We start from the raw sequence: 51,262 nt of genomic DNA, 5'->3' as shown, positions 1-51,262 counted from the left end.
CAACAAAGCAACTCAGAAGCTATAATGTCTTTTATAATCCAGTCACTACATTTGCCTGTATTATTGGTGTGATAGACCACTGGTTTCACAGGTCAGCCTATGTGCAGGAAGTCACACCGTGATTGAATCTAGGGTGTGGGAACCATTGGAGGCCACCTTAAAGTCTGGCTGTTGTTGGGGCCTGGAACTGACCAGGTCTCCAGCCCGGGCTTATCTAGCTGTGTTCCAGACATGGACACTGTGCTATCTAGCTCGGGAACAATTACCCTTAGGTGCCTGAGGGCTATTTGCTTTAGCAGAAGGGAGAGAGAGAGAAAGACGGTATCTGAGGGAGTGAAGCAGTCTTAGTAACAGCGTTCCTGTCGGGACACCTTTCTCCCCTGATTATTATATAAATGCTTCCCTTGTTAACCAGATGTATATTTGTTGACCGATTCATTGAGGGATATAAAACCATGGAACCAGAAGAGATCACTCAGAATAAAGCACAGGGATCAAGACCAAACCCCCAGTTTGCCAACATTTAGAAGTCCGATAGAGGAGGAGGAAACAAAGTCTCTTCCCCTGGATCATCTGAGCCCCTTGCAAATCAGTCAAGGGGACATGCCACCTAGAACCCATGCTTCAGCGATGGTTTGGATATTTGACCCTCCAAACCATGTTGAAATTTGATTCTCAGTGTTGAAGGTCATGGGGTGGATTCCTCATGAATGGCTTGGTGGAGGCATCCTAACAATAATTTTGAGTCCTTCCACTATTAGTTCCTGTGAGAGCCAGTTGTTAAAAGGAGCCTGGCACCTCCCTGGTCTCTCATTGCCTCCTCCCTGCACTGCAGCTTCCCTTTGGCTTCTGCTGTGAGTGGAAGTGCCTTCCTAAAGCTCTCACTAGCAGCCAATACAAGGGCCACGTTTCTTATACAGCCTGTAGAACTGGAAGCCAAGTAAACCTTTTCTTACAAGTTACCCAGCCTCAGGGAATCATTTATAACCACACAAACAGAATAAGATGATGCAGTATATAGGACCCTGGCATTCCCTGTCCTCATGGCATCAAGCTCCCTTCCTCACGAGGACAGGCTGTGTCAGATTAGGGTGAGCCAAGTTGAATTTAATGCTTAGGAGACCACACGTGAACAAGGAGACCCTTTGTGCTAAGAGGTAAAGTCACAGGTTGTAAGAGAAAGGGTAGGCTGTGAAGAGGATGCAGGGACCGCCTCTCCTCAACCACCCCATTTCCTGGTACCAAACTCTGAGGGATGGAGAATTCAAAATTTGAACCTGGCCTTCCAGGTTGCCACAAAGACGTATTTGTCAAGGTAGGCTGCTGGAACATGTTTTGTTTAGCAGTTTGTTAGCTTCATTTATAACTTTTAATATTTAGGCATATAATTTATAGGTAGGCATTTGTACGATTGTTCTGGGCTCTATCTCTGTTAGGATGACCAAGACTCAATGCAAGGCCTGAGGTGGAAGAGACAGTGGTGCTACTTCCAGAAGCCAGAATATCTGAGACTCAACTCCAGTCCACAGAAACCCTTGCTGCTCTGGCAATTAAAATGTGCTAACATTAGATTACATCGTCACCAGGGGAACTGTGAGAATGCCCTAATGAAATCATGATCTAAACGTCCAGGCTTCTTTCAGATATGACTAACAAAGATCAAGCATTGAGGATGCTTTTCTATTTAATTAGGAATCTTAAGAGTCCTCATTTAATTAGGTAAGCATAAATATCAGGCCTTGCATTTAAAGCAGTGGTTCTCAACCTTCCTAATGCCGTGGCCCTTTAATACATTTCCTGTGGGTCATGACCCACAGGTTGAGAACCGCTGATTTAAGGCAATGTATAACGTAAGTGTTAAAATTCAGGAGTCCAGTGTTTATAAAAACCTTCATCTATGTTACAATACGCTAAGCCTGAGTTAATCACAGAGTCCCCTTTGTCTGCACCAGTGTGTAGAATAAGTCAGATTTACTTTCAAACATGTGTTCAGCTGTAAGCGATTGCCGTGGCCCTTGCTAACATTGCAAATTAAACGTAGGGGAACAATTGCCTCTGCCCAGAAACTTCACATCATGTATGAGCTCTTTGATCCAATCCCTACCACAGTTTAAAATATTTTTTATTGTGGAAATTTTCAAACATACAGAAACAGAAATTGTATGAGGAAACTCATGTATTCCTCAGCCAGTTCACTGATCATCAAATTTTCCTTTAATTTTTTTGTTTGGTGGTAATTCTGCGATCAGTTCAAATAGAACCCTGTTCTTGACTGAAAGCAGTGGGGCTTTGGCTTGGCATGGGATTGCTTTTATTTAATTTCTTCATTTTGTTCCCCTCTATCTTGCTACCTGAATGAGTTTCATCTTTCTTTTTTGTATCTTCCAGGATGTTGGGGACCTGCTCTCCCAATGGACATGTGCACATACAGAAGTGCACTCATCCCACTTAGTGGGTCTCACAGTATTCCTGTCTGGACCCCCTTCTCTCCTGATTATTGCATAAATGTTTCCATTGTTAACCAGAAAGGAAAATGCTTCTGAGAAGAAATTGGAAATGTGACATTAATTTAACATAGCCTTTTGGGGTTAGCACAAAATGACAGGACAGCAGGAAGCAGTTAAAAAGCTTCCCCTGACAAGAGAAGCTAAATGACTCTGAGCGCTGCTCCCAATCAGGCACGGTATTGACAAGAAACCAACTCTGATAATGACCTAGGAAGCACTGACTTCAGCCCGCACACCGGAATTTGTTTTTCTTCAAAGCCCAACAATGGGCTCATTTTATTTATTTAGTCTTTCAGGTGACTTGGTGACATTAACCTCCTTCCTACCCAACTCTGTCACTGGGACACGTGCCTTATGTCTCTCGATTCTCCCACCTGTTGTGGTCTTTCAGCTGTGAGGTATGAATGCCTTTCTGCAAGAGAAAGTTCCCCTTACCTGGCTGATGAATGTGGGGTGGGAAGCAGGAAGCAGTACAGGTGACCCAAGTTCAAGGGAGATACTTGCAGGTCAGAGCAGCATGGAGTGATGTATCGAGGCAGGAAGGGTAGAAAGGAAAAGGGCAATGGGGGGAAACAAGAAGACCTCTGGCTTCCCCTCCCCAGGTGAGGCTGACTTTGCCCAGTCTTAGAGGACACCATCTTCTGGATCCCAGGTGTGGAGGGGGGCTGCCGGGAGCAAAATTGGACTTTTTCTGGTGAAGAATACAGCCCAGTTGCCTTTTCTTAGCTCCGGCAAGGCCTAAGGGCAGAGCCCCGAGGAGTCAGGATGATCCTGCTTTCTCACCTCACCCCTCAACCCTGAATGGACAGTGGGCCTGGCCTGCACTCCAGTCTCTGTTTAGAGGCCCAGAAGTTGAAAAGTCTGCAAAGACAAGACTCAAGAAGTCATTCAAGGAACTCTGGCAAAAGGCTTGGAAAATCTACAAAGGCTCCTTACAGAGTTTGGGCAGCAGGCCAGGGAGAGCCTACTAGAGCCTCCACCCCTCCCCCTGGCAGCTTGTCACTGATCAGAATCCCTCCCTCCACCCAAGGAAACCAACTCCTTTCCTTCATCCTTCTCTCAAAGGCTTTCAGTCCTGGAGGAAAGGGCAGGGCATGCTCTTTCTCCTTTCTCTGCTCTCTGTTCTCTTTCTCATTCTCTTTCTCCCACTCTATTCCTTCCCCAATTTATTTTGCCTGCGACTCTGGCTTGGACATGATTTCTCCCCATCCACACTCATGTTAAAGTTTAATTGCCAGTGCGGCAGTGTTGGGAGGTGTTTGGGCAATGGGGGTGGATCCCTCACAAATAGATTAAAGCCACTGCGCAGGAGTGGGTGATTCTCTCTCAGGAATGGATCAGCTCCTGTGAGAGCAGATTGTTGTGAAGTGAGGCTCCTTCTAGGTGGTACTCCCTTGAACAAGCTGACTTGTCTCTCCCCTTCTCTGCCATGTCTTGATGCAGCATGTGGCCCTCACTAGACACCCAGCAGGTACTGGCACCAAGCTCTTGGACTTTCCAGTCACCAGAATTGTGAGATAAAGAAAACCCTTTTCTTTACAGATCACCCAACCCCAAGTATTCTGTTACAGCAACAGAAAATAGACTCAGTCCCCTGCATTATCCTGTTTCTAGTTGGTCACATCCATGAGTCATTTCTGGAGCTTTATTGAGTCAGAAGTCAAGGCAACCTGCACATGTGGAAGATTTGGCTTAACAGATCTAATAACTGCTTCACTGAACAGGTGGGTGTTGCTTAGTGACTACAGAAAAGAGTTCAGTCCATTTACCACCTGGACTCTGTCTCCACAAATGAAACATTAAGGAATGACAAGAAAGCCTACCACAGACATCAAAAAAATACCCCCAGGTGGAGTTGTCTTTCACATGTAGTAAGTTTATCCACTGAAATAAGTTACACTGCTAGAAATGGATGCAGCAACCTCTGCTTGGTTATGCTTTCTGAATTTACCAGGAGGAGGGTGGAAAGGAGATGAGAAGCTTTAACATTTCTAACTGGGAAGAGATCTGTGGTCAGCCACAGGCCCAGCCCCAGTTTTCTGGATGGGGTGAGTCACCGAGCCAATCTCTGGGAAGCCCCATGTCATGCATCTCTCATCCACACTGAATGTTACCACCAACCCAAACGGTACCTAGAGTCAAGGAATTTTTATTTAAGGTAACACTACTGGTGGTGAATATTTAAATATTTAAGCTATATTAGTTACATTAGAACACTTATTCTAACTATTTAAGCATTTCATTATTTAAGGAAAATAAGTACTCAAAGCCCAAACAAATGAAATGGCTCCAGTTGCCTCTCTCTCTATTGATTTCTGGTAAACTTATGTAGCAAATAGATTTGGGGAAGGAGTGTAGTGATTTAACAACTCTGCAAATGAGTTTTTGACTGATTACTAATGGTAACTAAGTATGATTTCTCTGCAAGTGCCATGGTCTGAATGTCTATGTCCTCTTGAAATTCATAACCTCCAGTGTAATGGCCTTAGGAAGTGGAGCATTTAGCTGTCAAGTGGTAATCAGGCCGTGAGAGCAGAGCCCTCAGGAACACCAGTGGGGCCTTTATAAAGAAGCCTGAGACACCGTCACTCTTTTCACCCAACAAGGACACATCAAGAAGGTGCTGACCATGAACCAGAGAGAGGCCCCTCATTCAGAGAGATTCCACTGAATCTGCTGGCACTTTGATCTTAGACTTCCAAGACTTTCTTCCACAATTGTAAGAAATAAATTCCTGTTTTTTATAAGCCACCCAGTTATTTTGTTATAACAGCCTGAATGAAAACAATAAGGAAACATTTCAGAAGTTAAAACATTCTGTACTGTGGAAGCGCAGTGAGAAAGCAGCGAGGGCTTCCCACCAGGGCCACTAGCACAGGAGTGGTGCTCCAGAGAGGAAGGGAACACAAGCAGGTTCAAGGGCATTGCCGTCCTTTCCCCAAGACCACAGAGCAAAGAGCTGCCTTGCAAATGCACATGGGAGATGACAAAGGGTACCAGGACATTGTGGTGTTGGAAAGGCCATATAAGAAACTTGTTCTGTTGAGGAGCGCTTGGGAATATATTCACAAAACGCAGAGCAGATAGCAGACGAAGTAAGTCCTTGCCACAGAGTCCACAACAGGACGAGTGATGTGTCCAAGCCATTGGCTGGTGGACTCACCCTAAGCTTTTCCCACCCGCTGACCTTCTCCAGGTTGAACAGTGTTGGTCAATTATATCCATATCAAGAAGTCAAGGAATGGGTGAGAAACTGTATGAAGTTTCTCACTAAGTTGAGAGCCCTTCCTTCCTCCTACAGCCAGTCCTCCCTCCAATTTCAAGTGTCAGCTGGGCTGTTTTTTTCCGAGTATATCTCTGTTTTTCCTTCCTGATCCTCTGAGAGTCCACCTTTCTGTACCTGGGAAAAGCTCCTGAACCCTCTAATGTCTCCTAGGGGTGCTGCTATGGATAATGATGCAGACAAACAGAGGAGAAACTCCCGTTCACCTCTCCCACCTTCTCTCGCTTTGCTTAAGCCTAGTTTCCCGACAGCAATGCTAACAAGGCAGTACATGGGAATGGTAGTGAGGCTGTCAGGACAAGACGAAAACACTGCATCTAAAGAGGCATCTACTAACTCCAGATGAAGGCTGCAGTTTGCACAGCTGGAGCTGAGGTGTGAGTGGGAGTCACTGGCTGAGTGAAGGCACAGCTCTGTCTAGAGATCTGGTGCCTAAGAAGGAGAGGACCTGCTAAATGGACATTTGGACAGCTGATGCTATGACTATGAAAAAGAGATCCTTCCTCCTCTCCTCTGTAAGACCTTCATTAAAATCTTCATGTTCACTAATGTTTTTTGCAAGTAGATTCTCTGTGAGTAACGTCAAGTTGCATTGAGTCTGTGGTCCAGTTTCAAAAGGAGCAGTGTTTCTTTGTTTTGTTTTTTAAGAGACAAGGTTTCCCTCTGTCATCCAGGCTGGAGTGCAATGGTGTGATCATAGCTTACTATGACCTCAAGCACCAGGACTTAAGAGATCCTCTCACCTCAGCCTCCCAAGTATCTGGCACTACAAATGTGTACCACCCCACCACACCTGGCTAATTTTTTAATATTTTGCAGAGATAGTGTATCATTGTGTAGCCCAGGCTGGTCTTGAACCCCTGACCTCAACCAATCCTCTTGCCTCCATCTCCTAAGAGGGCACCTGTCTGTGGCTACCTGCTAGGTAAAATGATGCCACTGACTGTGTGCACAGCCCAATAAGCCACCCTTCTCTGTAGCAACAGCTCTTGCCTTGCAACTTTGTAGCCCTTCTGAGTGAAGAAGTAGAGTCTAATTGCCCACCCCAAGTACCTGGCTGGCCTGTGACTTGCTTTGGCTAAGAGAATGCAGTAGAAGTAATGGTTTGTAAGTTCCCAGCCCAAGCTTCAGGAGACCATGCATGTTTCCTCCAGCTACACATGATGTTCTTGTGCCTCTACTGTTCACCATGACATGCACCCAGGCCAGTGTGCTGGAGGATGAGAGCCAATTGCAGCGAGGTCGCCCTAGCGGAAGGCAGTCACCCCACATACATGAGCAAGCCCAGTCAGGATCTATACAGCTGAGCAGACACCCTGTGGGCGTCCGTGTATTACTCTATGCTACTGAGTTCCATGCACCTTTGTTTTACACTATTCAGGCAACAGGAAGCTGACACTGCATTGTAAGCATGACATTCTGCTTGTCAGGTAAGGGGTGAGAAGTAAGGAAAAGAAGTAGAGGCTACATAGCCTTGTATATAGCTATAATTTAATTTAAAAAATAAAAAATAAAACCTGATCAATAATGAAAAATATTAAAAAATAATAAAAATAAAAAGAAGTTGGGGCTATAGAACAGGCTGGAGACCAGCAGGCAGGAATGTGAGCCTGAGCTTGGGGGCTGGGAGAGGAGGCCTGGCAGGCTGGCATGCCCCTGGAGAAAGTGGAATGAGTGGTCACAAAGACAGTCTCAAACACAGCAGGCTCTAAGACCAGTTTGTGGTGAGCTGACCTTAAGCAGGTGGCACCTCAAGTAGCCATGAGTTGGGACCAGCACACTACCAATTAGCCTTGAAATCAATCGAGGCAGTGGTACAGATGGAAAGTTGGGAGTACAGGGAAACTGATGGGCAGGACCAAAATAAGCAGAGATTAGGACGAAAGTTAGGGGGCCAGAGACTGGGCCTCCCATGCCCCAGGTTTATGTTATCAAGGATGCAGATGGTGGTTTTGTTCGGGGCCAAGCTGCAGGGTATGAGCACCAAATGGATCTCTGAGAGCGTGTGGTGCAGCAAGGAGCAGGGAGCTAAGGCTGCAAGTCCCTGTGGTACGAGAAAAGACCCCAAGATTTGTCACATCAGGGCTTCATAGTCTCTCACAGGCATCATCAGAATCCTGACTGCCCCCTCTCCAGCTGCAAATTATCAGAGGTGACTGGCCCCATCCCAGGCCTCCTAAGTGAGAATTTGGGGATAGGGGTTCATACAGGTTTATTTTGCAAAACAGAGAACTTGGTCCTGAAAAAGGGAACAAGAATTAACTTCTGTGATGCCAGGGCCCTAAGGAAGTGAGGCCCGGCAATGGCTCAATGTCTAGGTGAGGCGGTAGATGTGAACTGTGATGGTAAAGTGCCAGCGACCATGGGGACACCCGGAAAGTGTCACAGGCACACCTGTGTTTACTTAAGTAAAAAAAATTAGTCATTCAAATATTGCCTGTAACATCCATCACTCATAATAAAGATCAAACCTGCTTTCAACACATCACAAACAATTTCAATACTAACACTGATTTTAATCCCAAAATATTTGTAGTTTTTGGCCAGGGCTGGGTTTGAACCCACCACCTCCGGCATATGGGACCGGTGCCTTACTCCTTTGAGCCACAGGCACTGCCCAATCCCAAAATATTTGGAGAACGGGTTACATCCAAAATTGCCTATGGCTATCGGCCACAAAAAAGGAGCTTGTTTTGACCATACCACACCTCCATACAAAAGGGAGTTTTTTTAACCTGCAAAATAGTCCTCTCAAAAACTCCTTACATGAACAGATATGTAAGTTCAGCTTTTATGAGTAATCTTCTGAGGAATCCTACATAATTCTCTAGCACAAAAAGCATCTGATGTGCTAGAATCCACCTACATCTAAGTAAATCATTTCTATCTTTCATTAATATGACACAATTAAAGCATTTATTAGAAATTTGGTGTGAGAATTCTTCAACATTACAGCTCATTGTAGCTTTATGTTCTTCCTATTGGCCATAGCATTTTAAAACAGCAACAAAATTACTTCCTAATTGTCTGCATTGACAAATTGTTAAGTGTGTATAAACTCTAAGTAAGCAGGTTCTCATAAATGCGTAAATGAGGAAAGTGTATGTGTTTACTGTGTGGTCCTTAATGTTCGTTTCACAGAGTCAACACTTAACTGGAACTTTCTGTTGTGCTTTCAAAATATCTATTTATTTAATCATCATGATAATCCTGTGAGGAAGGCACTACCTTTACTGCCATCTTTCTTGAGGTAACTGAGGCTCAGAGAGGGTACCAAGGTCACCTGGTCTAAGCCCAGGTGGCTGTCCTGCTCCAGGGTGTGAGCTGTTAACCTCTACACCATGTCAAGCTCCACCACACCTAGGGCTCTTCCATCCACACTTCCAGGATCTTCATCCTTGTCCCTCTCCCATAGCCTGTGTGGTCCTTGACTGTGTGGCTCTGTCAGTCCTAACTGTTCCTCTTACCCCAGTCTGATCAAGTCTTAGAACTGTTGTCTCTTCCATGCCACGGCTTTGTTTTGTGATAAATGTCTAACAGCCGATGCACTGCCTCCTGGTCCTGCCAGATCCTTATCCTCCTCCAACCTGGCACACAGTGGCTGGCCTTATTCTTCCACCTGACATGCTTGCCTTTTTATCTCCAGTATTTCGCTTCTGAAATTCCCCTTACCTAACTGGCATTTGAAGTGCCTCCCACAATAATCTGCATCACCAATGTTCACCTAGATAATTCTAATGACACATCCTTCAAAACCCAGCTCAAGCATCATTCCTTCTGGGAAACTTGATTATTCCACCTGCCACTTACTTCCGCAAACCCCTTCCCCCTTTCCAGTGATCCTATAGTAGCCCCAGGCATTCCTCTACTACCCCTTAGCGCTACTGATTTATTCACACAGCCTCCTCATCTACACATCTCTCACTTACATCACCGCCACTCAGGGCAATCTGATAGTTCGACAGCAGCATAAGCAGGATACAGAAGCCTATTAGGTACAGTTTCCAGTCCCACCCAAGACAGAGTGGGGCCCAGCAATCTCCGATTCTTCTGTGTGCTGACAGCAGAGCAGCTCTGCACTGAACCAGAGCTCCCCAGCTCACACACCACCACACTCTTACTGGTCTCTGTCTCCCCAGCACCTCTGGGATGAAGCAAAAGATCAATAAATGATCAATGAATGAGAGAACGGTGGGTTGAGTCTTTGAATGGTTCATTAAACCTGTGTCTCTTCTGTGGAGCTAGATTACATAGGAAACACTATAAATACTCTCCATTAATGCCTCCAAATAGTCTTAGAATTTTTCTATAAGAGTGAAGATCTGTGACAGCTTTTAATTTTGAACTGGTTAAAGCTCAGTGCACTATTTCAACAGTACCATATAAAGGATGCTGAAATAATTCAAAGTTTAGAACGGTTTTAGATGAGCACAAAAATGAAAATTCTGTTACATGGAATGTCTCTCAGAAGTACATTTTTACATATTCTGCAGTGGCAGAAGGTGGTACCCTCTGCTTCAAGCTTTGAAAGAATTATCTGAGCTTCCTTAAATAGTCATTATCTTTCCACTATTTTTTGAACATAGTAGTTTAGGAAGAAAAATGCAAATTATATAGCCACAGTAAAGACTGTTACATATCAAAATATTATTTCATGCACTTTCCTGGTTTCTCACAAAACAGTCCTAAACCTTTATGCTGCTCACAGATTTACTCCAGAACTTCTTCAACATTAACAAGGCTACTAGTACAGCTTATTTTTTTTTTCAGGTGTAATTTCAGCCCTTTAAAAACCACTGATGTAAAAGAGCTACTCTATTAAATATATGGCTTGCCAATCACAAAAACAAAAAGTATGGCTTAATTTAGAAATTATTTTCAGTACCCTTGTCACATGAGGTGAAAAAGGATGTCATCCGTATAGTAACTTTTAACACATACCCACTCTGGTTGCTACCAACGACAGCTTTAGGAGAAATCGGTAAGTAAAGAGTAAATTAATGTTTAAGGACTAGAAGTCCAACAGGTGACTTTCATTATGTCCTACGTCTGGATTTGACAAAGTGAAGAGTTTTTTAACTACAGATCTTGAGGGTGGGGACTTTTTAGATGGCAGGGTATAAAACAGCACCTGCAAATAAAACTGCTGTCCATTGGACATTTAAGTAGTCAGGCAAATAGAAAACGATAAAAATAGTAAGAGCCTGTGTAAGTAAAATGACATCTTCTTCACCCCTTTCACCACCCCCCCCCAGAAAAGGTTTACAAGAGGCAAGTTGGGAAACTGCACCCAAACATTCAGAGACAAATTTGTACATACCAATACCTTACGCTGCCTGGTATGGGGCAGGGTCAGCTGTGGCCTTCATCTCCTCTTCACAAATATTTCCATCTCACCTTCCTGGATATTTCTTGGTTAAAAAACTTTCTGACCAGTGTTTACATCGGTCAAGGAAATAAATGAGGAAATTCTATTTCCCTAGCATTAGTTTTGTTAGAGTACATGTTCTGAAAAGTAGATGATAAATGAAGTATAAAGAAAACGGAGTAGTGGTCAGTGGATGCAAAGGGCTCTGAAAAGATGCCCTTTAATTAATGAGACTAATGAGAAAACCAGAAAGAGTGCACATCTTCTACGGAAGCACTTTGAAGGTGCTTACAACCCTGCTTTAACAAACGCTTAGATAACCACGGCTTTTAGGACCAATTGTTTGTTTTGCCCTCCAAGAATTAGACCATCTACTTCCTCAGGAATGCTTTCCTCCTTCCTGTTTTCTCCCAATGTTACGGCCATGGCTTTCACATGGCCTTGTCAAGTGGAAAGAAAGTGCACTTTGTACATCCTGAGTCCCAACAATGGAGGAGGATCATTCCCAATTGTCTTGGGATAATGAAAACAAACATGTGGATTCAGTTGAAGTAGCAAGAGAGAAGAGATAATGGCTTGGGCTTTCCTGGATTAAAGATTTCTGCAATTCAAGTTGTAACTGTAATTAAGCTGATAAGAATGGAGAGTTCCAGTTGTCTAAGTCTTTGGAATAATTCCAAAACTCTTTTGAGCAGGTAGGCTACAGAAATTGAACCCTGAGTAGCTGAAGTGGTTAAGCAAATATACACGGTTTCACAATAAACTGTGGTAGAAAAGCTTCAGAAAGCTGCAAAGAAAAAAAAAAAAGAGAGAGCATGTACATGTGTCTAACTATGTGTATGTGCATGTAAGTACCTGATATGGGGAAATACAATGGAAAATTAGTTAAGCACATAAAAATTGTATTCAAAATTCTCACATGGCATTTTTATTTTTATTCCTAGATGTAAACTACCATAACACGGGAAGCAGCAGCAGAGGCCACATCAAAAGCCAGATGTCATTCAGTATCAGCACCCTCCAGAAAAGGGCAATCCAGACATTTGAGCAACGTAGCTTTTGAACACTGGCCAGCCACAAATTCCAGAATGGGATATAAACGCATCATTCACTCCCTCTCATTAACTTAATAGTCGGACTTTGAAAAACATATTGATTCCATTTTTCTCTTACATTTGTCTCAAATTTTTACTTCTTCAGGGATCAAAGATGTCTGGATACTCAGCAAACAAATGCTCCTGTGAAACCATCTCTGCAAAATGCACTGGCATGGAAAGTGCTAGAGTGAATTATTTCAAAGGAAAGGCAAAAATGCTAAGGAAAACAAATCTATGAACTAGTTTTATTTTATTTGCATTTAACATGATTATACACATTCAGGTGTCTAACAAGATCTGCACTGTTACATTAAAAATACAGTACAATAACATTCAACATGAGGTACTTCATATTTATATATTTTTCCTTCATAAATAATGCTGTGAGCTACTAAACCCAAGCACACTGGCGCATAGGGAGCCACAGTGTCTTGAATTGACTGAGCTTATTTAAACACCTTAAAAAAGAAAAATGACAGTTCAGTGCAATTATGTAGAAATCAGACCATTTAATACTTAAATACTATTTTAATATATGCTTAAAGAATGTTACATAGAACTGCTAGCCCAGGTCCCCTTTATCCCCAGTATGAACAACGACAAAGACTGCCAGACACATTGGGAGAAGCATCTACAGTGTGTTCTGTTTAGTAAAGATGTGTTTATATACTAGAGCTGCCTGCCTCGTTAGAACAATTGTTTCTTGCTTTAAAAGCTGCAAAATTCAAAACTACAAAAATAAAGCAAGCACATTAGCCTTCATTCCACTTTGCTAAAAATGCAGAAAGGAGAATAGAGCTTTAAATGTAAAACTGCTTATTCTAAATATAGTTTTCAGCTTTTACCCTCAGCAGCAGGTACCAGCCAATCAGATGGTGGATATTTTTTTAAGTAATAATAATTAACATAAAATTAATTTCTTCCATACCTAGTGTACAAAATCTCACATGGCTCTCGCCAGCAGTTCCCAAGTCACATGGAGGCGGCTAGCTGTTAACAGGATAGCCTATGGTGAGTGTGAGTGAATGAACAAGCTCCCCCTCAAAACTCACACTCACCTCAACAATCTGATAGGATAAAATAAACACTAAATGAAGTCTTTTCTCCTCTGGCTTAAAAACAAGTGCCTTCTGATCAGGTCTACCAATTTGCATGGTAGTTATGAGTTACTAATTGTTTTGATGTAAATTTAAGGCAAAATCCTCCGCAGAAGCATGTATTTTTTTTTTTTTTTACTTGAAAATGTACCTTTTATGGATGTGTTGCCAAAACTACTACCTGTAATCTCCTTAGTTAAGAAATAATCATTAGACAATTTTGGAAAGTTGTTCTGGGAGTACTCATCTCATCTGTAATCACCAGTAACAGCTTTTGATCATCTACACTGACAGACGTAGGTAATGGCAAAAAACGATCGGAACATTTCCCCTAATCCAGTGTTTTCCTCCCTCAGGGAAGCCACCTGAAGGCAGCATGCCCGCATCTACGAGAGAAGTGACACAGAAATACAGTGAATAGGTTAAGGGCAGTCACTCTATGGGCCTTGCTGAAGCCAGCAGGAGGACCATTACCGTCCCACCTCTCACTAGCCAGGCAGGGAGGAGACAATTCCTGAGTTGGCCAACGCACTTGCATGCGCACAGTTGCGCATGTGCACACACACACCCCACGACTAACCCCTGGCTCCAGACAAGCCAGTTTCGGGCTTGCAGAGCAGGAGAAGGAGGCGGCCAGGGACCACACTCTGGGTGGCGAGGGAAGCCATCTCAGGATCACACTGAGCAGGAATGCTGCCCAGAAACACATGGATACTGGAACTAGAAGTGAAGACACTGGACACTGCCAGGGTCATAGGCGCTAAACCAACCTAAGCCATCACTAAAGGAGAACTTTTTAATGAGCCTGTTCCTCCTCTGTGTATATTATCCATGGACAAGAGCTGGGTGGGATGCTGATGCAGTGAGTATTAGGTATAATGAAGTTTCTCCAGATCATTGCTTAAAAACCTTGCAGGCATATGCTGGCACTTTATGATGGCCAGAGGTCAGATTCTAGCAGTCCAGGAACAGGACAGAATTACAATTGACAAAGAAAGGGTATATGGTCAAAGTAGATCAGATAAAGTATGTTCCAGACAAAAAAATAAAAAAAGAACAAAAGTATCTTACGACATTAACATGTAACGCTACAAAACTAATTGTTACTTTATTCATACAAAGAATGTTTGGTCCTCTTTTAAGGGGGAATCAGGGAATAGAATTCTATATAATACGACATAAAAAACAAGCAAACAGTAGGACAAAGGCTAAGTAGAGTCTGGCTTTTTCAAACTATGTATTCTAATGCGAAACAAATAAACTATTTGTAGTATAGGACCTTTTTTAGGTTTCCTTTTGAAATTGTTTTAGTTTAAATTAGTAAGACTGCAACTTTTTCTATTGACAATTTTATAATTACTTCTAAAAGAAATGTCTATATTGTAAAATTTTGTCATCTAAACTAAAAGAATATAAATTTGCTTGTAGCAAAAGTGATGGCCTAAACAAATGCCCAATTCCTTACTTTCCTATTTTACAATGATACTTTGAAATATTTACTATGTAATAATCTTATGAATTTAGGATTGAAAAAAAAAAAAATCCCAGAAGATACAAATTTAAAAGGAATAAGAGCTAAACATGACTACTGTCTACTTTCAAAATTATTACTAATTACAGAGCAAAACTTCTTTCAAAATTATACACTGAGGTTTGTCTGTTTTGGGGGGGAAGAGAAGGGTTCTGTTAAAAAATAACTCTTATTATTTTAGACTATTTATTTCTATTCATCAAATAAAGTCCAAAAGGAAATTCAGAGTGATACAAAATTATCTTCAGAGGGACAAAACTGGAGGTCAGTGGAACACATGGAAAGCGCAAAATCTCCCCAGGTGTATACACGCAACTCTAAAAAAAATCACAAAGCCTTAATAAGAATTTGGCTTTCTTAAGCATATAGTTAAAAGCGGAATGCTGCATCTTTGCCTGTACATAATTAAAAGGTTAAAGGAAATTAGAAACTGCCTACTGCTTCATTCATTACAAATTACCTGCATTGATCATGTATCTGCAGATAAGCAAGCATAAAGCAAGCAGAGACAGGTATGCACTTCAGAGCTCACACTGCTGGGGAAGTGGGTTTCAAGCATAGAATATAAGTTCAGGAATCTGCCCTCCCTGGACCCCAGTGCCATTGGTGCTGTCTGAGGAGCACTGAAACTGGACTGTCACTTTGCCACACTGAACTTCTGTCATGCCCTCTTGTCCAAAGTAGCTGAGTTCATTGCCGTCCAAGATGACACTGGCTGTGTAGAAGGTGTCTGGCTCGATCTGCACCGGGTACTCAAACCACACTGGGAAGGTGTTGCTGGAGCCATCCGAGAAGTACTTGCTCAAGTTCTGCCCCAGGACAACGCCCTGCCGCTTGAGTTCGATCTTGGCACTGTACTCTGCAGAGCCGCAGCTGGACCCATAGAGTCCAAAGCCAGCGATAAACACTCTTTTATCAACTGCAAACTGAATGCTGTCACAGCGACCCCGATAGCGCCACTGGTTGCTCCGATAGGCACATGACTGGAAACGGTGACAGCGCTGGGGAACGAGGCCCTTGCGGGCTTTACTCACGAACTGGAGCTCGGGCTTTTTGGCTGCAGTGTACCACAGGAAGATGTCGTTGGTCTCATTGAGTGTTAACACTCCGGACTGTGCAGCACCATTTGCAAAGTCATCGAGGGCCATGGTGGGGATGCGGATCAAATACAGGGCCTTTCCTAGGACCTTGCGCTTATTTTCAATGCTGGATGCCAGGTCTTGTCGCTGGCATTCTACTTCAGCCCAGTTGAGAGCTGCTTCAAAAACCACAATTTCTTTGGCATTCAGAGTTTCCCTACGGAGGATACTTTCTAGTGTCTGGAAGTCTATATCACAGAATCCCTCGGACTTGAGAGCTAACTCAGCCTGGGCATCGATTACCTCCCAGCAACGCTGGGTCAGGTCTGGCTCCTCGAACAGGCAGCTCTGGGAGAGGAGCACACAGGCATTCTTGGCGCTCAGGCTGGTCTCCAGGAAATTAACACAAGCTCTGGCAAGGTGAGGAACAATGTACTTTTTGGCAGCATAAAGTGTGGCCAGCACTGTGTCTGCAGCCAAGTCAATTTCATCACAATAGATATATCTGGAAAAAATGACATAACATGTAAATAGAATTTCCACAAAATGAGGATGTCCAGCATGACATGTTCTAAGAATGTCATCCTACATGACAGTTATTACAAACATGTTTAGAGATTAGAGAAACATCTGAAATATACTAACAAATTAATATTTCATCTCAGTAGTAAATTTATATAATGAAAGACATTAACTTCACATTACAATTCTAGCCTGTTTTACAAACTGCATTCAGTGTCTTCTTAAAAACAGAAAGTAAAACTGAAAAAGAACTGCGTATGATCGTCAATATTATAAAAAAATAACTATACTACACATACCATCTTACATTTAATCAAAGATGCTGTGAAACTTTTTCTGCATTCACATAAAAACAAATGCCTTTTAGTATTAAAAATAACAGTAATATTGATAGTATTTTGATGCTTTGGATTTTTCTTAAACACAAAACACAAAATAAAATCTGAAATTAAGTTTTAAGTAGTTCCATGTTCAATAATTATTAAATGAGGACTTCAATGTTAACTCCAATGCTAATTAAAGTGGATTCTAGTTACAATCCAACAGACTTTGTATCTGTTTTTTCTTAAGCTCTAAACTCTTCCTTCTTCCCCATGGATTCTTTTCACCTTGAGAATTAAAAAATGTTATTTCCAGATGTTTAATTAAAACACAATATAGGAATGCTTAAGTATACACTATTTCTGTTCTTCTGCAAACTGTCCCTATTTCAGGACATGAAACATTTCCTGGTGCTGGGAGATGGTGGCAGTACCAAGAAATGTACTGAGTGGTACATAAAGGTAAAAATCATCTGCTTCTCTTAGACTGCTATGGATGACATAACGGACAGTCAATCAAAACTACACATTAGTGAAAAAAACATAAATGTTTCTACATCTAATGTGCATAGCTAGTTACCTGAAATTTCCCTTTACTTACTAAATTTCACCTTAGTGAAGCACATGTAACGTAAGAAATTAGCAATAGCTTCTGTAAAAGTACAAAAACATAAGATGGCGATGACAACAATGTCCACAATCCCAAATGGAAGCTGCCTTTTTGCTCCCAGTCTTTCTTTCTCTGAGAGGCTAAGCCCACCACGACTGGCAAAGGCACTCAATGACATGCCTACAGCTCAGTGGTGCTGGGACTGGGAGCCGGGACACACAGGAGCATTCTGGGGCACGGTCAGTACTTGGCAGCTCTTTCCCTGGAACCATCAAGTTAACAGTTGTTCCCCCCCCCCTTTTTTTTTTGACAACCCCAGGAAACTGGCTACTCACTCATGATTCAGGAGTGAGGCAACCTGCCATGGCTATCCCAAGTATGGCACTAGAGCTAATGGCACCTGACTCATTTCTGATTCTTACCATTTTACATGGTGTGCATGTATAATATTAAAAAGCTGTATCAATATATACCCTATGCAATACATCTATGAGAAAAGATTCTTTTCAGATGACGTGGGTGAAACGCAGCTCTCTGCCGGCCTTGGTCAGGTTTCCTGATCATGCATATTTATCTTAATGACACATCATCTACGCGCAGTGAGGCTCTGGTGCTGAACTCATGCTCCCAGTCTCTGCAGCAACAGAAAACACTGCCCAAAATACGAAGCTCACTTCATAGTGAGCTTACAGGTAAAACTGGTTTCTGTACATACATCTCTAGAAGGTTATGAAGGTGAAAAGTGGCAGATAAGTTTATATTTTGGTACTTTACATGCTCATTTGCCTTTAATTTCTCTAGTTCTAAAACTAATTACAGTATTTATTTTTCAGTAGGCAGTACTGTATAGCCACAGTTTAACCATTTACGGGAGAACTGTCCCATTTGTCGACCCACTGAAAAATATTTTTCAACAAAAATTGTATTTATTCCAGTGAACCAAAATCCCTAGGACAGCAGATAACCTTGAACTAATATACTGTGATGTGCAAGAATAATGTTTAAGAAAAAAAAGGTCACATAAACATTTAAAATAATGAATAGCTGATGTTCATCACCTGGTGGACTATCACGCTGCCTAGTACCAAGACAGGGTAAAGGAGCTGATCCCACCTCCCTGGTTAATATACACTGCAGTATAAAAAAGATCTTTTAGATATAATACTTTTTTTTGAAGTTATGTATCATATGGCTGTATATTTCTGTACAACCAATTAAAAATTTTATGTATATAAATCTATAGGAAACTATAGGAGACTATTCATATCTTAAAAATTTCTCAATATCAAATGCAAATGTTTCTTATCCTTGAGAAAGAGTATCTGACTTTAAGTAAAAGTATATGTATGTATGGATGGATGCACTAAGATCAGATCATTTCAACAGATTCTAAGTTTTACTTTTGTTATAAGGAGACCATAACTCTTAGAATACTCAGAAATCTCCTAGCTGGTGATAATTAGTAAGGTATATGGGATCTGGAATTACAAAGTAAAATATAAACATAATTTATTTCTTTGAAGATTTCTTCATACACAATGCTTCAAGAAAGAACATGCTCTATTAGATAATGTCCATGCCAGAAAGTTATCTTTCTTTAATTTAATTCATTAAAAATCAATCATTTTACATGTCACTTGCCCCTAAAGCCTAGTAAGGTATGATTATAAATGCCTGCATAACCCCATATGCTCTCCACTCAGAGATGAAGAGCAGTTTTCTCCAAAAACATTTACATGGTAAAGCAACACCCTCTTTCTTCCTCAGTCTTCTTTTATGGTTACGCAGAACTTACATGTAACTGTGAAACCAGCAGAGTACAAATACAGTATAAACAAACTCTTTCCAAACACATGAATGATGCTTACTTCAGCATAGCGAGAAAAGCAGCAGGTTCGACATCTGGTATACGGATTTCATCTTTGTCCTCAGCAAGTTCTCCGTAAAACATCGCGTGGAACACAGAGCTCCCAACAGCTAAAACATACTGTGTAAAAAGGGAAATCTTATTTCATACACTAAATTGAAAGCACTTCCAGAAAATCAATCCAGAAAAACAACTCTAAGCAATCAGGTTTAGTGGACAGAGAACACCCAAATCTGCTGATTAAAAAAGCCAAAGTATAGGACATCCTGCCAGGGAAACATAAGACGTTCATGTAAAATAGTCTCTATGCTGCTCATTATCTCAAGGCTTTAAAAGATTAATCCACATGTCCTCTCATTACCAAATAAATAAAATGAAAGCTTATATAACTGATTTCTAGAAGGGTAAACATCTGAGTTTCCTAACCTGTCAAAACAACTTCCCATGACTGGAGAGTTAAGAGGGCATATTTTGTGAGAGATACAGAGCAGTGCAGAAGGAAACAAAGAAAAAAATTAAGCGTGGCTAAAGCCCTTTGGATAGGGTACACTTTCTCTGTAATTGGGTAAAACATGCACTGCCTGCCATCAACAAGCTGCCCACACCAAGTTCAGGCGTGCAGAGAGGGTCCCTCTTTGTAAATCTCAAGACTAAAAGGGTCATGCAGCTGTTGCTTACTTTGTGTCCTGGCAACCGCTGAGTCCCACCTGGTGGCCCGACCACAAAATGTACATCTGCCATCAAATCATTATTGAACATCACCGCATTTCTATAAACAGAGGCAACTCATTAATTCACAGCAGCCAGCATTTTTAATATTCTCTCCCTCAGCATACGAAACCCACCAAAGACTTGCAAGCTAAGCAACAGTTTAGTAACTTGAAGGCAAAACAACAAAGGTTCTAACAACTGTGTTGGTAATCCCTGCAAACACAGGGGCAGTAACTGAAATTTAAAAAAAAAGTTAACACAAACTTTTCATAAGGCTAAGAGCCAATAAAAGGTTTCTATCTTCTATGGCCCACAGACACAACCCTGTCACTTAAATGTTACAGCTTGCAAAAACATTTTTATCTAAGAGGAAAACAGCTGTACTGTTTTGGAAAAGATACAGAGCAGTTTTCCATTACCAATAAAGCTTCTGGGAAAAGAGGAAACAGAGATTTGCGTTAAAATACATTACAGGTTGTGCAAAAGCAGAAACTTTAACAACACAGGAAAACTTTTAAAGTCAACATGCTGGCGGGTACTTACCTTTCTCTAATGGTAGGATAAAGACCCTGCCAGTTTGGGGCTGGTATAAGGTTGTTGTTACTGAGATTCTGCTGGTGGTACTGCTGGACAGTGGTGCTGCTGGAGTTGGCTGGCTTTTTACGAGGAAATATATCAGCAGCCATCTTCTTCTTCTTTTTAGTCTTCAAGGTAATTATTTCATAACAAACTGGGGGTAACTTGCTGCTGCTGCTGCTGCTGCTGCTGCTGCTGCTGCTGTTGTTTGCTTTCTTCAAGCTTTTCTTGGACCTGTTCTTTACTGTCTCTGGAAGCATCAAGAAGAAGGTGAGACATTTCATGTTCTTTTCCTTGTCATCTACCATGAGTACAGTGTGTCTCTCTTTACAGTTCGATATTCCAAATTGGTATGAACATCAGGAAATGAGGCTAGCCCGAGCTGAGAGGTTAATAGAAACCAACAAGCTGGTATTTTGCTTCTTTCTCAGCCAGGCAAGGTGACCTTTTCACTACGTTGAATAGAAACTGGCTTTAAGTTTTATCCAGTACTGGGTCTGTTAAATACATCCCCATCATGATTCCTGTTTCTCTTATTTGCGCATAAAAATAAACGTTTCAGAGATCACCTGAAAATGCTATACTGAGAGGATGACAGGCACAGAGCTGTAGCACTTGTTTTCTGAATTAGGTTAGCAAGATGTGCTGGAGCTGCGCGAGACTGCTGAGACTGCTCAGCCGGCTGAAGTTGTGTGGTGAATGGATCGGAGGAGAGTAGGTATTACAGCCCTGCAGATGGAGTCAGACAGCCAGCGCTCTGAGCCAATAGCTGAAGTCACCAATCAGGATTGGCCCAAGCAAAACAGTGGCACCTATTGTAACGTGCGTAGTGCTGATATTAAAGGCACAGTAGTTGCATTCTCTGGTCTACCGTATATTTAAATAACAAACAACATGTGAAATATATTTGAAAACAGGAAGGGAGCAGTTTATGCCCACAGATTTCTCTTCAGTAGATGTACATTTCTTATTTCTCCAGTTAAACAAGCAGGATCAATTAACAAAAGGTAGGGACACATATCAACTCTCTCTTTCTGGTAAAATCTTTTTCTTGGTAGCATTTGGTTTCAAACACTTTAAACAAAATCTAGTCTAGAAGCTAAAAGGGATTATTAACAGCAAACCCAGACTAAACACAGTTGAAAGGCGAGAGATGTTACTTTTCCTTTTCTGTTTTCAAGCCTTTTCAAATGTAAATTATATTCCAGGGCAGAGGAAGAGCACCAAAGCCGTGCTCCGTCTACCTCCTGGTGTCGCCCAGCTCCACCAAGGGTTTTTGACAGTAGTCTTAGGTCACAAAACATTGTTAATTAGACTAAGATTGTACCAGTATGTTTAAATGAACTAACAGTAAGATAAACTCTAGAGGTATAAACAATATTCAAATGAGATAAGTTTGGCAATCAGTGTTTAAAGGCTGTAATTCCCTAAAAAATATGTCAAATGAGGATCTCAAAATCCTGCAGCAATTTCTAGTTCTGGCAAATAAAAAAAAATGTATTGGCTATAGGTCCTGCACAGGCTTATGTATTTGTAAGAAGTACTAATGAAGAGATTTAATCTCACCCCTATCGTCTGGATCACTTTCATCTGTCCAAAGCACAGCAGCCACTTGGACTGTCAAGGCCACAGCCCCCCTTGTTGCAACACATTCATATGGATAATGACCGCCTGCTGCAGTGAGGGCTAGGTAAATAGGAGCTACACAGTCACTGTAATTAATAATCTACTAAAGATAGTATACAAGCAATCAGTCTTTAAACCCCTAGGACCTGAAATTACCAAGTGGAACCAAGGAATATCCTCTTTATTGTCATTACTATTATTCTTAAAACCATTTGCAAAGCCACTACAAAACATGCTACATGCAAGAACTGTGGTCTTTAGCACAGGGTGACCCATCTCCACTTTAGATGGACCCAGACGTGCTGCTTATTTATTATAGTTACCATATTTCTAAAAGCAGGCCTAACACACACACACTTCTAAACCACCTCAATATATATTTAATACACAATGCTAGAGAGAGATCTGGAAACCAGTTTAAAAAGCACTTAGACAAAGGCATGAAGAAGAAACAATTAAGCTCCTATTTGAGCTAACTATTCAGAATATAGTTAAAACTAAAGGATTTCTCTCCTGCTCAACTGCCACTGAACTTGCTGACCACTTCCTTCCAGGAAAGCCCCATGCCAAACGGGCCCTTCTGACTGGGCTCAGCCCATCCCCATCCCCATTTCTAACAGGTCTAGTGTCTGGCTTTTCAGGTCAGAAGGGAAACCAGTCACTTTGAGGCACATGTAGTATTAACTGGCAGCTAGACAGAGACGAAATAGGGAAAAAAATAAATAAAACCCAGCTGTGAGAAGACAGTAGAAGGCTTTCTGGTTTTTTATTTATTTTGCGTATGGCTCAATACCCATCACCAAGAAAATCTCCAAAACAACATGGCTTTTACATACCACAAGGTTAAAGAAAAAATTAAAGAGCATATGGTAGTTTGAGAAAGAAAACATGCAATATTCTAGAAAATGCTTTTTCTGAAATTAAAGGTTTCAATAATTTAGAAAATTAAGTTTAATACAAAATCTTGACAACTGAGCACAAAGTAGTGGTCAACAAGAGTTATCTAAACCAGTGCTGCAGGGAGGCATTACCACTTGACCATGTGTGGCACTGATGAGCACAGATGCTAAAAATCAAGACAGAAAAGCCACCTGAGAGCTAACTTTTCTTACCCTGGTAACAAGGAAGATAATACAGGTTCTTGCTACTAATAGTGTAATCCAAAACCAGCAGCAGCATCTCTAGAGAGCCTCTTAGAAATCCAGAATCTTAGCCAGACCCTGGATCAGAATCTGCATTTTCAAGACTCTTCATGGCACGTGGTATTGAAGTTTGAGAAAATCTCATGTAGATAACTGAGGACTATTACAGTGTCTTCCCAAGGATCCAGTATCAACACCCAGTGCCACATTTTGGATTCCACTATTAAACTGAACCAAGATAATTTAATGTGGTTTGGACATTAAAAACTCGACAACCCCTTCACATCTTGTTCTTTTCTAATTGAGCCCTAAATGTCAAAATTCAAAGAATCAGTTGTGCGGATAGCAAACTGAGAGGGCCTAAGATACTTGTCCATTCTTCGCGCCAGCCCACGGTATCTTAAAATATGATTTTAGCAGGAAGATTAAGGGATTAAAAAATTCCAGGTGTGAAGCAATGACCACTTAATATTTTTAAATATTCTATCTCACAATTCTATTTCAAAAAATTAGCAGTGTGGTGCAATCAATCTAGTTCAGTTCTGGTTGGTCCACTTAAAATAAAGCAGCAGGACAAGAGGATTTGAACAACTCCTTTAGCCTTTAAGGTCTTTGGTTTCCTCAGCTATAATGAAGAGGATCATCTAGAAGAGATAAGTGTTTCTAACACTTTACACTGAATCCACTGCAAGAAATACGTTTTATAGTCTGACACAGTACTGACACGCAGGCACATACAGGCATGCAAACTGAAGGAGACGATCAGCAAAATAGAACTTACTCTTAGTATGTTATATGACATACCGATACTCTCCATTTTATTCTTTTTCCTTTTTTTCTTAATGCTAGTCTTGATCCATTCCATTAATCATATGACCATAGTTTAACAAACACTGGAATCGATTATTTCTAAGGTCAGTTAAGGTTTAGCATTCCAGGGTTATTTTCTATGAAGACTTTGGACTAGGGACCACCAGATGGTAAGTCTGTGAAACCCCTCGAATGGCCTGTGAAATTGGCAGTGTGCATTTATGTTCTGGACCGAGAAACCATAGCTTTCATGTGCCCTTCTGAGTAATCCATGGCCCAGAACACAATAAAATGTCATGAAAATCTAAGACTGATTTAAGTGTACTAAACTTTAGTATCACTTTGCTCTCTGTTTTCATTTCTGTAATCTACATTAAATATAGCTTATAGCTTCCTTTCCCCCTTGATTAAATACAAATAGGTAAAATCTCATCTGTAGAGTCTGTAACCAGAAACATCACCCAGTGGTTGAAGGATAATAAAGGATACACACTCCCTATCTATTGTCAAAATTTATGTCTAAAATTTCTCTTCAACCTGCACCTCCTTAATTTTAGAGACGCTGTTAGTCTGTCCTACTGAGGCTAAATAGGTCAAGAATCCCATCAATTCTGTAGGAAAGTATTTTTAAAATAGAACATGCTGATCATGGGGTATATTAGGTATTGGCTATACAATGGTGAGCAAGATTAGGAACCAAGGTTAAAAGGTTAGCTAATAATATAGTTTCACTTATTTCATAATTGCTAGAAAGCTGAATTACTGTTAACCTATCTTCATTCAATTCCCAACAATAACAAAATTACCAACAGAATTTAAGCTCACTTTGATCATTCTTTTCACCACTAGAAAGTTTGCCAGCAAGTCCTACTTTTCATTTAGTACAACCTTATATATTCAGTTTGGGGACTTAAATGAGGTTAGAAATGAAAAGGGACTTTAGCAATCATTTAAATCCAACTCTCTTCCCACAGATAAGGCAACTGGCCCTCAGACGTTTAAGGGGTCTGTGAAAAGTCCATAGCTAAGCAGTGAGGCAATGCCTGGACTGGAAGGCAGGTTTCCTGCTTGCCATGCTTTTTTTGTTCCACTCACTCTAATTTTCACCTACATTCTTACATAATGCTCTATTTTTATATTTCTAATCTACTTCGAATAAAAATACATGTACAAAGTTTACAGAGATGAAAACAATGAATACATATGCTCCACACCCAGGCAGAAGCACATTACAGGAAAGAATGCTGAAAGGATGCTTTCTGGAAAGAAATGGAGAGGAACTCTAACAAGAAAGAACTGCAAGGAAGCTGCTCCAAAACAAAGAGGTAAAATGAAAGCTAGAAAACCAGGCATTCACAATTAACACCGAGTTCAATGTCAACAACTAACGATGCTGGCTACTCTTGTTTAACTTGCTCTCACTCTGGATTCCTTGTCCGGACTTGTATCTGGTTTACTACAAGACATATAAAAAGCTACAGAAGTGAGGTTAACTAAGGTTTAAACAAAGTAAGACAGACTGAGGAAACATCACTTCCAAAAATGATTAACAGAAAAGAGAGCAGTTTAACCTGATAAAAGTTATGACAAAACAGTGCTCTGTTTTCATTTATTTTTCCTTTCAATATAGAGCAAGAGTTATGCTTGTGATTTGGGAGGTTAAAAGATCAACAACAAAATGCTGGCAGGCCCCAAAGACAGTAGCAACTGGAAAAGTTAACAACTGACCTTAAGGTTAGTTACTCAGTACCTATAAGCCTCACTTTCCTCATTGCCAATTGGGGTAATGACCCAGCTTCCACTCTTAGGATTATTGTGAAGGCAAGATGATTACGTTTGTGATATCACTTCAATGAAAAGTTGAAAACACTCTACAAAGTTAATGTCACTTAATAATAATAATTTAAAAAAATGAAGTTAATGTCACTATTGTTAGCAATTGTATCCATGGGAGGAAATGTCTGTGATGCAATCAGCCTAAACACAAAAAATACAAATAGTAATCTGGTTTCCTGTCCTTGTGTCAGACTGCACTGCTACTGACATTTCATCCCATCTGCAGGCTTGCTCTAGCCCCACCTGTTGGGCCAAGCAGGTACTGTGAACCTTGCTCTGATTTTGCAGGTAAGGTTCAGTAATAATCAAGACTTGAGCTGTGTGCTTGATCAGGTCCACATTCTGTGTTCAAATCTGCAGCAGTATTTCCAAATCCGCACCTGGAGCCCACACTCCAGTCTGGGCACCTACTCTGGACCTCCCCATGAGGCCACCTGCCAGGTGACATCCCCCTGTACGCCTTGAGAGCCAGAAGCTGCAAGTAGTCCACCTAGTTGCCCAGTGATGCCTGTACTAGCAATTCATTCTGGCCTCACACAATAAGACCTCAGTTTGAATTCCAGCACCAAACAGGATAACTAATGCAAGTCTACAGGAAAGGCATGTCTCAGCACTGTTTTGAGAAAATAAAGCTCATGGTCAGTTCCACTAAGTCACCTTTCACTAAAGAGTGTCAGTTAACTTTGAACTATAATTTAAATTTGGGGAAGAAAAAAAAAAGCCCCAAAAGGTAGAATGTGACAACTATTGGAAGGCAGGAACAGTGATTCTTTTGAAAATTCCATATGGCATTTAACATGGTATGTGATGATTACAGGTCTTTAACAACACTGCGTCTGAGGTGCACCTTGTTTGGAACTCTAAACCAACCAGGCTAACTCCCAGATTATTCCCTTTCAAACACTAAGTGATCTTGAAAGGAGTATATAGAATTTATCGTGAGATATTCTAAAGATGTCTAGCTAAAGGAATACTACTTTATTTGTAAAGTTTAAGATACTTTGTAAAAGAGGCAATAAATTGCTATCTTCCACATTATCTTTTCTCATAAATTTCCTAATGTATCAATATTGACTACTTGATCTCCTGTCTTCTCCAATTCTAGGTTTCTACGATTAAAGAATCTGCATAACGTTTGTCAGAAATAGTGATTTATTTAATACAGATTTCTTTACATTTTAATAATATAATTATGACCAATACTCAACTAAAATTCTGTGCATCTATTTATGTGCTGTATTTTATTGACTGTAAGATTCCTTCTCCCTCCTCATTTTTTAACACCTCTGAAACCAGATTGTATTTTTAACTCATGCCATCTCATGAGCCTTAAGTATTTGGCAATTTTTTTCTTTCTTAGTGCTATGTAAAGAAATGGCATGTCTTAAAACTGATGGTACCTACAGTTAGTGGAATAAGGTAAAATTTGTGTAATTCAATAGAAAGGAATCTCTTCTTTAGGGTGGTTAATTATTCCCTTAATCAGGCAAGATGATGGCTCAGAATTCTGGCTGAACTACATTAAAATAATTGAGCTTTCATCAAATAGTCATTGGATCAAGTATATAATCACAATTCTCAACTGAGACTGCTACCATGACAACCATTGATATGGTACAATATCTAGATGGAAATCTCAAAATGAGAATTTGCATTGCCAGGACTGGTAAGAGAGCATTAAATACAACACATTTCTAATGTTTTCTCATGGCACACAATTGTACATAAAACTGATTAGAAGGCCATAATTCTCTGGGCAGTATTTGCTAAGAATATTTTATTAAACAATCTAAGATTTATTAACTTACAACTTTAACTTTATACATAGGTTAAACCTGGAGTAAATAACTTCTTAGAAATTGTTGCTTACTTTCCAACAAATTGAACCATTATAAACTAAAATGTTAGAATAGAGAAACATTACCTTAATATAATGATCTCATTATATACCCAATTCATTTCTAGATACAGTTTTACCCAGAGAAAGTAAAATCAAGTCTCAGGAGGTCTATTCTTAGAAAGCTGGAAGGGGGCTGTCCTAAACCAACAAGAGACTTCAATCGTACTGGAAATGCCAGATAGAAAAACCTTTCCCAGTCATTGTTGGGACTTTCTCCAGGTTATTTGCTGGCTGTGGATAACAGAACAGGAAAATAATGTGTTTCAGTCAAAGAAAAAGATATTTCCAAAGATTCTTTTACTTTGGCTAGTGATTTTTCTTCCCTGATATTAGGAAGATAATTACCAACAGCTCCTCAATCAAATCATCAAAGCCCAAAGCCCCTCTCACCTATATACTTAATCAAAGAACATCTTGCTTTATTTGGGAAAGTCACCTATTCCAGTGAGGATGGGGAATGGAAAGAAGCAACTTCCAAACCATCAGATATTCTTCCTCAGTCCTAGTTGATAGTATAGTTCCAGGTGTCACAGCCAAATTCCCCCAAATCTACAAACTCTACAAGAAAAGCCTCTATGATAAATAAAAACATTTCCTAAATATACGCTAAACCCCATAGTCCCTTAAGAGTGCTTAGAAAAAATGCTCTCTCCTGCCCTTCAGTGTGCTGCCTCTCCATTCTCACCACCACACCTGAATGATATAAACTATTTGAGATTTTCAGTTGTGCTCATTATAAAACAAACAGGATACTTTTGGAAAACCCAAGCCAGAAACAATTTTTCAAGTCTTTTTTCTTTTTATTTTAAAAAAAGTACATAGAAAAGACCATTTATAATTTCAAATTTTACCATCATTTCACACACACATCACAAGAGTCTCATTTACTCATTAAATGAAATTACTCATTAATGAAATTCCTTCCTTCATTTTTACAATGTATGTCACTAAAATGAAATGGTTATTTCAGGCAAACAATACAAGAACTAACACAAGAGTTAGCATGCTAAGCAAAGCCGGAGAAACTGCGGCAGGAAAGTACAAACACCAGCCAAGTTACAAGGCACCTTCACTCAATTTCTAACATATCATCAAATGAAAATGAAAAAGGCAAATGCACTTGTACAAAGAGTAACAGGAACATTCTCTAACAAAAAAATTCAAGAAGAGACAGAGGGTTATTATAAAAACCAGCTTCTGGCAAAAATCCAAAGTAAAATCTGTTCCATTTTAAGATTAATTTTAAAACTATGCTTTTTGCTACTTTTACTTAGCTTGATAGTAATTGTTGTGAAGGACACAATATAAAGGCACCTTAACTACATCAACAACACGCAACTCAGAGGCTCCCTCCGCTTGCTGCAGAAAACAGGAATTTGGCACTGATAATTATGCCCCTTCCATCTCTTCATTCTGTTATAATCAGAATAAAAGTCGAGGCTATACACTTAGCTTGATCTCGTGTATCAGATCTAAGGAAACAAAATATTTCAAATAAAATGCAATTCTAATAATACATTCAGCAAGTCTTTTTCTTAAATTAAGAGCTACTGTATAAGTAGGTCAGTACTTGAATTGCCCAGAGTTACAGAATGAAATAATCTAATAGCTCACAAAATAATGTTGAAATTAAGTTTCACTTAGAAAGTAAGGACTGCACATGAAAATAGTTCTTAAATTTGGGTTTCCCCAATCTCTACATCATATAACAATAGGTAGACAGTATTTACATATGGGCCTCAACTATAATGAGCAGACTAAAAGCTTTAAAGTCAAAATATATCCTCAAAGAACAGCAACTCAACTGTCAGTATCTTCATTTTTTTAGTGACAGAGAAGCAACCATTTCAACACAGTTAACAGTGACATGAACTCCTACAAGATTCCTGGTAATGATGATGCCGCCAGCCAGACCAAGGATAAGCAGTCTCTGAAGACTATAATCAAAATTTACATCTGAGTCAGGTCTCTCTGCCTAAGAGTATGACTAGCTAGCTGTGGGGATGCTAGGGTTTCTACTAAGAGTTTAGTATAAGAGACCTGGTTGATGTCAGTTATTGCTTAAGTAACACTGTCTTGTGAAATTTAAAATATAACATCAAAAAGTTGAAAAGAGGTATTTAAGTGGCATGTGGTCAAGTCTTAACTATATTATGTAAAGTTCCTCCAAAGGGGCTATCATGTGAACTGAGAAAAAGTCCCTCCCGTGTGCCAGGAGAGTGCAAATGAGCTGCTATTCAGGAAGAGAAGAAATTACATCTCACCTTCTCAGTGAGAGGAAGCTACCAGGTTTACAGTGCATTTTGGACCTCCAGGACCTGGCTCCAGCTTACGAGTAGCACTTTTGCCTAATTCGTCCTCTTTAGTCACCCACTGTGCAAAGGAGACCATTTGGATCCAGCGCTTCCTGCCTCACTCACTGTCGCCCGTTCTTCTCCACAGCCCTATCTAAAGCCTACACGTTCCTCAAGATGCAGTCCTAAGGACACCACAACAAGGAAGGTTACCTGGTGCTTCTGAGACAGTAGAGGAATAGGATTCAAGCATCACTCTGTCCAAGGGAGGCAACATGGAACAGCATGGCCCTTGCCTAACTCAAAGGGCTTCCTAGCCTCTGAAATTCAGCATAGGTAAGGAGGAAGATCTACCTGCCTTGGGAGAAACATTTTTCAGGGCCACTGAAGCAAAATACTGACACAGCTTGATATGGCACCTGGCTGCAAAAGCACCAAACCTATCCGGATGAGGCTGCCTGGAGCCAGAACAGAACCCCCCACTGACTTTACTTGGACTTTTCCCTCAGCACTGTCTCTTTTTAATGCTAAAATTCTAAGGGGGATGAGGGTTGTACACCGCTAATGACACTTTGGATGTATCAAGAAGCCACATGTTTACACAGCACCCTTTGCCCACCTACACCTCTTTAAAACTCTAACTCCCCTCAGGAGACAGCCTGAAGATTTTTCCTTTGTGTCCTCTCCCTGGTGCTCACAAGTGATGTCCCTAATAAAGTTTTGCCTTTGACATCCGCTGGGCCTCTGGTTAATTTCTATCACACAAGGGCCTGTGTTGGTTAACTGTATCACCTTCTCACATTCCACAAATATCTTGCCCTAAATCACCTGATCAGAGTGTTTTTTTCTCCCAGGACTGCATGTCCATATCTCCAACAAGAGCTAACAGCACCACACCCACACAACTGGCTTTCAATGGATACAAAAGAGGGAGGTTCAAACCCAACATTTCCAAGTCCAATTAGCACACTAAATTGCTACTGTGGAGCACAACTGGTCTTAGATAAAACTGGTCAGAGACTAAATTCTGTGATGTTTCTTGTTGTCTAAGATGCAAGCTTAGACTTAGGTAGAGTGGCAAAGAACTTAAGACACCTATTAAATGTGTCCTGGGGCTCTCCTGAACATGTTTAAGCACAAATGTAGTTTTGTAATACTACACTCATCTTGAGGCTAACACTAAAGCTCTACTCAGAACAAATCCCTATATGCTCAAAGTAACACTTTGCTTCATTAAAGTCTAAAACGCAATATAACATAGGGATTCACAGAGAAGTGTGAGTTAACCAGGAACAAGAATTGGTTACCAGAACAAACCTCCTTTATCAACCAGTCTCAATTCATGGACTGGCATTTTTTTTATAGTGCTAGTAAAGAATTTTAGTGATTTAATGAACTGGAAAGGATGATAAATTCTCAGTAATTCACATGACAGGAAGAAAGCCGTCATATGAATAATCCAAAAAAAAAAAAAGATAATTAAAAAGACTTTTTATGTGGCTCAGAAATGTTTAGTCTGTACTTAATACTGAATCGATGAATTTCCACTACATTAGACACACCCAATCTTCAAACAAAATAATAAAACAGGCTTATGTGCACAGGGCAATTGGAAAACTCACAGCTCCCTGCAAACAGACCTCGCTGCTCGGATGGGCAACGTCTCGTTTCAGGTTCCGGCAGAGCAGGATTACAGGGGACATACTGCTTCCACACGAGTCTGTGTCTTACTTTACTAACTACTTGGGTGTGAAGGAATTAGATGTTTGGCTTTTTTCAAAAATGAAGAATTCTCAACTTCCATCTGTATCTTCCACTGCAACACTGGAGTAAGATCAGTGGAAATGAATAGTATCAATACTAGAAATGAAAGCACATGTAGTGTGAGGGAGATGGAGCCTGTCAGGCCAGGGCAGACATTTCACAACTGGTCTGGTCTGGTCAGTTTAGGTCCTGCCTGACCTTCCCTGCCCCCTCTCCTATTCTTACTGTTTTGTAAATTTAGCTCCCACCCTAAAGATGCCTATCTGAGTAGTTTAGGTGGATTGATTTAGGAGATTTAACTTTTGGATTGAAATGTTGTTTGGGGTCATGAGTTATACTGATTGTTTCCTATGGGTCCTGGGTTCTGCCGATTGTTTAAGATAAGGGTTAACATGGTTTTCACTTTTAACTTAAGTGTATAAAACTGTAATTTCGGAAATGGAAGAACAGAACAGTCTTGAAGAGGCTACTCTCACTGTTCTCCAGAATCCCAGCCTTCTGACAAATAAAGCTTGGTGGACCTATTTCCATCTCTGCATACTGGTTGACAGTGACAGGCGACCGGACCCTTTTCACCTGGTAACAGAAAAGCTGAATATTTTGCCTGCACCTGGAAAGTCTCTCATTGAGCTGAACTTTTACCACCAGCAGTGATTTTAAAAATCAGAAGTACTGTTGAAAATGTAAACAAACTGGTTTAAAGTCATAGTTCAAGTTCTATGTCGGCAAAATACAAAATTAAAACTATTTGAATTTTCAAATAAGGAGTTTGACTTAGCTATAAAAGTGTATTTCTTAGAAGGTTAGATGAGGTAAACACACTGTGTGTGCCAGTTTCATGTGTGCATGACTTAAAAGTATCAAACACTGTAGTTCCAAATTGCAGTGGTTAAGTACAGGAAGGAGGCTTAAGTGAGACTCCCTCTGCAAGCTCCCAGTAACATCTGGAAGTGGCAATGCATAACCAAAAACCTCAGAGGAGCGGCCATTTGCTCCAAGCAGAAGACAGGGTTTTCTCTAGGAGCTCCAAAACAAAAACTGCCCCACAGCCTGGATGTGGGGCTTCTTTTTACTACTGCTGCTGGTTCCTAAGCTGTGTGAAAGTCACCACAGTAGACCTTAAGATGTGGAAGGGAACATGGGCTGAAGGATCAGTCAAGTCACCTTACTCCCTCCCCCCCGCTACACACCCCTGAATCATGGGGGGATTTCAGTAAAGTGGTGAAACAGCCTTTGTAATTGTGAAGTAGCTGCCATGCGTTTCTCGGCTATAATCAATGTATTAGTTCAAGGAGAAGCACTAGGAATGCAACAGTAAAAATTATTTGTTTTATTAAACCTGGACCTTTCTAATAACCAGCATCATAAAATGGGAAGTATGCATAAAACATTTCTGGTGAAATTGAACAGTTGCTTTGAGAAAAAACACTTGAGCAACTGTTTGTGCTACAAATCAAACCAATAGCTTTTTTCTTGAAACATCACTGTTGAGAGAATAAGCAAAGCACGCTTATTCAGTCAGGTGCATGCAGACATTTTCTCAAAAATGAATTAAGCGAGCCTGTCATTCAAGGAAAACTGACAGTATTTATTGTTCATGATAAAATTCGAAGCTTCAAGCAAAAATCTGAATTTGGAAACCGTGATTAAGCCACCATGAGCCTGACAGCTTTCCATATTTAAAAGACTGTTCTGATAACAGCAGTGATATTAAATGAACATGATTTTTTGATAGGATATAATGAACATCTGAAAGATTTGCATAACTCAATGAACCACTGTTGTATAGTAACAATGCAATTACAGTACAGAATCACGCATGGGTGCAGGATCCCTTCATAGTACAAGACAGACCGATGGGCAGCAAGCATAACAGGAGTACAAAAGGTTCACAGATATAGTTTTAGATTCCAGATGGCAATTAACCTTTCAGAAACTACCACTTACCAAGTTTTGCGAGGTATCAAGCATATAGACTATCACCCAAAAATGCTATTAAAATATTCTTTTGGGGGGCAGTGCCTGTGGCTCAGTAAGAAGGGCATCATATACCCCATCATATGCCCCATATACCGAGGGTGGCAGGTTCAAACCTGGCCCTGGCTGAACTGCAACAAAAAAATAGCTGGGCGTTGTGGCCAGCACCTGGAGTCCCAGCTACTCAGGAGGCTGAGGCAAGAGAACTGCCTAAGCCCAGGACTTAGAGGTTATTGTGAGCAGTGTGATGCCACAGCACTCTACCAAGGGCAATAAAGTAAGACTCTGTCTCTTCCTCCCCCCCAAAAAATATTCCATTTCTTCCCAGCTACATACCCATGTCAGGCCAGGTTTACAGCATATGAAAATATATGCTTCAATCAAAACATGTGTTTAGGCTCGGCATCTGTAGCTCAGCAGCTAGGGCGCCAGCCACATACACCAGACCTGTTGGATTCACATCCAGCCCCAGCCCACCAAACAACAGTGACAACTACAACCAAAAAATAGCTGGGTGTTGTGGTGGGCACCTGTAGTCCCAGCTACTCAGGAGGCTGAGGCAATAGAATTGCTTAAGCCCAAGAGTTTGAGGTTGCTGTGAGCTGTGATGCCACAACACTCTACTCAGGGTGACAGCCTGAGACTCTGTCTCAAAAAAAAAAAAAGAAAAGTATTTCTTTAAAATTTTTCTTTATTTCATTTTCTATTCCAGTAAATATCAATAGATAAGATATGAACAAGTTTTCTGTGCTTTCCAAAATAATTAAAAGTGTAAGAGTCCCAAGATTGAAAGGTATGAGAACCACTGATGTCCAGCCTCATAAGGAATTTGAATTTTACCACAAACACGATGGCAAGTCACTAGAGGTTATTAACAAAAAGTTCTTAAGAAACTCTAGGGCCAGGTTTTCATGGATGTCTGCTTTTTAGTTTTACTCTACTGAAAAAAACGATAATTCTCAGAGCATAATTCTCAACCATTCATACCAAAGTATTTTTTCCCACATTGTAGACAAAATGGAAGATGACACAAGAGAAACATGACCATCTCTAACACAAAAATCAACGGCAGTCAAGAAGCCAATATTATATTTGTTCTATGCATTGCTTGACATATTAGCACTGACCTCAGAAAATTCACAAAATAGAAGATGTAAGATTATATTAATTGACACCCTGTTTGAAGACCTTAAAACAATTTTAAATGAGCTCTGAAGTAGACAACTATCCTAAAAACTTCACACAAACAAGGAAGAAAGAAGTATTTCTCTCTGAAAATTTGCTTTTTCCTCTATTACTTTTTCTTAACAAAATTCGAGGTAGCAACTTTTGCTGTTTTCCCAAAGAAAGAATGGCTGCCAATGTTTGAAACAACTTGTTGTTCACTTTTTTCTTTTAAAGAGACACATATTAGATAGACTCTGCCGCCCCAACAGTACCATTTTAATTCTATGGCTACAGAGTACTGTATCTGATACCACACAATACCAAAACCTTCCTACATATGAAAAAGAAGAAAATGGTTTGTTGGAAATGATGTTTAGGTGAGGACTTTGCAAAAGTCCAAAAGAAATATTTAATCTATTAGCAGTAACTTTCAATGTAGAAACAGATGACCACTGAACAAAGTGCGTTTGAGTTGCTTGGGTCCATTTATAGATATGTAGATTTTCTTTCAATGAATACACTGGAATTACTTTTTAGAGATTTGCAACAATTTGAAAACATGCAGATAAACTGCACAGCCTAGAAAAAAACACCAAAAACATTTTTAACAAAATGAGATTATGTAATGCACAAAATATAGCCTATTTTATTATTTACTACCATAAAAATACACAAATCTATTATACAAAGTTAAAATTCATCAAAACTTAAGTACACACAGACTGTACATAGCACCATTTGCAGTCTAGAGAAATGTAAGCACATGTAAAGATGCAGTATTAAACCATAAATGCATAAAATTAATAATACATACTATACTGCTATAATAATTTTGTAACTACTGTCTGTTGCTACCGTGGTGAACTCGAATGTAGTATGATCCTGAAACGCCACGTGACCCTAATCATCTCTGCATAAGCATTTCATCTCTCCAGTAAATCACATATCAAAATAAAATCTGCTCTCTCGCGGTTCTCACGTATTTTTCACCATGTATAGTGCAACACATTATGAAAACCCTGAATAACACCCAGTATCCACACAAAGTGCCACAAGAGATGATGGGAACACTCCCAAGAAGCAGGGAAAAGTCATGACATTACAAGTAAAAGATGGATTGCTTGATGTGTTCTATAGACTGAGGACTGAACATACAGCTGCCTGCCACTTTAGACAGACAATCCATCTTGCTAACAGATGGGGGCCTGGCACAGTGGCTCACACCTGTAATCCTAGCACTCTTGGAGACCCAGGCAGACAGACTGCCAGAGTTCAGGAGCTTGAGACCACCCTGAGCAAGAGAGAGAACCCTGTCTCTAAAAATAGCTGGGCACTGTGGTGGGCTCCTGTAGTCCCAGCTACTTTAGAGGCAGAAGCTAGAGAATTGCTTGAGCCCCAAGAATTTGAGGTTGTTGTGAGCTGTGACGTCGCAGCACTCTACTGGGAGTAACAATGTGAGACTCTATCTCAAAAAACAAACACAAAAAAACAGATGTGGTAAACTTATCGTATCAATAAACACAGTACAATACTATAAATATATTTTTTGTTATGATTTTCGTTGCTTTTTTTTTCCTTTAAGACAGTCTTACTCTGTCACCCTTGGTAGAGTCTCGTGACATCATAGCTCACAGCAACCTCAAACTCTTCGGCTTAAGCAGATTCTCTTGCCTCAGCCTTCCAGGAAGCTGAGCTGGGACTGCAGGAGCCTGCCACAACACCTGGCTATTTTTTGGTTATAGTTGTCATTATTGTTTGGCAGGCCCATGCTGCATTCGAACCCGCCAGCTCCAGTGTATGTGGCTAATGCCACAAGCTGCTGCGCTACAGGTGCCAAGCTTGTTCTTTATGATTTTCTTAGTTACACTTTCTTTTCTCTAGCTGATTTTTTTGTTAAGAATACAATGTACAGGGCGGTACCTGTGGCTCAGTGAGTAGGGCACCAGTCCCATATACCGAGGGTGGCAGGTTCAAACCCAACCCCAGCAGAACTGCAACCAAAAAATAGTTGGGTGTTGTGGCGGGCCTGTAATCCCAGCTACTCAGGAGGCTGAAGGAAGAGAATAGCTTAAGCCCGGGAGTTGGAGGTTGCTGTGAGCTGTGTGATGCCACGGCACTCTACCAAGGGTGACAAAGTGAGACTCTGTCTCTACAATAAAAAAAAAAAAAAAAAAAAAAGAATACAATGTACAATAAATATGTGTATAAAGTAAAATATGTACTATTTTTGACTATGTTATCAATAAAGCTTCCAGTCAACAGTAGGCTATTACTAGTGAAGTTTTTAAAGTTTTGGGTTAGTCAAAAGTTACCATGCAAATTTTTCAACTCTGCAGTGGGACAGTGGTGGGGGTCACCAGTAGTTCAAGGGTAAATGGCAGAACTATAGCCACCTACTAAACAGCTAGTGTCCGAGCACTTTATTAACTTTATTCTTTTTTTTTTTTTTGAGACAGAGTTTCACTTATTAACCCTCAGTAGAGTACCGTGGCATCACACCTCACAACAACCTCCAACTCCTTGGACTTAGGTGATTCTCCTGCCTCAGTCTCCCAAGTAGCTGGGACTACAGGTGCCTGTCACAACACCTAGCTATTTATTTGTTGCAGTTTGGCCAGGGCTGGGTTTGAACCCACCACCCTCAGTATATGGGGCCAGAGCCCTACTCATTGAGCCACAGGTGCTGCCCTATTGGCTTTATTCTTAAAAATATTTCAGAGGATGTGCATTTCAGTAGGATTCTAATCCTCATAAATACTTCCCACTACATAACTATATAATATTATAAAATGACTAAAATCAAAATACAGGCTATCCTGATCCTGAGTATCTCATTTTCCTGTAACCCAACCCACAAGATTATATATTAACATCCCTCATCAACATCCAGCTGGTCAAATACATCACTGCCTCCTGTTGATTTTGAGTATCTGCCAGGGCGCTTTGCTAGCTAAGAGTTCGAGATTACTTTTGGCATTCTACAGAGAGTTTCAATATCTGGTAAGAGAAAGAGGCTTTTAATAAAGTAATCCAAAATTCAGCATGGGCTGATCCCACAATTCCCAAAAATATACTTAGTGAATGGTACTGAATTAACTAGAAAATCTACTAATTTAAATAAAGAAGTTATACAGCATTTATTAAATATGTGCTGAAGTCATCCAAGGGAAGGGTGGGGAACTCTGCCCTGAGAGACTGTGACTGCACAGTGATCAAAGGTGACTATGCATGTGCTCACTTAACCACATAGCCTCCACTGCTGACCACACTCAGACAACAGGCCCCCTCTTCAACAGAGGGGTTGCAGCTCAAGCACTTTCTCATCTCATTTCCCAAAGCGCAAGACAGCATGCGCAAGCATATGAGAAGAAACCACAGGGAGGGAGGGAGCACTCTGGGATGCCCCTCCCAGTCTGCATTTGTGGGGAGGAGGTAAGGGCTATGCAAGAGAAGCAGTGCTTCTGGGCAGCTCTTACCATTTTCAATGTCAACCATAAGATTATTATGGAAAAGAGTTGCCTGATAAAAGCCCAATCATCAAGAATTTTATCAATTTCTGGGTTTTCTAGGAATATATATCTCTCTCCAACAACACAATAAATGTAGTCTGACTTTATTACACTCGACTTCTCCCACTATGTTTTCCAAGAACAAACGTATGGAAATAAGGGGCAGTCTATAATAAGCCCTTCTCTGTCCACAAAGACCTAAAGCATACATATAATAGCTAAGGGCGAAAATTAGCCGCTGCCAGATTAGGCATGTTTGCTGGTGCTAGGGAGGTAAGACCAAAAAAAAAAAAAAATTAGAAGAGCAGAAATGAGGTAGCAATTAAAAAAACAAAAACTTTCACAAAAGTAGCAAATACAGGAGTCTCTAACACACACACAGAATTTTAAAATAAGGTGTGTTTTCCAACTAGGCTATCCATTAACAGCCTCAATTAAAGGAAATGTGATTCATCACTGGAAAGGTAGGTAGGTCAGTGCTTTCCACTCAGCCTTGGCCAAAAATACTATTTATGGTTCATTATAAAATAAATGTATAACAGTGTTATTTTCAAAAGAATGAGTCTTCACAATAACAAAAGAAAATCAGAGTTTCAAAAGTAAGGCAAATTCATCAAGTAGACGTATTCAGAACAATGGTGCTTTCTGAAATTTTATTTCTAAGGTGTATGGTAATCATGGCTAAAATATTTACACCCTCTAATTCAGCAGTTCTCAACCTGTGGGTCAAGAACCTTTGTAACAATGAAAATACTGCATATCAGATATTTACATTATAATTCATAACAGTAGCAAAATTATGGTTATGAAGTAGCAACGTAAATAATTCTATGGTTGGGGGTGACCACAACATGAGGAACTGTATTAAAGGGTTGCGCCATTAGAAAGGTTGAGCACCACAATTAAAAATGGGGACTGTTCTTACTCAGATACTATCACCAAAAGATTAAGTAGCAATAAAATATAATACAAGGAAGTAAATACATATTGAGAAATAATAATTGAAGAAAATTTTCACATTTTTGTATTTAAGCAACAGCTTTTGAGTTCATATATTGCTAAAGATACATGTAACAAGTTTTTTGTTTATTGTCTACCAGTTGCTTAGTCTCTAAAATAATCTTTTTTCCTGCAAATCACACCACTTATTTACACAGCAATTGCAACAGTACAAGAAAGAGAAAGAGAATTATATATTTTCCTTCTATATATCTCTATATTTCTGAGATATCCTTGGATTAAAAGGACACAAAAGGAGCCTGTAAACAAAAAGCAAAATTTTAACTACTATAATGATCACTGTAGGGATGACTGCAATGTTCTCTCATCTAGAAAACTGAAGGTAAAAAACAGATTCTTTGATTTTGTGGATTTCATATCACATTCAAACATGTGCCTCTGTGTGGCTCTGGAGGGTTTCAAAATGCAAGAGGGACTCTACCTAATAAACTCAAATATTATGACCTGGTTGTTTGTACCCTCACATTAACCTAAAATTAAAAAATATGTAAAAAATAAAATAAGAGATTAAAAAAAATCACCTTACAGGAGAAGTGATTTCAGCAAGACCCTTGGAGAAAACATCTCAAAAAGAGCATGAAAGAAGTATTAAAAGGGGGAAAACAAATGCTTACAGTCCACTTTAAAAGATAAACGCTTGCAGGCTGTTTAATGAACAAAATATAGTAACAGTACATTACTGATCTTTACCAGGAAACCCAGGCATGTTTTTAAAATCTCCCAGGTGATGTCATTGCCTACCCATGGTTAAAAACTGAAATCCCAAAGATAGCAGATTCTAGAATACAATTCACATTATTCAGATGTGAATCAGGACAGCTGACCAAGTTTTTTTTGTCAGTTAAGTGACCTGACCATACAGATTAGCAGAATTTAGTACCCTGTTTAATCCCCACAACCACTCTCTCTATTATCTCCTTATATGTAAACTGTACATGTTCTAGAACTACTCCCTTGCTGCTGGTGAGATGCTAAATCTTTAGTGTTAAATCCACAAATGCCAAAGGACTATGCATATTTTACATATACATATATATCTTTACTAGGCACTTTTATGTTCAGACATTGGAAGACTAACACATATAAAATGGTTGCCCTCATAAGAAAGACAATTCACACACACACAAAAATAAATACATGTAACTCAAAAGGCAATAGATACTACAGGAAAAAAAAATGCAAAGCATTTGCAAGAGGGATATGGGGTGCACCTTGCATTTGTGAATAGAGCAGCCCTCACTGACCAGGTGATATTTTAGTAAGGACGTGAAGGCAGCCAAGAAGATGGCCACAAATATATCTGGGGAGGATGGGGGTGGGGGCAGGTATAACTCAGAGCAAAAACCTAAAATGAGAATGTGCTTGCTGTGTTCAAGGATCAGCTGGAGTGGGAAGCACAAGAGGGAGAGAAGTGAGAGAAGAGGTCAGAGTCAGTGGGAACCAGAGTGTGTAGGGCTTCCTCAGTCATTACAAGGCCTTCACTGCAAGTGACATGGAAAAAGCCATGGAAGGGTTTTAAGCTTAATTTGACTTATACAGAGTGGCCATAAAGTTTGTGTGCAATCTAAAAATAATTGTCTATTTTGAAAAGATCACTGATTATTATGTTAATAAAGAAAACAAACTAGGGGGCGGTGCCTGTGGCTCAGTGAGTAGGGTGCTGGCCCCATATACCAAGGGTGGTGGGTTCCAACCCAGCCCTGGCCAAACTGCAACAAAAAATAGCTGGTGTTGTGGCAGCACCTATAGTACCAGCTAATCAGGAGGCTGAGGCAAGAGAATCGCCTAAGCCCAAGAGTTGTAGGTTGCTGTGAGCTGTGACACCACATATTCTACTGAGGGTGACATAATAAAACTGTCTCCAAAAAAAAAAAAAAAAAAAGTCAAAACAGTCAAGCTAAAAAGTCCAAAAATTACTTGGAGCTCTCCAAGGTGGAAATATACACTTGGGGTTAAGTAGCTTCTTGGTATTTAATTAATATTAAAGTCCCATGACTATTTGTAACAGGAGGCCAGCAAGAATTGAGCCTTGACACATATCAAATTAACAGGTTAATGAGAAGTGAAAGCCAGCACAAATTTTAAAACCACTGAAAAGGAGAAACCAGTAGGCCAGTATAATATAGAAGGAAAGGCAGGAAGGCCTGGTGTTAAAATTCAAAGAAAAGATGCATACAGACAAAAGGAGGTCTGACCAATTATATCAAACGTTGCCTACAGGTAAAGATGGGAACTGACAGATACAACAACTTGGAATATCTGCTAGTGAAAAATCCCTGGTGACTTATCTCCCACCGCAGGCAAGAAGACAAGATCCATCATGCACTGAATATGATGTTATGTTTCAATCTTCTCATGAATTCAATCTGTTTTTCTAAAGAATTACCAACAAGGAAGGATTTGATCCAACTTAATACTGGATCAGGAGACAAGTTACTGTTGACAAGTAACAGTAATAAACCGCAGATGCTAATGGTCATTTGCTAATATTCAATTCCTGTGCCTAAAAAAATAAAAAAAGTTCTAAGTAAACTGGGAAATAAATAAGATTTCCTTTGCCCTGTGAGGAATTATGGTAAGTCATAAAGCCAATAGTACTTTTTTTCCCATTAAAATAAAAAAAACAAGTTTGGGCATTATAACCATTACTGTTTGATAATATTCCAAAAGCATTTTACAACGTTCCAGAATGCTAACTGTAATGCAGCCTGCTATAAAGCCTAAACAAAAGCTATAATTATTAGAAAGAAGCAGACGCAAGTGTCATTATCTGAAACTGATTATATAAATAGGAAACCTAAGAGAATAAACTGCAGAGCTCTTAGCATAAGAGCCAGCTATAAAATACACACACAAAAATCAACAACCATTTTAGACCAGCAACAGCCAATTTGAAGAACTCATCACAAAATCAACAAAAACAAATACCTAAGCAGAAACTAACAAGAAATGTTAGAATTTAGATGAAGAAAACTCTTTTGAGAGAGATAAAAGGTCTAAATAATCTTTCATGTCCCATTATAGAAACATTGATTAATCTGCGGATGGTAGTCCTTGCCAAAGAAACAAACTCCAACATATCCTTATTTATTTATCACCCTGTCACTCTGTGGCACTCTATCTGCAACAACGCCTGGCTATTTTTTCTATTTCTAGTGGAGTCCAGGTCTCTCTTGCTGCCACATTAGTAGGGTTTACAGAAGGAATGTGATTGGCTGTATACATCTGCCATCTTAATCTGGAAGACTAAAACCAATTCTCAGAACTACAAAATAATGGATCAGGCCAGCTGTGGTGGCTCACGCCTGTAATTCTAGCATTCTGGAAGGCCGAGGTAGGTGCCTGGGCTCAGGAGTTTGAGACTAGCCTGAGCAAGAGACAGACCACAGTCTCTTTAAAAAAAAAAAAAAAAAAAAAAAATAGCCAGGTGTTGTGGTGGGCTCCTGTATCCTGTAGTCCCAACTACTCGAGAGGCTGAGGCAAGAGGATCACTTGACCCCAAGATTTGAAGTTGCTGTGTGCTATGACGCCACAGTACTTGATTGAGGGCAACAAAGTGAGACTGTGCCTCAGAAAAAAAAAAAAAAAAAACAACCCCAAGGCACAAGCAAAGTAGCAAGAAGCCTCAAGAGTTTTAAGAGTTTACCTGTGCCCCAGGAATTCTTCTGCCATAAATCTGCCTAAGTAAGTCAGAAACACTTAGACCAGTGGTTCTCAATCTTCCTAATGCCACAATGTACTTTCATTGTTAAAGAGGGGTGGCGACCCACAGGCTGAGAACCGCTGACTTAGACCTTCAGCTCTGCCTGCGTTTATCTGCTAATACTGATTGAGCCTACATCCTTTGCCAAGAGGCCCTACTGACTTTCCTCTATTTGGTTCATTCCATCTTACTAAAACTCTATGGTGCAAGCACCATTACCCTTATTCCAAGAAAATGCAGTTAAAGAATTAAGTAATTAAGGTCAATTAGGAAGCAGCCAACCTAGGATTTGCAACCAGAGAGTTTTATATTCTCTACTACTAAAAATGGAAATAACATCAAACAAAAGAAAACTAGTTCTTAAATACACTTGGACATATTTATCATTAAAAACTGTATTTTTAAAAGGATTTAAGGACAGAGGAAACATCTGTAATATAACAAGTAAAAGAGCAATATTTAAAACTACAGATAAAATTAAACTGCCAATTTGGTCTAGAAGTATTCTGTGTGAACAAATAAAAAGGGCCAAACGAAAGTACACCATCCAATAAAGAGCTGTTTATTTCTGGATGAATGGACTGTGATCTTTATTTTCTTAAAATTTTTTCAGTAATTCCAAAAATGTTTTCAACAGGTATAACTATTTTTTATTTTTAAATGCCTAAAAACCACAGTAACAACACAAATTCCCAACTGTAGATGCTTAATTTGAAAAAAATAAAAGACACATCATGTTAATGCAGACTTTGGAAGAATTTGCTACTGCCCAATAGGTTGAAAGAGACACTAAATTGAGAAGGCTAATGGTAATTGTTAAATGTGCAATGAAAAAAAGGAAGATTAAGTAAGAGAGTATTATCTTAGCAGCCTAGCATTACTGCTGGAACTACAAGGTCCATCAAAGGGGCTTCCAACCATTATTTCTTTCTCAAGGTGAAATGGAAAAAATTAGCCTTATAGAATCTGCATGAAAACCCAGGTAAAAGAAATTTAAGGAGAGATGTAAGAGAAAAACATTTTAACTCCCGATACAGACCCCAAAATCACTAGAATCCTAAAGTATTTTGAAATTTATTGAATTCCTTAAATAATGAAATTTGAAAGGTTTCAAAACATAAAATAAAAAATTCAGAAACATGTTAATGATATTCCCGCAATATTTTATCCAGAAGAGTTACATGACCTGGGTTGAGCTTTAAAAAATAATTGATCCTTGGATGTACTGGGCCAGGGAAGCAGCGGGTGAATGTGTAGACTAACTGTGCCTTTCCTTTGTTATTTTAAAGTATAATATTACAAGTCGTTTTGCTTTTGGTAAAGAATGCCAACAAAGCACTTTCTAGGAAACAAAACAACCTAAAAGCTGGTAATGGCTGTTTTTTTTTTTTTTGACCACAATTTATCAAAAGTTTTTCACATAGCTCTAGGACTGTATTTCACTTTTTAAATTTTTAAATGTATCTTAAAACTTTAGAGAAACAGTGCATACAATTTTTAAGTTTTGTGCCTCAAAGGAAAATTACTAAAATGGAATTGTTCTTTATGAAACTTTATTAATCAAGTTCTCAGTGCAAGGACTGGAAAAAAGTGAATATACAGAGAACAGCATAACTGCCAGTAATTACTATCCTATTAATAAATAATTCTGTAAATTATCTAACAAAGAATAGCTGGAATTGTAAAAGCTCACTATTACCTGCACTGAGGCCAAGAAATGAAAAGGATGATTTAAAATCTACCGAAAAGGACTAGTCCTATTTAGAGCCCAATAGTAAGAAGACCCGCCCACTTCCCCGTTGCTACGAGAACCCAGAGGAAACCCCTTAAATCCAGCAAAGTTTGGGGGAGAAGAATCCTCCCAGAGATTAGGATTTAAAGAGGGCAGCGGGATATGTGTTTAGAGAGAAATTGAGGGAGGGTTAAAAGAAGAGGAAACTGCTCGGCCGTGGCCAAAAGATCGGTGAAGGCGGACTCAGAAACCCCACCCCCCACCCCAAAATTCAAAACACCGCTCAGGCCAATGTTCTGGGTCAGAGTCACTTAGTCCAGCTGAACTTTAAACCATTCAAGATGCTTTCCGCCCTCAGTGGTGGGAAACAAACCACCCTCCGTGAGTTCCAGTCTAGAGAAAATGAACCAGAGTTTCATCCCATCAATTACAAACTGAATGCTACTACTTCGTAAAAAATCGTTCCCAAACTCAGCTGCACATTGGAATCACCTTCGGGATCTTTAAAAAAATACACTGTATTTTAACTGGTCTGGTGTACGACCGGCATGGTGAGTTTTAAAACTCCCCAGCGACTCTTCTGTGCAGCCAAGTTTGAGAAAACTGTATTAGAAGATTTAACGAGGTGGCAGGGAGTATTTAAAAAAGAAAACGTTCAAGCACAATTATCTCCCTTTGTCTTTTTAAGACTAATAATAGAATTAGCTAGCTTTCTCGAAGCACACACAAGACAATAGGCTTCTTGATAAATAGGAATCCCCAGCATTCCTTAACAATACTTTCTTTGAAAAAAGTAGGCACTACAAGCCTTTTCTTCCCAAGAGAACTTCCTTCTTACCAAAACACCAAACTTCTGCATCTATTTTAAGAGCAAATGCGCCACGAACGCCACTCAGAACTTGGAGGGCGAGCTCCAGCACCCGAAAGAAACCGACCCCCGCTATCGCTCACCATTACTCGCTGGGGTCCTGCAGGGACCAGGGCAAAGCAAGCCTGGAGTGTCTTTCCCCAGAGCCCCCAACCCGGATCCCGCCGGCGGCGCTTCAATAAAGTTACTTGGGGGAAGTTTGTTCGCGTTCCCAACCGGGCGCCTCCCCAGGAAAGGGCAGCGGCCCCGCCACCTGCTCGGCGCGGAGGCTTCCCGGCCGCGCCCCCTCCCTGGACCTCTGCCACCTCCGGGGTCGCGCACCCCGCGGGCGCCCGTGCCGACGGCTGGAGCCCGCGTGAGCTCGGCTCGCTCCTCCTCAGGGTCCCTGGGACCAGACGGCCCCGGCCCTCCTCCCTGGGCACCAGGACCCCCACGAGGGCCCGACACGCCCCACTGGGAACCCCCTCGGGAGGCCCGCCCGCGCCGCCAACGCCTCTCCAGCCCAGGCGGGACAGCCGGGAGCCTCTGCACCCCCCGGGTCTGAGCCCGGCCCATAGTCCCCAGCCCGCCCTGGCCCAGTCACTTTGGGCCCCTCCGGCCGCCCGTAGGGTGCGCGCCCCTGCCCGGGCGGTCCCGTCCTGCGCACGCGCGGAGGCACCAGTCCGCTCTCTGGCCTCGCCCTCACTCACCGCCCTTGCTCGTCCTGGCCTCAGGCGTCTCCGCCGCTTGCCGCTTTGCCCAGTGCCAGCTCCTCAGGCCCCGGCCGGGCACTCAAGGATCCACCGCCCGGCGGGCTCGGCGGGCACCCGCACGCAGGGCACGCTCCGCGGGAGCGAGCGCGCGCGCCTGAGCCCCGGAGAGGGCGGGCAGCAGGAGCGGCGCGCCCAAAGGCGGCCCTAGATATAGGCATGCGCGGTGTCTACCTCTTCTTTAAGTCCGCGTAAAGAGTGGGCGGGGACCCTGGACCCTTGGAAGTGAGGGCCGGTCCTCCTCACTCAGAGACATCTTCACCTTTGTCCTGCGGCCTGCAGTTTTCTTCCCTGGTTCGTTCATCAGTTACTGTGCCAAGCATTTATTGAGCACCTATGTTGGCAGAGGCATCGTGTAGGGTACTGGGCATCCTCCAGTGCTGGGGGAATCGACTGCACCCGGCTTTGGCACTCCTTTTCAGGCACTGATTACACCTGCTCTTTGAAAAGATACGAGTGCGTAAATAGAGATCACGAAGTACCTAAAACTGGACACTCTACAGCGATTTGGGGAAGGAGAGTAGCTGCTAGCTCAGGTGATCAGGAAAACCTGGTTGAAAAACGAACAATGGGCAGAGCTGTAGTCAGAAGATAAGTTCACCTAGAGACAAAGGTGGACACCAAGGCATTAGGGGCAAAAAAAATCAAAGAATATGTGAAGCCAGAAGTCCACGTGGACACAGGTTTAACCTGAGTACATGAAGGTGAAAATGGAGCGGGAGGAGAAGTTGAAGCTCGTTTAGAAATTATCTTTAATACTTACCCAAAACTCCAGATTTTTTCAGTGGGTAATTAAGAGGCACCAGGCAGGGACCCCGGTAGCAGCCTGACTAAATGGAGACTTTAGGAATACAAAGTGAAGAGTAGAGATTTGAAATGTTGTGGTGTATGTTCTAGGTTAGAATTGATAGGGTCCTAATTTCAAATGGTGGTATTAGGAGTAGAAAGGATGGATAAGTTTCTAGAGAGTGCGAAAGACAAAATGCCTCCCTAGCTTTTGTCATGGAGAGCTGTTTATCATGACAGGCGCTGACCTGGTTTGATGAGATCATTGTCCTTGGCAAATGTTCGTCAGTGGATAAATTAGGCCTAAGAAATTCAGTTAAAGTCACTAAATGCTTTTCTTAATGTGAGTTTGGCCCTGGAGAAACATATTTCCCCTCAACTGAAAAACTGCTGAGAGAGACAGTAGTGAAAGACACCTGGACTTTGAAAAACAAAAACCCTTTTTATAAAGTCCAGATGCCTCCTAATAAACTATTGTCCAAATTACTTAATATCTCTGAACTTTCCTGTGCATGTGTAACGTGGGATCGTAATACATTTATTCTTGTAAGGTGATTAGTTTTACATGTCAGCGTGGCCAGGGCATGGTACCCAGTTGGTTGGTTAAACATTCTAGAGTTCAGTGACATTTTTTAAAGGAGATAAATATTTAAATCAGTAGACTTTGCCAAAAGCAGATTAATCTCTATATGTGTGAGAGATTCATCTAGTTGAAGGCCTTAATTAACAGAAAAAACTGAGCTCTCCTAAACAAGAAGCAATTCTGCCAGCAGGCAACCTTTGAACTACACTGCCCTGGGTCTACAGTCTGCCCGCTACCCTGCAGATGACGGAGTTGCTGAATCTCCACAATCACATAGGGCTATACCTTAAAATAAACCCCAGTATCTACTTATTTCTTTCTCTCTTTCTTCTCTCCAGAAATTGCAAAAGGGATCAGAATGCAGCCGTTTGTGCAAAAGTTTCATGTCACCAAACCACAACCTGAGCTGTTTACTTGTGAGAAGGGACCTTCTGAGAAATCAAGAGAAGCTGGGCTTTGTAGCAATGCTTAGCGCACCCCCCTCCCGGCCTCCAACACACACACCAGGGACAGCGGATTCAAACCTTGTTTGGGCCTAATTAACAATAACAAAAGAAATCAAGAGAGAGGTGGTAGTCAAATCCTATTAAACCCAAAAAGTTTTGCTTATTTCCCTATAAGAAAAGTAACTTTGAAATCACCAGACCTCATCTTGTTTCTTATCCCTGCTTTCCTCTTATAATTATTGTTTCTCTGCCTATAAAGCTCACTCATTCTGGGCAGATCATTAGTGCCTCTTTCTGCTTCGTAGACTGGATGCCACCTGGTTCACGAATCATTTCTAAAAGCCAATCCGATTTTTGAAATGCAACTTGTATGAAATATTGTTCTTTGACCTATATTTACAATATACATACTGTATATCTTACCATGAAAGGTTATAAAGATTATACAGATTACTTCTCATCTGAAAACAAGCATTATAATTTTTACCTTGTACAGAGGTAAAAAATTAACTGAAAATGCTTAAGGCACCCAGTATGTAATAGGGTCTGAATAAATGGCAACTACTATTCCTTGTGAATAAACACTAAGAGAAAAAGACAAAAGATAGGAAAGGGTGGATAGCATTTTCTCAGTTCACTGGATAATAATGTGTGAAAAACAGATTTAAGAGAATTTTTTTCCCTAGCTCTGATACTAGAAAGGGAATATATACATAAATTGTAATTACTTGCAAATAAATGCCCTAAGAGGCCTTAACTAAGGATAGTCCCTAGCTGTACTCTAATACACCAAACAGGCAAATCAGAGATATGAATTGACATCTGAACATTTTATTCCAATTTAAGTTCCTGTTCAATTCATTTTACTTGCCACTAGGAAGGAGAAGCCCAGGAAGAGCTTCCTTTTGAAATAATTCCCAAACCCACAGAATAATTGTATGATATCCATTCAATGTGTTTATTGAATAGACTTCGGGGAAGCCTGTAGTTATGAAAAGTGTGCAAAAATGGTTAAAATATTTCATTGACTTTATAAAAATTACCATTCGTTACTTACTAGTCAACATTTCTGCCCTCAAGGAATTTATCAAATAGCCTAGAAAAAAAATGAACAAATATAATTGTCATTCAAGGTGTTATGCCCGAAATTCTCCCAAAAGACCCCCACAGACAGTCCAAGACACACTCCGATGTAAAAAGCACGAGATGAGTTTATTTCAGGCCCTGGGAAGCCTGGACTCTCCTGGCATGCAAGCCTAGGATGAGCCCCGAACCCGGGGTGGAGGAAGTTTTTATGGGGTACAGAAAGCAAGAGGGGTAGGGTGGGATACGAGTATACTTTTAATTGGTGGTTGGTGATTTCATTAGTAAAGGAGGAAGTAAAGGAGGATTTGCCTTGGTGGCTGATGATTTCACTAGTAAAGGTGAATTTGGATTGGTACAGGTGAGGGGTGGAGTGTCCCTTAACCGGGGGCTAGAGTTGGTGCAACCTGATTACCTGTAATTCAAGGTAATAGAAACTTACTGTTTATTATAACAGCTATTTGCCTAAGGTGACTCAGTTTACAGCGCAGTGGCTGTGCAACCTGGGGTGGGGGAAGGCAGCAGGGAGCGGCCCTGCAGGTTTCACTGGCAGAGATTGGGGCGTAAGGGCTATGTGGTAAACAGCTAGGAATGGGGCTTGTGCTGTAAATAGCCAAGAATGGAGCCTGTGCTGTAAACGACAAAATGGAGCTAGTTTAGCTCTCACAAAGGCAAAAATGTGACAAATGCCTTAAGGAGAACATAAATGATTTGGGCAATTGTACCTTGTTCAAATAGTTAATCCTGGGGGCTCACTCTTCTGATCTTGACTCCTTTGTGGTTCCCAGCTTTACATATTTTGGTTTGGGGAAATCTTTATATGTTTTTGCCTAGTGAAAACTTTGCATGTTTTGGTACCGTGAAAACTAATGAAGTACAAAAGCATCCTTTAAATATTATTTTAGCAGAATTAAAAATATCAAATACATCAACATTCTCTATTCCACTCTTTTGCTTCTGAGTTTACAAGATACAGAAAGGCAGGCTGATGCAGGAGACACACAAGCCATTCAAACGTAAATATTCTTTTATTTTCTCTATTTGTCTTGTCTGTTTTGTTTAAAGCAGAAGTTAGCTTTAGAGTAAGAAAACACAGAGGTAATTCCCTGGCTTAATGGAAATTTATGAGGAAAATACATAAAAACTAATGTGAAAATAACAAGAGGTGGGGGGTTGGGTTTATAAAAGGACAATGAGTGATTGAGTTGGAAACCATGAACTGGTGGACAATAATGACCAAAATGTTTGTCCAGTGACCAATCCTGTCACATGGTCATTTTTTTTTCCTTTTGGCTGAGAATGAAGTATTCCATAGTGGCAGAGCATAAACCAGCTCCAGGGCTGATAAAAACAAGTGATTTGGGGGAAATACACAGTATTTTAACATTTAAATAATCGAGATGGTACTTTATTATGAGAATTTGTGAATATATTAATTTCCTGAGTTTTACCACAGTGACTAGGAAATAAATTAATTTGGGATTAAAGGAAACTTTGTACTAAAAAAGAAGAAGTTTTACTATAATTGAAAGAAATGGCCTCAAGCCATAAATAATAATGCTGATAATAGCAGGTATGAAATAAGTTAAAATACATCCTAGGCCAAAATTTTTTTTAATAATTGTGAACCTCATATGGTTCCTTATAAATCAAACCAATGTGCTAGCTCTAAATAGTTTAAAATTGGACTTAAAACATA

The 51,262-nt window shown here is 40.4% G+C and overlaps 1 protein-coding gene across 2 annotated transcripts; it reads right to left on the bottom strand.

Annotated features, from left to right (window-relative positions):
- Positions 1 to 12,486: 12,486 nt before the first annotated feature.
- Positions 12,487 to 46,830, bottom strand: BTBD3 (BTB domain containing 3). 2 transcript variants are annotated; one of them, XM_012804165.2, is made up of 5 exons: positions 46,606 to 46,830; positions 20,536 to 20,818; positions 19,960 to 20,050; positions 19,283 to 19,401; positions 12,487 to 16,467 (listed from the first exon to the last, which is right to left on the bottom strand). In XM_012804165.2, the coding sequence occupies exons 2-5, from the start codon at positions 20,676 to 20,678 to the stop codon at positions 15,435 to 15,437; spliced, it is 1,386 nt and encodes a 461-aa protein (XP_012659619.1). In that variant the 5' UTR covers positions 20,679 to 20,818; positions 46,606 to 46,830; the 3' UTR covers positions 12,487 to 15,434. The 2 variants fall into 2 exon arrangements, with proteins under 2 accessions (XP_012659619.1, XP_003788059.1); XM_003788011.3 differs by lacking the exon at positions 46,606 to 46,830 and having other exon boundaries at positions 20,536 to 21,370.
- Between the last annotated feature and the right edge of the window lie 4,432 nt (positions 46,831 to 51,262).

This window comes from Otolemur garnettii, unplaced genomic scaffold (genome assembly GCF_000181295.1).
Source record: "Otolemur garnettii isolate 467f Iridium unplaced genomic scaffold, OtoGar3 scaffold00025, whole genome shotgun sequence".
Taxonomy (NCBI): Eukaryota; Metazoa; Chordata; class Mammalia; order Primates; family Galagidae; genus Otolemur; species Otolemur garnettii.
Note: the sequence above shows the minus strand (reverse complement) of the source record. Positions and strands in the feature narration are given on the sequence as shown.

Bases quoted from the DNA above. Each gene is read 5' to 3' on its own strand.
- BTBD3 (XM_003788011.3), bottom strand. From the start codon at position 20,876: ATGGTAGATGACAAGGAAAAGAACATGAAATGTCTCACCTTCTTCTTG. The intron at 19,402-19,959 runs GTAAGCAACAGC...CTTTTTACACAG, and splicing joins AGCGGTTGCCAGGACACAAA to TATGTTTTAGCTGTTGGGAG. The intron at 16,468-19,282 runs GTAAGCATCATT...CATTTTTTCCAG, and splicing joins GCTTTTCTCGCTATGCTGAA to ATATATCTATTGTGATGAAA.